Below are 72,089 nucleotides of genomic sequence, written 5' to 3' on the forward strand. Positions count from 1 at the left end.
CCTCTATAAAAATGTAGAAAAGAAAGAAAATAATTTCCTTATTCAAAAGGCATTAAATCACACTGCAATGTGCACCATAGGTAATATCTAATCAAACTACAGGCCACTGGAGCCTTAGACCCTGCCACTTTGTTGACACCTACTGGGCAACCAAAGGAACTAGTACACAACTGCCTAGTAGTTGTAGATCAAGAGTCTTCCAGTCGACCAGATCTGAAGGACACAGCCCTCCAGGGTGGAGACTGGATGCTCTTTGTGGACAGAAGCAGCCTAGTCACCAACAGAAGGAGGAATGCTGTCTAGGCTATAGTGACTCTCTTGGAGGTAATAGCGGCAAGAACTCTCCCAACAGGGACTTCTGTACAAAAGGCTGAGTAAATCGCCCTTATGAGAGCCTTGCATCTGTCCAAAGGTAAGAGAACCAATATCTAAACTGATTCCAAATATTCTTTCATGATAGTCCATGCACACAGAGCTATTTGCAAGGAAAGGGGACTGCTAAAGGTGCATAATACTAAAATTGAATACGCAAAGCCATGTTGGAGCTATTGGAGGTATTGGCAACCCCAAGGGAAATAGCTGTTAGGCATTTTCCATGCCATCAGCACAGGAATTCCAATCTAGCTAGAGGGAACGCTTTCACTGACTGCACAGCCAGGCACCCAACCAATAGCAGTGCTGAGGTCCAGGCACCTTTAATTCCCCAAATAGATCTGACAGCTTTCAAATCCCAGTATCCTCTTGAGGACAAAAAGGCTACCAAGGACAGAGGATGTATTCAAGATAAGAAAGGTTGAAAAGTAAAAGATGAAGGCCTGGTTTGGGTGCCAACACACCTTGTTCACCCAATGCCAAAATATACTCATGATAGCATGCATTTTGGATGAGATGCCTCATTAACTTTCTTGCAAAAATATATAAAAGGAAAAGGCCTGAAGACTCACTTGGAAAGGATAACACAACACTGCGACCTTTATGCTGAAAACAAGCCCAGTAACCATAGCAGAGGACAGCCTGGACAATAGGAGGGAGGTTTTGCTTTGGAAAAATAAATTTCTAAATTGACTGGGGCATGTCTCAGGTATTTGGGGCTCACAATACCTAAATAAATTAAAAGCAGAAACTAAAGTAGATATTTTTGAAGCAGTGTTATTATTCACAATAACCTTATTCATAATAATCCTATTCACAATAATCAAAAGGTGAAAATGCAAGTGAGCATCAGCAAATGAAGGGATAAACAGAGTTTAGTGTCTAAACACAAAGGGACATTATTTAGTTTTAAAAAGGAAGGAAATTCAGATACGTGCAATAATAATTTGAACCTTGAGGACATTTTACTAAGCCAAATAAACCAGACACAAAAGGACAAATACTGTATAAGTTCAACTATGTGAGGTGCCTAGAATAATTAAATGCAAAGACAGGAAGTAGAATGGTGGTTGCCAGAGGATGAAATGAGGGGAAATGGGAAGTAGTTGTTTAATGAGCAGAGTTTTAGGTTGGGATGATTAAAATTGTAATATATGTATAATGGTGATGCTTGCTCAATAAGGTGGATGGACTTAATGCCAATAAACTATATGTTTTAAAATGGTTAAATGATGAATTGTATGTTATATGTATTTTACCACACTAAATAAAAGGTTAAATGACAAATGAGAAAGCCAGGATACATCAAAGATCTACACCCATTTCCTTCTTTCCTAGGCCCTGGAGAAATGCAGAGATGCAGGTTTAACCAGGTCCATCAGGGTGTCCAGTTTCAATCACTAACTGCTGGAACTGATCCTCAGACAAGCCAGGACCCAACTACAAGCCCACCTGCAACCAGGTGAGCCCTTAGGGCCACCGTGGACTTCTCTGACTTTGTGCTCTTCACACACTTTCTTACATTAGAATAATGTAATTTTTCAGAATGTTGTGCTTTAATTTTTTAAGAGAATGTCAAAGGCTAGCCATGACACTGTTATGTGTATTTCTTTTCATTTAATTTTTTCATAAATATTAAATAATGTAATTGTTCAGAATTAGAATCAGAATTGTTTCATAAATATTAGATGAGGTAATTGTTCAGAATTAGAATTAAATAATGTAATTTAGGTCTCCAAAACTTTTTTATTTTCAATATTTTTAACTTTTAAGTTCAGGGGTGCAATGCAGGTTTGTTATATAGGTAAACTCATGCCATGGTGGTTTGTTCTACAGATTATTTTGTTACCCAGGTATGACTCATTAGTTAGTTTTCAAAATCCTCTCCCTTGTCCCAATTTTGATAAATTGGTAGAGGCAACAGCCTGAATAGAGGTGCATTCAAAAAAAGTGTAGGAAGAGAAGAATTAGATACAGAAGTGTAGAAAGTATTCAAAGAATGGGTTATGAATACACCTGACAATTGAGAAGTCCATGGAGAAAATAATGGAGTCAAATGACAATTTTCTTTGGGATGGCAGAAAAAACAGCATGCCTATACGCTCTTAGGAAGAATCTAGTAGAAAGAGAAAAATTGATGATGCAGGAGAGAGAGGATGAGAATTGCTGAATCATGTTTGAATTCATTTCCTATTTCTGCAGTAAAAAATTATCACAAATGTTGTGGCCTGAAGCACCATAATTAATTTTTTCACAGTTCTGGAGATCAGAATTCCAAAATCTGGTTCAACAGGCTAAAGTCAGGGTGTCCACAAGGTTGCATTTCTTCTTGAGGGTCTAGGGGAAAATGCTATTCCTGGCCATTTCCAGGTTCCAGAGAATGTGTACCTAGGCTCATGGCACTTATTCTATCTTGAAAGCCAACTGCATGGCATCTTAGGATCTCTGGCCTATGCGTCTTTCTTTACACGTCTTTGATTGTGGCCTTCCTGGGTGCCACTTGTAAGGATTTTGAGATTACATTGCCTATCCAGGTGATTCAGGAAACCCTTCTATCTTATGATCCTTAACATAATCACATCTGCAAAGTTTGTTTTGCCATGTAAGGTAACATAGTCACAGGTTCCAAAGATAAAGACATGAGTTATTGGCAGGGCAGGGGGAGGGAGCATTATTGAGCCTACTGTACTAGCTTTGTGGAGAACTTGAAGCAAGTAAGTCTTAATTTTCTAGCCTTGATAATAGAAAGTACTATATCACCAGCCACTAGGTCCATGAAAAATCTAGATTTCATCTCAGATATAAACAAATAAAAACCTGTTCCTTAGCTCTGATATCATTTATACCCTATCATGTGTCCCCTTCTAGATATAGTCCCTTTATTCCCTTAGTTTACAATTTCTCCCAGGATTTGTGGACATCATTTTTCACTGTACATGCAGAGAACTCCAGCATTGCTGTTCTTTACATTCTCAACAACTGAAAGTTTCTACTCATACCTAGATTATACTTCAGGCAACTACTTCCATGCTATAACTTATACAGACAAAGAAGTACTTATAACTGCTCTGTCAAAGAACCTTTAACTTTAACACACTTCATACTAGTGAAGACTCTTACTCTTCGATTTTCACTACACATCAGTTCATCAAGTTCTTGATTCATTAAGGGTTGCAGTCTTTGGGTCTCTCATCTTTCCTCTTTCCATTCTTTCAATCTCCACACAAGTTTACATATTCAGATTCGCTTACATAATAAAGTAAATTGAAATCCTCAGACTACACTCATTCTCCCCAAATTTCTCCTTTAGGTTTTCTGCTGGTTGGGGTCTCTTGTCCTTGTACCTATTGATCTGTGCTTATAGTAACCAAACGGGATCAATGTGCTTATAGCCAGATCAAATTGCCCTGCTTGTGTTTTTGTAGACCATCTTGCCAAAAGCTAAAATCCTACACCAGAGATTGTTATTCATTTGATCTGTAGAAAAGTTTAGGTATCACTATGTTTCATTTATTTTATTTTTGGATTTGTATAAAATTAAAGTTTATAAGTGCAGTTTGCTACATAGATATATTGCACAGTGGTGAGGTCTGGGCTTTTAGTGTAGCTATCACCTGAATAATGTCCATTGTATTTACCCAATAATTTCCCAGCCTCCCAGCCTTCTGAGTCTCCACCAGTGGAAGATGGAGGATCCAGTGGGCAGTTATCAAGTGCCTATAGGTGTACCTAGGCATGGAGTTGGGAAACCTCTGCTCTTTGATGAATTTTAAAGAGGTTATTTGGGTTTTCTTGTAATTATTATTGTTGGGTTGAGTTCCTTATAAATTTTGGATATCAGTCTCCTGTTAGATTCACAACTTGCAATTATTTTCCCCCATTATATAGGTCATCTGTTCTCTGTTTTTTTTTTTTTTTTTTTTTGCTTTACAGAAGCTTATTGGTTTAATTAAGTCATATGCGTCTCTTCCTATTCTCTCATTTGTGTTTTTGAAATCTTAGTCTGAGTTCCTTGCCAGGACCTACTTAAGAATTTTTTCCCCAATAAGTTTTCCTTAGATTTTCTTCTGGAACTTGATAGTCTCAGGTCTTACATTTAAGACTGATTTATTTCCAGTTGTTTTAAAAGCTTGCAAAGCTATTTTGAGGTATAAGCAAGGTTACAAATGTCTAACTTTTCAAAAATATCAATTTTTCATTATAGTTTAGGGGTTAGGATCGTATTATCACCAACATGCATTTTATGAGAAAAGCTTTGCTAAGGTCACTCATGTTTATTTCCTTGCCCTTGGCATGAGCTACAGTGGGAAGAGTGCTGCAACCCAGCCCTAGCCAATGCCGCATGAGCTACAGTGGGAAGAGTGCTGCAACCCAGCCCTAGCCAATGCCACATGAGAGGGATTGTGCTGCGGGCTTCTGAGAAGGTTTGTCTCACATCTAGAAAGAAGCTTTTAAGATGCGGCAGCCCTTCTTCTTAAAGTGGCTCTTGTCCTGTTGCCCTAGGAGTTCTAAAATTGCTGCAGCAGTCTCCACCCAGCCTGAGGATGACATCAATACACAGAGGAAGAAGAGTCAGGAAAAGATGAGAGAAGTTACAGACTCTCCTGGGTGAACCCGAGAGCTTACCATTCCTCAGACTTCTTGATATGGTGCTAACAGATTTGTATGTGAAATGAGACAGTTTCCTGATTCCCCTTGCAGGACTTGTGACAGGGGTGTGGCTCACCTGTTCAAACTGCTTGAGGGAGGGGGAGTATGGAGATGGGCAGGTGCACAGGCCAGGGTGAGCACTTTGGGCTCTGGCTCCACGGTATTGTCTAGTGGTGGGTGCCTGCAACCACAGTGTTACAAAGCTCTTTCAGCTTTGCCATCTGCAGACGGCTTGAGTCTGCAGGTCCGTGGACCCTCTGATTTATCTCAAAGGCAGAGGGCCAGTGTGACAGCTTTCTATATCCCAAGCTCTTGCCAGGCATCCCAGAAGAGTCAGATCACATGTGGGCTCAAAGGATGAGTGCAAGATTTTATTGAGTGGTGGAGGCAGCTCTCAGCAAGATGGATGGGGAGCCGGAATGGGGGAATGGAGTAGGAAAGTGATCTTCCCATGGAGTCAGGCTGCCCAGTGGCTGGACTCTTCTCCAATCCTCCCAGGCCAAATTCCTTTCAGTGTCCAATGTCCCTCCTTTTCTCTTACTCTGTGTCACTGTTCTGCCATCCATCTGGTTGCCTCCTTGTCTCCTCACCTGCTGGTCTGCCCTGGATCTTAGGCTTTGGGGGTTTATATATGGGCAGAATGGAGGTGTGGTGGGCCAAAAGACAAATTTTGGGGGTGTGAAAACTGAAATGCCTGTTCTCATTTAGGAGCACGGGTATCCAGGCTTGAAAGTGGGGCCTTTGCTGGGAAATCACCCTCTTCTACCCAGTATTTCCCTGTCTCCTGTCCATATCACATGGAGTTTAAACCATTCAGAAATAGGCTTTTCTCACCTGGTTTTATGCTAACCAGAACAACTATAAAAATTTATGATTTTATCTTTACAACCTCCCCTACTTGTTGACCTATCCAGGAGTGGTCCGAAGGTGTGCAAGCTGCTGAGTCACCCTGACTGCATCAACCCCAGTAGATTGTAGGGGTGAACAATAGTATTGAGAAATAGTAAAATAACAAACAGTGCAGGCGAGGCAGGCGTCTCAAAAAGTACTCGGTGGAATTGTCACTCATCCAGAGTCAACACTGGTGACACAGTTGTTTCTTCAGAGTTCACTCTATGAAAAAACTGAGCAAGGTGGAATTTACTTTAAATTTCATGGGTTGTGAAATTTCAACTAATATCATAATTAAAACTTCCTACATATTGCTTTAGGTATCTCTGTCTTTTCCCCAAAATTTTCTCCAGGGCATCAGCAGTACCTCAGCCTCCTCCACAGCCTCCCGGCTCTTCCTTTTTCCTCCTGCACGGCTTTTGGCGTCCCACCATTTTCCACAGCAATGCAGGCTGACTGTGAGCTTCCACAGCCTCTCACAGACATGACTTCACCCACAAACCTCTGTGAGGCCCAAGCCTACCCCTTTTTGTTCACATAGAACCTCTTCACCCCAGAGAATTGAGTCAACCAAACAGGAAATCTCAGGACAAACAGTGCTGGCAAACATCATTTTGTTTAAAGTATCATATCAATATATATTTGCTGAGAAAATATTCAGAGTTCTTTGCAAACTGTAACAGTTGTTCAGAAAAAAATAGTGAGAAGACATTAGGATCAGTTATTTGCTTGAAACACATGAGTGTTCCTTATGTATGACTCAAGGACATCCCACTTCTGTCCTCCCCGGTCTTCCATCTTCCATCTGCTTTTCTCCCTCTTCTCATCTCCCTTTCCTCATGTTCCTCTCCCTCTCCCTCACCTATAGGACTGAGAATTCCTGTGGTCTCCTGAGATCAGTTTCTTTCCACCAGATTGTAAACAAGCTGTGAAAAGTTTTAGTTCTTGTTGACTCCACGACCCACACTAGTCAGGCAGAAGCCCCTGTGTACAAGGTACCCCTTGAGCCTTGGCAAGGTGCACGACACACACTTAGTCACTGGAGGAAATGATGAGTGGAGAGTGACAAATAGAAGAGGGGAACTTTGAGCCTGAGCCCTCTGGAGTGTAAGAGTGGTTGAGGCTTGGCATTTGCCACCTAGATTTCAGACAATGTGTCAGGAATCCTGGATGCCCAGAAAGAATCCTGTTCCGGGGCTGGAGCCCCAACATCGAGCTTTTATTTAGGCAATGTTGAGCAATAATATGTGGGTGGAGCTCTGCAGAGGGTCTCCATGGGTGCACCGTGTAGCGAAGCTGTGGGAGAAAGGCCTCACCCCTCAAAATTCCAGAATTATAAATCTACCAGCCGCTTGCAACTTCAGCCTGGAAAAGCCATGGTCATTAAACTCCAAGCTGTGAGAGCAGCCATGTGGGCTTCACCCTGCAAAGCCGCAGGTACAGTGCTTCCCAAAGCCCCAGAAGCCTACCCCTGTCCCCAGAATGAAGAATATAGAGTCAAGGAAGATGATTTTGCAGCTTTAAGATGTAATTTCTGCCATGTCGGCTTTATGACTTGCATGAAGCCTCTTCCCCTTCTCTTTAAGCTCACATTTCCCTTTTGAAATGAGATTGTTCAACCACTGCCTATAAAACCATTGTAATTTGGAAGGAAATAACTTGTTTTTTATTTTACAGGCTCACAGCTGGTAGAAATTTGTCTTGGATCTCAGGTAAATCTTTGCATTTTAGACATTTAAGTTGATTCTAAACCCGATAAGGCTTTAGAGACTCTTGAGATAAACTGATTGGATTTTGTATGCAAGAAAGACCTGAAGTTTATGTCTTTAGCTTTTTGTCCTTTATACCCTCAACTAACAATATTTTGGGGTTTCTATGATTTTCTTGCTGAAATTTGTATTCTCTTTTTAATTTCTCTTGTGCATAATCTTGTGCATAATTATTTTCTTTGTAGTTACCATTGAAATGACATACTGCATCCTATAGTTATACCATCCACTTTGAAATCAATGCGAATTTAACTTTGATTCCATACAAAAACTCTTCTTTTCCACAGGTACGTTTCCGCTTCACGTTGTTGATGTCACTAATTACAAATTTATACATGGTGTACCTGTTAACAGAAATGTATTCTTATTTGTACACATTTGTAATGTAAATCTTGAAGAAAATAAGGGTAAAGAGCAAATTTCACAAATACATGTTTCCACATTTTTCCTACACCTACCTTTACGAGAGGTTTTTATACCTCTATATGACTTCATGTTGCTGTCTAAAATTCTTTCATTTCAAAGTGAATTACTTTCTTTAGCATTTCTTGTAGAGCAGTTCTAATGGCAATGAACTCCTGCAGCTTTTGCATCACATAGTCTTAATAACTTTCTAATTTTTAAGAAATAATTTGGCCGGGTGCGGTGGCTAATGCCTGTAATCCCAGCACACTGGGAGGCTGATGTGTGTGGATCATGAGGTCAAGAGATTGAGACCACCCTGGCTACCATGGTGAAACCCCGTCTCTACTAAAAATACCAAAATTAGCTGGGCGTGGTTGTGCATGCCTATAGTCCCAGCTACTCAGGAGGCTGAGGTAGGAGAATTGCTTGAACCGGGAGAAAGAGATTGCAGTGAGCTGAGATGTACCACTGCACTCCAGCCTGGTGACAGAGCAAAACTCTGAAAAAAAAAAATAGGCTGAAATAATTTTTTTGCCAAATATGGAATTATTTGGTGAATTTTTTTTTATTGATCACATTAAATATATCACCTGCTATATCCTCCAAAGACTCTCATAAGAAGTCTGTGGATCACCTTGCCCAGGATCCCTTGTACCCCATGAGTCATGTTTCTCTTCGTATTTTTTATTTTTGTTGTTGTTGTTTTAGATGGAGTTTTGCTTTTGTTGCCCAAGCTGGAGTGCGATGGTGCAATCCCAACTCACTGCAACCTCTGCCTCCCAGGTTCAAGCTATTTTCCTGGCTTAGCCTCCCGAGTAGCTGGAATTACAGGTGTGCACTCCCATGCCCGGCTAATTTTTTCTATTTTTAGTAGAAATAGGGTTTCACCATGTTAGCCAGGCTGGTCTCAAACTCCTGACCTCAGGTGAGCCACCCACCTCGGCTTCCCAAAAATCTCTTGTTATTTAAAGATTATCTATTTGTCTGGCTTTTAGAGTTGGATGATAACACATATAGGTCTGAGTCTCTCTGAGTTTATGCTATATGCAGTTCTTTAAGTTACTTGAATTTGTAGGTTCTTGTCTTTAACCAATTTGAAAACTTTTGATGATTTTATTCTCCAAATAATCTCTCTACCACCTTGGGTTTGCACTTCCCCTTCTGGGAATCCCATACTATCATACTGGTTGGCTTGAAGGTGCCCCATAAGTCCCTTAGGACCTGTTCACATTTCTTTATTCTTGTTTCGTGTCCTTAGACTCAGGAATTTCAAGTGTGCTATCCCTATGTGTATTGATTATATCTTCATCCTGCTCAAATTTGCTATTGAAACACCCTCTGGTGAGTTTTTCATTCAGGTATATTTTTTAGCTCCAATTTGTTTCCTTTTCTTTTTATAATTTCTGTATTACTACTATATTGTGATTTTCTTATTTTTTCAGATTTTCTGTAGTTCTTAATCCATATTTTTCATTAGCAATTTTAGCATATTTAAGACAGCTGTTTAAATGCTTCTCTACTAATTCTAATGCCTGTGATTCTTCAGGAATGATTTCTACTGATTTATTTCTTCCTCATAATGGACTGTGATTTCTTGTTTCTTTGTATGCCTTGTCATTTTATTTTATTTTTTTGAGCTGGAGTCTTGCTCTGTCACCAGAATGCAGTGCAGTGGTGCCAACTCGGCTCACTGCAACCTCTGCCTCCTGGGTTCAAGTGATTCCCCTGCTTTAGCCTACCGAGTAGCTGGGACTACAGGTGCTCACCACCACATCCGGCTATTTTTTTTTTTTTTTTTTTTTTTTTTGGATTTTAGTAGAGACAGGGTTTCACCATGTTGGCCAGGATGGTTCCCATCTCCTAACCTCGTGATCTGCCCACCTCGGCCTCCCAAAGTGCTGGGATTACAGGTGTGAGCCACTGTGCCTGGCCTGTATGCCTTGTTATTTTATTTAACTGGGCATTTGAAAAAATAAACATCTTTTTTACTGTATATAGATTTGTTCTATGTCATGACAGTCATTAACTTATATGTGTGGCAGGTTCTCAGTCAAGGCATCAGCCCTACATAAATCCTCAAGTCCTTCTTAGTTTGTTTCTGAACATGCACCTACGTGGACTGTGTTTGCTGTTTTATTTTTCCCCAAATAACCAATGGCTTTTGAATTGCTTACTATTACAAAATTTCGCATCCCAGTTTCTCCTCAATGGCTTAGATGGACTATTGCAGGTCTCTTCCCCTAGCCTTTTGCCTATAACATCTGTATGTGTATAGTCACCCTGAATCTCTACTGAGCCACTCCATAAATAAATAAGTTTATTTCAGTCAATTTTTGGTATTTCCTGATGTTTCCATGAGTCATATGGGAGTCTTATAATCCCCCATCTTGTTGAAATTACACTCTGTGAAAAATTTCAATATCTTTATAATATTACATTTATGTCAATGTATAGCAATTTACCTATTTTTCAATTTCTGTTTGTTTTATGAAAAAGCAAATAGAAGCAATCAGGGCACTGCAAGTTGTGACTGCTCCAAGATGTGAATCATGGATCATGCAAATTACAATCATGTTTAAACCTGACCTCCAAAGGGAGAATAAAGTAAAAATTATCCCATGCGAGGATTATTCACCAGTTTATATGTCATTAGTTACCAGTTTTTCTTTATGAATAATGTTTAACAATATTATAAAGTATATCTAATAGTTATCAGGTTTTTGGCTTGTTACTTTTTGGTAGTAACTTATAAAACTGGCTGGAAAAGACAAATAAGGCACTGTTTGCATGTACAAATTATACCCAAAGTCCAAAAGCTGTTAATAAGAAATCCTCCAATAAAACCACATCATATTTTCTTTTTTATTTACACTCACATCAGGATTACAACTTTATCAGGACTGCACCTTGATCAGGAAGGGATGTTTCTCTTACAAGGCTAATAAGAAAGAAACAATAGATTTGCTGATAAAAAAGTAACGCATTTTAAAATTTTAACTTTAATTTTTAATTGAGGGCAATATTTTAAAGAAATGCTCATGAGTCATTCCTTTAAATTGTGTGTGTGAGAGAGAGAAAAATGAAAATTAGTCATTTCAAATGCTGCAAGATACAGTAGGAACATCTTCATGGCACAAACAAAAAAGAGCTGTGTAGCTAGAGGTTTCTATAGTCTTATGTAAAGTCACAATTTGTTCTATAATCTCTTTGAATAATTTATGTCTCATATATAGAGATTTGGAATAGCAAAAATACTTCAGAGAGAAATTAATGAGTGTATCATGACTACATAATAATTTACTTATGAATTTTCTTAGATGAGAAATGGTTGAACTGGATTCAATTTTTATCACAGCTTGTGTAAGACTGCCTCTGTCCCTCCTCTCGCATGCCATTGGTTAGCCAGCAGACAGTGTGCTCAGAGGCATTGCCAGCTCATTGCTCTTACAGCCTGTGAGAGAGGAAGACAGAAACATTTGCCAACCAGGCCAGTGACAGAAATGGATTCAAAATACCAGTGCGTGAAGCTGAATGATGGTCACTTCATGCCTGTCCTGGGATTTGGCACCTATGCGCCTCCAGAGGTAACAATAATGTTTTTAGTGTTGAGAGTTGAAAGGAGCAAAGCTAGAGGAAGTGGAAGCTGACCGGGTTGTCAGGCTTGTGTTCCTATATTACCCTGCATGACTCCCCTTCAAATGTCAGTCTTTGTTCTGCAATGCCGTCTTGTCACAGGGTCATCTACTGCTTATTTGGGGCACTGTTTTGTCTTTTGTTGATGTTTATTTCACAGCTTGTCAGAGTCTATAAAACTCAGCAGAAAGAACACGGCCTGCCTGCTCCCTCTCTTGAAGATTGATTGCAATGGGAGTGGTTGCTCTGTTTCTTTGTATAGCTGAACAGATATTTACTTCTTCCAAGAAGACACAATTCAGAGGAAAGTTTATAGCAAAAGTTAGTGGGGACGGGGTGCATGAAATCTGTTGCGAGAGTATCACTGTTCTGATGGGCGGCCTTGGACACCACACTGTAATACTAGACCTGGACTAAAGAGAATTTCCCATGTACTATTTGCACCTCTGGGAAAATTACCTCAAACGATAACATATCCTCATTTTAAGAAAAAAAAAAAAACTAGAACCAAACAAAGAAAGTTTAAATTCTTTGTCTTTGTTAATATGGGTCAGATTTGTATCAAAATATTGTAACAGAAAAATTTCTTGTTTCTTTGACAAGAAAATTAATGGAATATATTTTATTTTCTAGATTTAGCTATTTCTACACTGGAAGAAAACTTGTATCTCAAGACTGTCTTGGGAATACAATATGTGTGAATAGGGTCTAGTTACATAAAATTTGAGTCTCACATTTCTCATCTATAAGATATAAGGAGTTACAAAGGGACATTTTGAAGACCATTGACAGGAGTGGTTTCCTTTGTAATATAAATTGTCATGGAGAGGAAGTAAAGATGAGGACGGCACTGAAGCTCCGGCCTTGGTAAGCCTTTGATTGCTCGCCCAGCGAAGAGAAGATCAAGGATGCTATGAGGAGAGGGCTGTGAGACCCAGTACCTAGTTCCTTGTAATTCCATGGGAGAAAGAAAGCCTCTGAAATACTTTCAAGATGGGAAAACAGTTTGCTTTGTTTCTGTTTTTGTCATTTAAAAGATATGCTTCCAAATCTGTATCCAAATTTGTTACATAAGTCAATAATTGTAAATTTCACTGCAATCATATGTTTCCTAAAAGAGTTGCCTTGAATTTATGGAGCTGAACCCCATTTTGCTAATCACTTACTCCCCGCAGTCTATTTCTTATATACACAAATCAATATCCTTAGAGTATACATCTTCACTCCTAGTATTTGGTTCTGTTATGCAGACAGAATGGCCAAAGGCTGGGTAGAAAAGATCTAACATAATAGACTGCTATCCATAGATGTACCTATTTCCAATATAAACCTGCTGGTATCTTAGAAAGCGGGTTTCTCCCTATTTCCTAGCTGATAAGAATGGTGGCTCTACGGAACCGTTTGCGGGGTTTCTGTGCACCTGCTTTCCTTTTGGAGACCGGAAGTTTTGTGTCTGCTAGGCAGAGTGAGTCAATGTATCCAGTCCCAGGCAAAATCTTAGTAATGGAGTATGTAGAGAGCATCTCTTGTAGACAACAGTTCACATACACTGACAAAATATGATGCTGGTAAAGTCAGTGTGTTCTGTGCAACACGGTGGGAGAGGAATCGCAGGAGCTTACACTGTATTCCTTCATAATTCCTTCCATGTGGCTATTTCCTCGTGTTAATTTCACCATACTAAAAATAATTAAGATTATGTCTATAACTATATGTTGCATCCTGTTAATTTTTCCAAAAAAATCACTGAACGTGAAATTGTTTTGGGGACACTTCCAAGCTAGTGGTCAAGCAGTGATTTTTCTGGGACTGCAGAAGTTCCTGCTCTGCCCAACCCTTATTACTAAGTGGGAAAGACCTAGGCAGACTGGGATGGGCTTATGATTCTACATACAGAGCTCATCCAAGAAAGTAGGAAAAGCTGATTTTTGTGAACGTCGCTGCTTGTGCCTGAACTAACTCTCAGGCACACTAGTCAGAAAATACTACGTTTGGTTACTCCCCCAGGTTCCTAAAAGTAAAGCTCTAGAGGCCACCAAATTGGCAATAGAAGCCGGGTTCCGCCATATTGATTCTGCTCATGTTTACAATAATGAGGAGCAAGTTGGACTGGCCATCCGAAGCAAGATTGCAGATGGCAGTGTGAAGAGAGAAGACATATTCTACACTTCAAAGGTACTGTGCCTGTGATGAGCTTGTGTGCAAATGTATTTATTGTGACTGTGTGGAGGTGGCAATTCTATGACTGGATCCATAGTTGAGGGTGAATTGTGCTTATTCATTTCAATTTATTCACACTTACTCATGTATTAAAACTAATTATCAAAGGCAGGAAGTGAAGATGGCTTTCTCATCTTTGCAGTGTTCCAATTCATGACTTCAAAGGCCTTTTACTTTTTGAGCTCAGCACAGATCAATATGGTTTAACACAGACTATGGAATGAGAAATAATCTTATTCATATTATATTATTTCTTACCTCCTGGGTGAGTGTCTTACATTTGCTATGATTCTGAGTTTCCAGTATCATCTTGATCAGAGAGAGAGAGAAAGCAATATAAGAGAGCTCTGTGAGTATAAAACAATGATGCCTACATTGTTTTAAATTGCATCCAGCCCAGGTTAACATATTAAAAACTGTGTTTGCCTCCTCAGTTTCTAAACCACAAAGATACTTAGTCTTGCCCATTGGGCTGAATAGATGAAATAATTACACTACTAACATGAGTTGTAAAACATACCAAAGATAATTCAGATAATCGGTATGCTTATGATTTGATAACAACTTTTACCTTTTGAGTAATTTCACTCTTTCATTCAATATATGTACTAACTATATATCCAACATATTATAAAGTTCATCAGGATATGGCAGAACAAAAGGCATCACAAGAAGAGAGAGAATAATTTTGCCTGTGCTCGTTAGTTTTGAAGTAGTAGAAAATGTCTAAATATTAGGTGGAGCAAACTAGTAAAATTGGCTCAAGTTTTCATTACACAACTTCCTTCCTCTAACCTCTGCAGCTTTGGAGCAATTCCCATCGACCAGAGTTGGTCCGACCAGCCTTGGAAAGGTCACTGAAAAATCTTCAATTGGACTATGTTGACCTCTATCTTATTCATTTTCCAGTGTCTGTAAAGGTAGGCAGCTTGTGTGATCAAATTAATTTCACTTTGTTGTCAGCATAAATATTGTTTTCATGGATATTTGAACTAAACTTTTTCTTAGGAGGACATAGGGATTATAACATGGAAGAAGAGCCCCAAACCTAACTCCTAATTCCTTTCTATGGAATACATTTTGAATCCGTACTTCCGTGATTCATGTCTACAAGAAAAGAGAGTGCAGAATCCTCAAAGCCTCTGCCTCAAAAACTTGAGGAAATGACAATCATCTCCTTGAAGGCACAAGGTCTTAGTTATGTCTCCTGATTTCACCTCTTGGGATGTTCACAGACACAGAGTTTCATGAAGCTGTGGTGTCCAGAAAAGCTGCTGCACATAGGGTGCACAATGAGTTTCCATCTTCTTGCCTCTTTTCAAGGTGGGAGAACTCAGTCCGGGAGTGTCTTAAACTACAAACCTTCATGGGAAATCTTGTTGCTTCTGCTTCCTCTCTTTTCACACTAGAATTTTTATTTTTGCTTAGCCATGAATTCTTGTGTCATTCATAACTTTTGCCTTAAGGTACTGAAAACTAGTCAGGCTAGTTAATGCAAAAGGGTGTATTAGATATGATAATGGGAAATCAAAGCCATGGCTACATTAAGAATTTGATAAAAACTCTAAAAGTATATCCTTTCTCCATCCTTATCTCTGCTTTATTACAAAAGGCTTTTTAAATATTTGTTCCAACCTTTTTCATTGGTGGCATTTATGGCTTTGGAGCACTTTAAGGCCCATGTTCATTACTGTGAGCTCCTGTGCATCACCTAATTTCCAGACTAGCCTTGAAAACACCTCCATTGACTTCATCATTGCTTCATGGTCCTGTTCATGGAAGATCACATGTTCAGGGAGACAAACAACTCTGATAGTAGCACCTGGGTCAAAAGTGCAATCCATTATACCTGGATATCAAGGTCTTTTGCAGTTGAAGAGAGGTATTGCCACAGAGAAAATTATAGGAGCAGAAGAAAGTCAATGAAAGTCAATGATGACACTCCATTAGGAACCAGAAAGATGGCATTTATTTATACATATAAGAGTTGTAAGAGATTAGAGGAAGCCTATCTCCTGAAGACATTCCTTATACCTTCATATGTAGTACACTTTGTACATATCATTCTCTGGAGCATTGCATCACCTACCTCATGGAGGATTAGTGTCATTAAATGTACCTCAGAGCATGGCTATGTGTGGAGAAATTGACTTGTGACGTCTCTAAACTGACTGCTTCTACTTCAGCCAGGTGAGGAGGTGATCCCAAAAGATGAAAATGGAAAAGTACTGTTTGACACAGTGGACCTCTGTGCCACATGGGAGGTGAGTGTTTGGAGGTGAGAGAACAGATAAGAAAGATGAGACAGGATACGTCTGTTTCCTATCTTCCTAGTACAAGAATGGAAAATGCACCATTGGATCAAAAACTTAGGAGCTTTACAAAGGTGGTTTTTGTGAGCAGTGAGGAAAAAGAAATGACAGGCATACAAAAGAGAGAAGTGGAGGAGGAGAATTGGGGGTAAGGAGGACTGGGATTTATTTCCTTGCCTGTGCATTAATCTCTCCAGTTTCCTAAGGAGGAAACAGAAATTCTTACTCTTGCAATCACTATCTTCTTCCCCAATTTTTCTGTTTTATTTTCTCCCTTTTAAGAAGCACAGCTAGCTAGTTTGATTGTCATGTCTTGACAGTTGTTGCTTTCACATATCATTCTCTGGAGCATTGCATCACCTACCTCACAGAGTTAGGTAGGTGTAACAGTTCTATGTTACATTTATCTTGCTCTTCAGTCGACTACACAAATGACACCTCACAATTCCTTTTTCCCAGGCCATGGAGAAGTGTAAAGATGCAGGATTGGCCAAGTCCATCGGAGTGTCCAACTTCAACCGCAGGCTGCTGGAGATGATCCTCAACAAGCCAGGGCTCAAGTACAAGCCTGTCTGCAACCAGGTGAGCACCTTCAGCCTCCTCTCCTTTCTGTTCTTCATGCCCCTCTTTCTGTCCTATTGCCAAGTATCCATTCATTTAGTCCCACTTATCTTTGTAAAAGAGAAGATTCTAGAGAGCAAAGTCTCTTCCTAGAAGGGCATGGAGGGCTCTTACTTGTACCCTGCTTAGAAAAGTCTTACAAAAAGGTGTTGTAACTTTGATGCTGAATTGTGTTACATTTATGGGAGGTCAATTCGATCAAGGATTCCAAGGATTGCCAATTAGGCTCAGGGAAAGGTGGACTTACCCCTAAGCTATGAAAGATGACCAGAGAGTGGATGGGTGAAGGTGATTTGGAGGGAACTGTGCATAGATATGAAGCCATGAAGAGATGGAATGAGCAGTACATAAGGAGACAGTGAGAGCAAGAGAAGAGAAATACTAGATATTTACATGGGTTTCAGATGTCTCAGTGCCTCTTGGTATCTCTGCTTTCACCCTTCTTGACCAAGGGCACAGATGCAGTAAAAATTATCTGCAGACAATGAAGGTCATCCGTGGTAGAAAGAGAAAATGACCTGTTTATGGAGATATCTGTTCACAGTGGATGAAATCCACACTGAGGAAGGTTCAGCAGAACATGGAGCTGACCTATGACTGCCCCCGCTCCTAGTCGGCTGCTCTTCTTTGGAGTCTGTCATGCAATCAGCTGCTTAAACACATCTATTCTCTGTGTGTTTCTTTCATAGCCTAGAGATAATTCCATCTTTTCCTTGAGCCTGACTGGTGATTGCAGGCCTCCTTGATCAAATTGACTGCCCCCAAATGTTACACATATTTCAGCATTAAAATCACTACACCTTTCCCAGTAACTTACATTTTTTTGTTTTATTTTATTTTAAAAACTTAGAGTCAATGAGTAAAGATCAACAGTGGAAAAACATAATGTATAAAATTAGTGAATTTGGTATAACGATATGGTGTTGTGATGACTTAATAAAAGCACTGAGAAATTAATGTGGTTTTAAGACAAGTAGTTCCCCAATTTTTTAATATGGCAACTTCCAAACTCTCCAACAATTTGATAAAAATAATACTGGAGACCCATGTTACCATTTATATTCAAAATTATTAACATTTTGCAATGTTATATGGTGTATATCTGCATAAATACATATAATGTTTCTAGAACCTCTTCAAGGTAAATTGTAAAGATGACAATTGACCCCTAGAAACCTCTCAAAACATGTCACAGGACTGAAGATATTCTCCCAGTTCCAGTGTCATTACTGTATCTAAGAACATCATCTATAGTGCCTTCATGTCATTTAGTATCCAGTCCATATTTGAATTTTTCATTGCTTAACCAAAATATCTTTTGTAGCTCTTCTTTTTTAACCAGAATTCAATTGTTTTTATATTGTTGTATTTTGATATCAGTTAACTTGTTTTTCCCAGTTGTTGAAGGTTTCTGTAAATTAAAGTTAGATGTGAGTATTTTATTACATTGGCTTAAACCTTTGGGGCAAGAAAATGTTTTCATCATGCTGTGCTTTTCAAATTGCACCACACTAGACTGCATACAATCACAGAATGTCCCACTAGTGGTGAAGGTAGTTTTAAAAACTTGGTTAAGCTAATGATGGTCATATCTGTTGTTTTTAACACATGTTTTCTCTTTAACAATTATTAGTAATCTGCTGGGGGATAATCCTCAACAGAAGAAGTCATATTCCCATGACAAATTTTCACATATGATTGAGTATACATCAGTGATTTGAACTTTTTTGTACTGCATTTCTGTTTTGTTCTTTGTTATTTCTTAGTTGTTATTTCCTTGGGGTTTTTACATAATCATTTACAATTTTAACAACTTGTTTAACTATTCTTACCTGACATTTAACTAAAAATAATTTCTCACCAAGTAAAAATAATAAACTACTATTCCTCTAAGTCAGGGTGAAAGTAAACTTCTTCCTTCAATTAGCAATGTATTGTGAATGTAATTACTGTAATGACCACCATCAGAGTAGACAAATATTGTTGTTCTTTTTCTCATTGTCGCACTAATTACTACAGACTCACGGATTTTTGTGTTATGATTTTTAATTTATTTTACTTATTTTTTAACGCTCACATCTACTCAGCATATATATATATGTGTATATATATTATATATATGTGTATATATATACATATATTTTATATATGTGTGTATATATAATATATTATATATGTGTGTATATATAATATATTATATATGTGTATATATATACATATATTTTATATGTGTGTATATATACACATATATAATATACATATATTATATATGTATATGTGTATATATATAATATATGTGTATATAGATACATATATATTATATACATACATGTATCTATACACATATATATTATATACATATATGTATATATACACATATATTATATATATATATGTATATATATACATATATAATATATGTATATTATATATGTGTATATATACACATATATAAAATATATGTATATATATACACATATTATATACATATATGTATATATACACACATATGTTATATAGATGAAAGAAGAATTTGATCAAAGACTCATGAGGGCAAGTGTAAAAGACAAAAGCACTTGTTTCATAGGGAACCCACTGGTGACATTTGAGATATCAACATACAAACCCATCATACAAAAAGGGAAAGTAATGAAAAACTATGAAAATTATCAGTATTTATGTGTATATGTATATTTTCTAGTTCATCTATTATGTATAGATATATATCACAGATGGCATATATGATCTATATATTATATAACAGATAAATTAGAAAACATACATATACATGTATGCATTTTTGGTATTAATTAGGAAACTAGTTCTTTTGTCTTTTAGACCTGCTCTCATGAGTCTTTGACCAAATTCTTGATTTCTGGCATGATTTGATGCCCAAGGCTCAAAGAATCTCACCTCATCCCAGCTCTGAAATTGGCCGTGTCTCCCTCTAGTGGTCAGAGTTATTGAGAGCAGGATAGGGTTCCTAGAGTTGCTTATGCCCAGAAATAGCATTTCTATTTTCTTTTTTTTTTTTTTGTTTTTTTTGAGACGGAGTCTCGCTCTGTCTCCCAGGCTGGAGTGCAGTGGCACAATCTCGGCTCACTGCAAGCTCCGCCTCCCGGGTTCACGGCATTCTCCTGCCTCAGCCTCTCCGAGTAGCTGGGACTACAGGCGCCCGCCACCACACCCGGCTAATTTTTTGTATTTTTAGTAGAGACGGGGTTTCATCGTGGTCTCGATTTCCTGACCTCATGATCCGCCCGCCTCGGCCTCCCAAAGTGCTGGGATTACAAGCGTGAGCCACCGCGCCTGGCCAGCATTTCTATTTTCTTAGGAGAGGGGGGCACAAAATTTATTTTTATGAAAAAGATCATTTCTTGACAATAATATTCTCAGTTCAAATTTAATGCTCTACATTATTCAGCTTCTTTTACTTTGGTGATTTTAATATTAATGTAACTTTTGGATTATCTGATGCTTTTCCATCTTGCTCATCTGCAGGTAGAATGTCATCCTTACTTCAACCAGAGAAAACTGCTGGATTTCTGCAAGTTAAAAGACATTGTTCTGGTTGCCTATAGTGCTCTGGGATCCCATCGAGAAGAAAAATGGTAATAAGAGATACAGGAAGTTTACCTAAAACACCGGTTTGATTAAAAAAAAAAATTTAATCAGATCATGCTGTTTCCTGGAGTTCACTCACAGCTGATTTGGGGTGAGGGAAGAATTTGCATTTCTGACAAGATCCCAGGTGATGCTGAGGCTGCTGTTCAGGGGCCTCACTTGAGAAGCTCTGGTGCAGAGTGGACGCCTTAGTCTGTTTAGGGAGCTGCCTAACAAACTGTATCCCCAGCCTCTGGGCTTCAGCATTTCTGCCTTTCCTTCCAGGGTGGACCCGAACTCCCCGGTTCTCTTGGAGGACCCCGTCCTTTGTGCCTTGGCAAAAAAGCACAAGCGAACCCCAGCCCTGATTGCCCTGCGCTACCAGCTGCAGCGTGGGGTTGTGGTCCTGGCCAAGAGCTACAATGAGCAGCGGATCAGACAGAACATACAGGTGAGGAGCGGGGCTGTGGGCTTCAGGGCGCCTACACAGTGTCCTTCACACGTGTGCTTCTTGTAAGGCTCTCAGGACAGCCTTGGGCCAGCTCCATTTCCCTGTATTTCCTATGCATGAATTCTTTGTGTGCATCATAAGGGTTTCTTCTACTCTACCACAAGAGAGGCAACAGAGGTGGAGAGAAATAGGATGGGATCAAAACTAGAGATTTGGGTTAGCGTTAAGTCAGTGATATCCATATCCCTCTGCTGGGGATATGTCCTTTTCTTTATTTTCTATAATGAGGTATTTGATTAGATATTTTTTAGTCTCCAACTCATGGTGGATTTTTCTTCTTGTATATTTGTGTAGTATAAATTCCTTATATTTATTCTCTTAGAATTTTATCTTTGCGAAGTGCTTGTTTAACTCTGCCTTTTTTTTTTTTTTTTTGGCAAGGTGGTTGTGTGTCTTTATTTTTATGCGTAGGAGACCATATTTATACCAATACCTTAGGATATAAGACAAACCCACTTAACATAGAGGCTTAATGCAAAAGCATTTATTGAGCTCAAGATTCCACGGTTAGAAAATTAGCCTGGGCTCACCCTAAACTCAGTCCAGTCCTTCTGTTCCTGGCTGGGCTCTCATGTGTGCTCGGGGCAGTGAGGCAGCTCTGCTTCAGGATGTCCCTGGGGCATCTGTGTGAGTGCCCCCCTCTCCCATGCAGTTATTTATCCTCCAGCCATCCAGCCAAGGGTTCACCTCAGCACAGGGCACGACCCCAACATAGTGAATGGACATGTGCAAAGCCTTTTCAGGTCTAGGCTCAGAGCTGCCAACCATTGCTTCTGGGAAATTCTATCACCTAATGCAAGTTACAGGACAGGTCAGACTCAAGGGGTGGGGAAACACACACCACCTCTTATTGGAAGGAGGTGGAAATTCAGATAACCAAGCAAGTGGATACAGGGACATGTGAATGTTAGAGGGCATGTTCCTAATTAATCTATCATTTATACGATATGTGTGAAATAATAATAGTTATATGTATGAATATGAATATATATAAATTGATATATTATTTCATATATTCTCAAGAATTCATACAAGTCTCTAAAGAATTAGCATCCAGCATACATATATGTATGTTTTCTAATTAGTCATATAGATACATAAAATATACATCATGTATGATATATATTTTAAAACCTATGTCATATATATGACATATATCATGTATATGTATATACGTCACTATTTGCTAAAACATTAAGTAAAACAAATGAAGAAATCCATAGGATACTCTGAAATAGTGATACAGGGAATAAGAGAGTAAAAAATGACAATAATGAAACAATTGATGAATCTAGGTAATGGCATTCATTAAATTATTTTTAAAATATTTTTGGACATTAGAAAACCCACAAAACTAAAAGGAAATGTTATGAAAGACTGCGGAAATTATCAGTATTTATTATATATGTGTATGTTCTCTAATTCATCTAGTATATATAGATATATATGATATATGACGTATGTGTTATATAATATATATGTTAGATTAACTAGAAACCATACATATATGTGTATTTATTCTGGATATTAATTCTTTAGAGACTTGAATGTACTCTTGAAATAACATGTCCCAAATTTTACCTGTGTTGTCATATTCTCTGTGGTTGTTTTCACAAACAAAAGTTTCTATCCTTCATGTAGACTAATTTTTCATGCCTCTTTCTTGTGGTTGGTGAGTGTTGTGTCTTATCCTACATTGGGAATATCACAATATTTTACTGGGTTATCTTACAAAATTGTTAATATACTTTCCTTATAAATTTGGTTAATTCTAATGGGATTGACTCTTTAAATATTATGTGAAATAGGATCCAAATATGCATATCTAATTTTTGAATGTTTAGCAAAATTTACCACCATTTATTGAAAAGTTTATATTTGCTCATATAACTTGATTTTTTTACCTGTAACATATATGAAATGTCCATGAACAATTATCTGGCCTCTCTTCCATCTTCAGTTAACTTATTTACTTTTCTGTGCTATAATGTTAAAAAGTAAGTTTCACTTCCAGTATGGTACAAATATTTTTCTAACTTCTTCATTTATTTAATAATATCTTAGGTATTCTTGACTAATGTGTTATTTAAAATTTTGAATCATCTGATTAACTTCCACAAGTAAGTAAATGTTTTAGTCTCTCATTGACTCCTGAGTAGCTGGGACTGCAGGCACATGCCGCCACGCCCAGCTAATTTTTTGTATTTTAGTAGAGATGGGTTTCACTGTGTTGCCCAGGCTGTTCTCTAACTCCTGAACTCAGGCAATCCTCCTGCGTTGGCCTCCCAAAGTGCTAGGATTACAGGCATGAGCTACCGCGCCCGGCAATTACTGATAATTTTAATAGTTTTTGATAACTTTTCATTTTCGTTTTGTGGATTTTCTAATATACAGAAATATTAAAAGAATAATGCAACAAATCTTCTTACCTAGATTCATCAAGTGTTACATTGCTGTCATTTTTTACTCTCTTTCTCATTTTCTGTGTCACTCCTTCAGTTTCCCTATGGATTTATACACTTATTTGATTTAATGTATTAGAGTAAGTGACATCTTTATGATATTTAGAGTCTCCCAAATTTACACAGTGAGTACCCACACCTTTTGAATGTGAAATCATTACTATTTAGACAATTATTGGCTGAGTAATGTTGAAAACTAATTTTTCCTATTATACCTGTTCATTGGAGAGATAGATATTCAATGTTATTCAACAAACCTACTAAATTATGCTAGACATTACAAAATTTGCCTCTAGATTCTTCTGGGTCTTCTAGGTACATGACCCTATCATGTGGGCACAAAGTAAGCTCTGTTTCTTCTTCAGCTTCTTTTGAGATACTCTCTTTGTCTGCAGTGTTGTGCAGATTCAAAATATTTTATCTGGGAATGGATTTCTGCTTATTTTTGACTGGTTTTCATTGACCACTTGAGTGTTGAGAGAGGTGTTTCATAAATTTTGGAAACGTATCAATCTTTTAAGTATTGTCTCTGCACCCTACTGTCTGATGAACTTGGTTGTTCCCAACTGGCAATGATGTAATCTAAAAATAATTAAAGTTTTCTATTACTTCGATAGGTGTTTGAATTCCAGTTGACTTCAGAGGACATGAAAACCATAGATGGCCTAAACAGAAATGTGCGATATTTGACCCTTGATATGTAAGTAATTTTGGTGATGGATGTCCTAATTTATCTTCAGAGGAGGAATGTAGGATGGGTGTTGAGAGTGACCTCCACACCAGGGGCACAGAGGCCATTGTGAGACAGAGGTGAGACAGGAGCTTTCTGGAAGTCTCCTCCTGGATTCACTCCAGAGCTCTGTTCTCTGGCAGGGAGAGTGGCCCGGGGTCAGCGTGGGTCAACCTGTGCCTCTGCCTTCGTGACTCCAGGGAACTTTCCAGAGCAGCCAAGATCATTGCTGAATCTGCACCTTCCATGTAGGCCTGCCATTTGTACTACTGTCTAGTGTACACACTGTGGATATTGCCCATGTGGTCGCATTAGATGTTTCCGAATCTGTGCTTATATCTTGTTCTTCCCAACCTGCTCAATGTCTTACCAGATCAAAGGCAGTTCCGTCAATCTTGTGGGCCAGGTTCAATTCCCACCTCCTTCACATGGAATTGCTTGCTGGATCCTGTCAATTTAGCATTTTTAATCGTTTCCAACCTTTTTCGTGCCTTTCTTTGCATGTTTGTCCATGAGCCAAACACTGCATTTGCCTCCAGAAAGTCTGTCTTAGTGGAGCGAATAGGAGCGCTTGGCCTTGGTGTTCTGCAATATGGAGATCTCAGTGCAGAGAATGAAGAAGTGTTAAAATCAAATGCAGAGTTTAGATGCAAAAGCACCATTGTTGGTGATAATTTATAACCAATAACAGACGTTTCCTATTCCTCTATGTTCTAAGGTTCTAGGATTCGTAGAAGGTCATTCATATTATGAGGGAAAAAGAAGTTATGTAACTGCTGGCAGTAGGGATTTCAACAAGTAATAGAGATGATGAGACAATGGGTGAAAAAAACAAGCACAATGGTACATCATAAGTACCCACAATTTGGTGGATATTATTAGTGGTATTTTATTCATTTAGAGGAAAATACAAAATGAAAATGGAGATGATAAAAAGAAAAGGAAAAGTGGCAAGCATTAGAAAGTTTTACAACCAATTAATGTTTTTGGGGATCATAAAATCAATCACTAGTGTTATTTCACAGAACTCAAATATGGTCTGGAGTAAACCACTTGCAAGCTTCCAAGTGTTTGATCTTGGTGTAATCACAAAGGATAGGCTCAATTCCCTAATTAATAAGTTGTAATTGTACATGTGAGCAGTCATTTATCTGTGTCTTTATATTTCGTGTTAATTCTACCCATAAAATGGTTTATACATTGCAGCTCTTTGGATATTGGACCCTATATCAAAAACAACAATTTACATTTCTGAATCTAACCAACTGTGTTGCATATGATAGGCAGGTAGTAATATGTAAAGTAATTAAGTATAATTGCTACCAGTATAATCATCACACTCAAAATTGTTTATTAGTGATGAGCATATGTCTTGCTTATTCCGCTTCAATGTAAGGCAGAATGAGATCCATTTTTACTGAGAATTTGAAATAGAAAAGGTCAGAATATCTCTTTGCTCTGTTGACAGATGTGAGATCTGTTGTTGAGAGATGTAGAGAAATATGTTTGAACATTTCACTTCGTGTGTTTTATGTGTTAAGTTCCAGACAGGGGAATAGAATTAAATGATTCTTTATTTTGAAAATACAGATATGATAAAGTCACGTTCATTAAACTAAGAAACACAGATTCTAGAGCAGTTAGAAAAGGAACTTCGTAACATCTAAACTAATGGCAGCTTCCTAGAAATCACTGTGCTACCCGCTAGTAATGGAGTCATTGCCATTCAGAGTGTGCATTTTTTTTCTCTTTCCAGTTTTGCTGGCCCCCCTAATTATCCATTTTCTGATGAATATTAACATGGAGGGCATTGCATGAGGTCTACCAGAAGGCCCTGCGTGTGGATGGTGAAACAGAGGATGTCTCTATGCTGGTGACTGGATACATTGCCTCTGGTTAAATCTCTCCTGCTTGGCGACTTCAGCAAGCTACAGCTAAGCCCATTGGCCAGAAAGGAAAGACAATAATTTTGTTTTTTCATTTTGAAAAAATTAAATGCTCTCTCCTAAAGATTCTTCACCTACTTTGGTCTCCATAACTTCTATGTTTTCTTTCCTTCTGACACACTAGTGCCCCCAAATTGTGATTTGCCTATATGTTTAGGGCCGGGATTGGAAGATGATAACAACCATTTAAGATTCACTTCTGCAGTGGGAGTGGGTGGAGTTTCACCCTCTGGGAAAGGGGCAGGTGACAGGTATTTATCAGTCAGTGCCTCTCTAGCTCTTGTAGGAAGAAGCACACGCAGCATGGAGTCTAGAGGGTGAGTGATATTGACCAGCAATTCATGGGCTGCCTCCAGCAGTGTGAGGGTCAGAGTTTCTGGAGCCTTGGAAGGAGGCATCCCTGTGAGAGGGGGGGTTAGGGAAATGGGAGGGCACCCACATGGAAAAGTGATTAGAAGTCAGGTATGAGGAGGTTAAATAGGAGAGAGTCAAGTACATCTCTGCTTGGAAAAACATATCAACACCCTTTTTTTTTATCATTATATCTAGTTCATAAAAGGAAACTTTCCACATTGTTTTAACAAACCGCACAGCTGAGAGTCAGGCCTGAATCTTTGATGTGTGCCCAGTCACAGTGTTGACCCTATGGGTTTGTGGTGGGGCAGGGCATCAAAGACATCATTGACTAATCACATTCCCCTGAATATCTCATTTTTAGAAAATATTCTTAGACTGTAAAAATATACAGTTCATTTGTTATATTCAATCTTTCAAATGTTTTATACTTTAAACAAGGCATAGTTACAAGTATGAAACAAAAATATCCCAAAGCCATTATGTATTGCACTCAAGATTAAAATGGGAGATAATACATCTAATAAATCAAATGTTCCAAGACTTCAAACGTCTTCTGGAAACAGGATATGTAAAACAGCACACTGGTTTCAAACTTTGGTAAATTTTAAGAAGAACTCTTACAAAGGCATTTAATTCTTCTACATAATTTTCAGGGGAACTAATCAAATCAGCTAATCATGAAGACATGATTTTCGTTTTAGAAAACACTTTTGAAAACTTGGGATAATCTCATGTCTTAACGATCAAAGCATTTTGAGAAGGACAGTGGTTTTTAACCTGGGCACACGTTCTAACACATTTACTCTCCACTATTCTTACTCTGGTAGCCACGTTAACCCCATCAGAGATTCCTTCTCAAGCCATGTCTCAGAGCTGATAGGCATCCCAGCAAGTTTCGCAGCTCACAATTTTTTCTGTAAATTACTTATTCTATAAAATTGGAGGAGACCATAAAATTTGGAGGGCCCTAGACCAATTTTTTGGATTATTTCTGGTCTACTGTCATTCCGTTGATGATCTTAGATATTCTCTGCATTAAATATCACCTCTAGGCTGAGAAATCCCCCCAAAAATATTTCTAGCTCAGCTTTTTCCTCCAAATCTTCAATGGAAGATCGTAATGTGAACTCTGCATCTCCATGTTAAAGTTTAATGGACATTCACACTTAGCATGTCTCAAAGAAACCTCATGTAAACCACTGCCATCCTGTTCTACCTTAACTTTCTGAGTCTATGGAATGACAATTTCACATCTCATAAACTTGACTGATGTAAGTGTCAAGAAAAGATTGACATTTTGTTAAAACTTCGTAGTCAAGTGTGTAATGCTTAAGCCAACGTTCATATTTCAAATCTCTTTAGCACGTGTAACTGTTTTTTCAAGAGGCGAAATAATCATTAGGTCAGTCATTTGTAAATAGTACAGCTGCTATGGGCTTTTTCCAGTTCTTCACCATCCATTTTTATAAAACTCTAATTGTTAAAAAAAAATTACTCAGAATTTCATAAAGCCAAACACCTGATTTCAGGAACACTTGAGATGTAAGAAAACTTTATAGGGACCTCCAATCACTAATTTTACTATGTTTTCTCTCAAAGAAATGCTGAAGGGAGGAATTCAGGTTGGATGAAAGGAAATAGTAACTTACAGCCATATAGAGTTATAAAGACTTCTTGTAAATGTGAATATATGGTAAAATATAAAAACATGTATTTTTGAAATTTTGGATTCTACTCATTATTTTACTTCAAGATTTAAGATAGAAATGTATATAAATAAGTATAATTCTAAGCTAATATGTATGCAATGTAGGAAGCTGTAATTACTGACCAAAACTATGTGAAGTGGAGAAAACCTGGGGAAGTGGATGGTTTTATATGAAACTGAAGATAAATTCATATTGATTTAAAGTAAATTGTTATAACTTTATAAAGTTTTTCATCATCACCACAGCAATCACAAAGAGAATAATTATAGAATATACGCAAGAGGAAATGAGAAGGGAATCCAAATTTCACTAAAAAAAATCACGCAACCTCACAAAATGGTAACAGTGGATATGAAGGATAGAAAGCTATAAACCTGGTAGGAAAACATTGAAAATGGCACAAGCGACTCCTTCCCTGTCACCAATGATAGTCATGTGTTGCATAACGCCTGGGCTATCTTCTGAGAATGGCTTTGTGAGGCAACTGTGTCATTGTGGGGACATGATAGCATTAGAGAGAATTCTCTCAAACACTGTCATGGCCTTATCAACTATGCTTCTGTAATATTCTGAATCCTTTGCTGCCATTCCAACAATGTTTACAACATTTTCCTAAGAAATGGAATCCATTTCACCAAACCACTTTTCTTGCTCATCTATAAGAAACACTTCTCATTTGTTAAAATTACATCATGAGATTGCAAGCATTCAGTAACATGCAAGCTCCAATTTGAATTCTAGTTCTCTTGCTATTTCCACCACATCTGCAATTACTTTCTCCACTGAAATCATGCATTCCTCCAAGTCATTCAGGAGGGTTGAACTCACTTCTTTCAAACTCCTGTTCAAGTAAATGTTTTGCCCTCCTGTCACAAATCATGAATGTTTTTAATAGCATCTAGAATAGTAAATCTTTTTCATAAGGTTTTCAATTTTCTTTTCCCAGATTCTTCAGACCAATCACTATGGTAGCCATATATTTATGAAACGTATTTCTTGAACCATAAAACAAGAACATCAAAATTACTCTATGACCCATGGGAAACAGAATGCATGTTGTATTAGGCACGGAAACAGCCGTAATCTCTTTCAGCCTCTCTATAAGAAAGCTATTGGTTGATTAGGTACATTGCCAAAAGGCAGTCCTGTTGGGAAAAAGCCCCCCAAAATCTGGCCATAAACTGGCCCCAAAACTGGCCATAAACAAAATCTCTGCAGCACTGTGACATGTTCATGATGGCCATAACGCCCACACTGGAAGGTTGTGGGTTTAGGGGAATGAGGGCAAGGAATACTTGGCCCACCCAGGGCAGAAAACCGCTTAAAAGCATTCTTAAGCCACAAACAATAACATGAGCGATCTGTGCCTTAAAGACATGCTCCTGCTGCAGTTAACTAGCCCAACCTATTCCTTTAATTCAGCCCATCCCTTCATTTCCCATAAGGGATACTTTTAGTTAATTTAATATCTATAGAAACAATGCTAGTGACTGGCTTGCTGTTAATAAATATATCGATTAATCTCTGTTCGGGGCTCTCGGCTCTGAAGGCTGTGAGACCCCTGATTTCCCACTTCACACCTCTATATTTCTGTGTGTGTGTCTTTAATTCCTCTAGCGCCACTGGGTTAGGGTCTCCCCGACTGAGCTGGTCTCAGCATAGTCCTATTTTCAAAAAATTGTTTTTCTTTTGCTGAGCAGGACTTTTTATTTTTATTTTTTTTTGAGATGGAGTCTTGCTCTGTCACCCAGGCTGGAGTGCAGTGGCGCAATCTCGGCTCACTGCATGCTCCGCCTCCCAGCTTCATGCCATTCTCCTGCCTCAGCCTCTCCGAGTAGCTGGGACTGCAGGTGCCTGCCACCACACCCGTCTAATTTTTTGTATTTTTAGTAGAGATGGGGTTTCACCATGGTCTCGATCTCCTGACCTCGTGATCCGCCTGCCTCGGCTTCCCAAAGTGCTGGGATTACAAGCGTGAGCCACCGCGCCCAGCCTCTGAGCAGGACTTCTTAACAGTGGGCTTCAAATATTCAGTAAACCATTATTTAAGGAGATGTGGCTTAAATATCTAGGCTTTCTTGCTTATTTAAAGAACACTTGCATTGTAGATGTAGCTTAAATCTTAAGGACCCTAGGATTGTTGGAATAGTAAATGAACATCATACTTAGGAATATAGATAGCCAGGGAGGGGAAAGATCTCTACAAGAAAAAATTTAAAAACTACTCAAAGAAATCTGAGATAACACAATTGACAAAACAAGTACAGGGGCAGCAAAAGGTAACAGATGCCAACTATAAGATCTCATCAAGAACTAAGAAAATGGAGAAAGGTACCAGATAGCAGATAGGAGGCAGTGTTAGCATGCCTCTCCCACTTGGAAGGACAGATTAGTATGTAGAGATTTACACTGTGAATTTTTTTTCAAGAACCGATGCAGGAACTTAACACAAAAACCGAAAAAAGAATAAAAATCCACATACACTTTGAAGAAGAAGTAGTCACCAGCCTACTCCATGAAACAAGCAAAAAACGTCACATCCGCACATTGTGAGGGGAGAGAGTTCACTCCAGAGCACACATCCCCACTGGGAATCTGGAAATTCAGGCCACAAGAGAAGGCTTTAATCCTATGCAGAGTAGGAATGGATTTAGGGAGCCAGCGAAATATACAAATAGAAGCAGCAGGAGTGTGAACTCAGGGAAGCCATTCCTGACCACATGTCACAGGGGCCCTTGGCGAAGTCAGCTAATGAGCTCAGAGAGGGGTCACAGGGTAAAAGAAGCTCTCAACTGAATTTTGTGATATAATCTCAAGTGAGGATGCGTGCCCTTGAGCAGAACCCACAGGGGACAGCTGGAAGTGCATTGCAGATATGAGCGCAGAAGCTGGGTGTCCAGCCTTGTGGGAAGACTGGGAGGGATGTGGCCTGAAAGCCATGGTTATTCTCTCTGTGGGAAAGCTGATGACCTGGGGCTTGTCTGAGTTCTGTGCACAGACTGCCTGGATGTAAACCTGGCACTGTTAGCAGAGCATTACAGGAATGAAAGGAATGAAAACTGCCTTGCCAACTCCATGCATGCTGGGTGAAGCTCACTGCCACCCACTACTTCCCACTCCCTTTGTGAACTCTTCTGTGCAGCAAAGGCAGTTAAACTCTCCTCTGGAACATTACCCCAGCAGCCTGAGAACCACCCCTTGGCCCTCACAGGGGCTGCAGCCTGCCTCATCCAAGGACAGTTAGAGTGCAGACCCACCTAACCCTGGACCCACTGGTGGTACCCATCCACCCATCCTGGTAGCTTAACACAAAGATACACTTTTAGGAGCTTCATACCCACCGATCCCCCATTGCCTGAGAAACCACTTTCCCTGGGCAACTTAGGGCAAGCTCAAATCCCACTGCTACCACCACAGCTGGTGCTCTTTTGCAAGTGCCACCTCCTAGCTGGAGACCAACCAACACAGTCCACACAGCACCTCAAGGAAGAATAAATAGGACTGTTCCCAGGAAGGAGAAAGTGCCTGCATGAGCTCAGCTATTACCACCGCATATCACATCCTGGCCAATCAGAGGTCTTGAGTCGGTCCGCATGACTAGTTCACTGCTCACATAACCAGCAATCAAGAAAGCCAGCACACTAAGCCTACCTACATCCACAGAATCTCCGAGTCTACGTTGCTCCCCGCCACCTCAATCATAGCTGGTGCTGGTATCCACTGCTGGGAGACTTGAGGACAGGTCACATCACTGGATCCTTTGCAAACAAATCCAGCACCCGCCTGGAGTCTGGGAGCCCCACTGGGCGGCTAGGTCCAGAAGAGCAGTAGCAATCACTGTAGTCCAGCTCTCTGGAAGTCCCATTTCAAGGGTAGGGAAAAGAGTACCACATAAGGGAACACCAGTGGGACAGAAAAACCTGAATGGCAGCCCTTGAATCCCAGGTCTTTCCACTGTTGGGAAGTTTCTTACAGCAGACAAACAACTGCAGAGCTGGGTGCAGTAGGAAAAGCCTGCACCTCTGCCCCAACAGGCAGGCAGCTTCTGTGACTGAGAAAGGTCCTGGGGAAGCGGTCCTTGTTCCCTGCTGGTGCACCACTGTAGACACAGCTGGGGCTTATCCCATAGGAGCTCAGAGTGGATGCACCTACAGAGAGCCTTCCTGGAGCAATTCATGATTGCACCTCCACAGGAGAAGCACTCTCCAGGTGAATGCCATCAGCCTCCTCTCCTTTCTTGGTCCTGGCCAAGAGCTACAACGAGCAGCAAATCAGAGAGAACGTGCAGGTGAGGAGCGGGGCTGTGGGCCTCAGGGCTCCCGCACAGTGTCCTTCAAACATGTGCTTCTTGTAAGGTTCTGAGGACACCCTTGGGCCATCTCCTTTTCCCTGGTATATTCTATGCACAAATGCTTTGTGTTCATCATAAGGGTTTTCCACTCTACCACAGGAAAGACAACATGGGTGGAGAGAATTAGGATGGGACCAAAACAAGAGATTTGGGTTTCAGCATCGAGTTGACAATTTACTTTGTATCCCCCTGCCAGGGACATCTCCTTTTCTTCATTTTCAAAAACAAGGAGTTTAATTAGGTGTTCTTTAGTCTCCAAATCATTGTGAATTTCTTTCTTTTTCATATATACTCACGTAGTATATACTTCTTATATTTATTCTCTTAGAGTTTTATCTTTGTGAAGTGCTTGTTAACTCTCTGACTCTTTTATTGGTTGTCCTGTTTTCATGCATAGGAGATCATGATTATACTAATACTTCGGGATATAAAGCAAACCCTCTTGACATACAGGCTTTAATACAAAGCCATTTATTTAACTCATATTCCATGTTTAGAAAATTGGCCTGGGCTCAGCCTGAATGTTGCCCAGTCCTTCTGTTCCTGGCTGGGGTCTCATGTGTGTGCAGGGCAGTGAGGCAGCTCTGCTTCAGGATGTCCATGGGGCATCTGTTTCGGTGCCTGCATCTCCTCTGTGCAGTTCTTCATCCTCCAGCCATCCAGCCCAGGCTTCACCTCAGCCCAAGTCTCCCAGCAGTGGATACCAGCACCAGCTATGATTGAGGTGGCAGGCGAGTGACGTAGACTCTGAGACTCCCTGGCTGTAGATAGGCTTAGTGTGCTGGCTTTCTCGAATGCTGGTTATGCGAGCAGTGAACTTGTCATGTGGACTGACTCAATACCTCTGACTGGTCAGGGTGTGGTACCCAGTGGTAATAGCTGAGCTCATGCAGGCATTTTCTCCTTCCTGGGAACAGTTCTATTTATTCTTCCTTGAGGTGCTGTGTGGACTGTGTTGGTTGGTCTCCAGCTAGGAGGTGGCACTTGCAAAAGAGCACCAGCTGTGGTGGTAGCAGTGGGATTTGAGCTTGCCCTAAGTACCCAGGGAAAGTGGTTTCTCAGGCAATGGGGGATCGGAGGGTACGAAGCTCCTAAAAGTGTATCTTTGTGTTAAGCTACCAGGATGGGTGGATGGGTACCACCAGTGGGTCCAGGGTTAGGTGGGTCTGCACTCTAACTGTCCTTGGATGAGGCAGGCTGCAGCCCCTGTGAGGGCCAAGGGGTGGTTCTCAGGCTGCTGGGGTAATGTTCCAGAGGAGAGTTTAACTGCCTTTGCTGCACAGAAGAGTTCAAAAAAGGAAGTGGGAAGTAGTGGGCCGCTTACAGCTTGCAGTGAGTTCTCAGACAATTGTAGCTGAGCAGTCCAGGGAGGGGGGTGGGGAGCAGCTCTTCTATGAAGGTCCCCCGGCATCCCTCCGCCAAGTACTTATTGAAAGGGCTTGTTAAACCACAAACATCCACTGGATGGCTTTATGACGTCAGGTCGTGAGATATCTGTGGCCTTGTAAAAGCACTCAAACTGCATTCTCAGGAGGCCATTTTCAGCATTCCTTATCACACCACACACACCACTCCCTGTCCTGTTTTCAAGGTCAAGGAGTTTCATTCTCAGCACAAATAACATACACACAGTGCCTCAGTATTTTTCCATGCCCCGACCTCAAATGCCTGTACATAAGGTTGAATAGCTTGTCGTGCACCCCCCACAGTGAGCCTCACCTAGCACCTATGCAGTTGGCAAGGCTATTTTCATTCCTTTCTTTCATGCAGTGCTCTGCTAACAGTGCCAGGTTTACATCCAGGCAGTCTGCGCACAGAACTCAGACCAGCCTTAGATCATCAGCTTCCTGGCAGAGATAATAACCATGGCTTTCAGGCCACATCCCTCCCAGTCTGCCTACAAGTCTGGACACCCAGCTTCTGTGCTCATATCTGCAATGCACTTCCAGCTCTCCCCTGTGGGTTCTGCTCAAGGCACTTGTCCTCACTTGAGATTATATCACAAAATTCAGTTGGGAGCTTCTTTTACCCTGTGACCCCTCTCTGAACTCATTAGCTGACTTCGCCAAGGGCCCTTGTGACATGTAGTCAGGAATGGCCTCCCTGAGTTCACACTGAAGACTAGCAATGCCTGCAAGGCACTTTCTGATGCTGCTTCTATTTGTATATTTCGCTGGCTCCCTAAATCCATAGGGATTAAAGCTACTCTGCATAGGATTAAAGCCTTCTCTTGTGGCCTGAATTTCCAGATCCCCAGTGGGGATGTGTGCTCTGGAGTGAACTCTCTCCCCTCAGAATCTGGGGATGTGATGGTTTTTTCTTATTTCATGGAGTAGGGTTGTGCCTGTGACTTCTTCAAAGTGTATGTGGAATTTTTTCGTATTTCTGTTAAGTCTCTGCATTGGTTCTTGAAAAGAAATTCACAATATAAATCCCTACACACTAATCTCCAAGTGGGAGAGGCATGCTCACACTGCCTCCCATCTGCCATCTGGTACTTTTCTCCATTTTCTTAGTTCTTGATGAGATCTCATAGTTGACATCTGTTACCTTTTGCTGCCCCTGTGCTTGTTTTGTCATTTGTGTTATCTCTGATTTCTTTGAGTAGTTTTAAAAATTATTTCTTGTAGAGATCTTCCCCCTCCCTGGCTAACTATATTACAACATATGATGTTCATTTACTATTCCAACAATCCTAGGGTCCTTAAGATTTAATCTGTATCTACTCTGCAAGTGTTCTATACATAAAGCAAGAAAGCCTAGATATTTAAGCCACATCTCCTTAAATAATGGTTTACTGAGTATTTTAAGCCCACTGTTAAGACTTACTGCTCAGCAAAAGAAAAACAGTCTTTTGAAATTAGAACTGCCTATTGACAAGATACCTAATCAACCAAGAGCTCTCTTACAGAGAGGTTGAAAAAGATTACTGTTCTTTCCATGCCTGCTAACACAACATGCATTCTGTTTCCCATGGATCATAGAGTAATTTTGATGTTCTTGTTTTATGGTTCAGGAAATACATTTCATAAGTCTACGGCTACCATGGTGACTTGTCTGAAGAACCTGGGAAAAGAAAATTGAAAACCTTCTGAAAAAGATTTACTATTCTAGATGCCATTAAAAACATTCATGATTCGTGACAGGAGGGCAAAATATTTACTTGAACAGGAGTTTGAAAGAAGTGAATTCAACCCTCCTGGATGACTTGGAGGAATGCAAGATTTCAGTGGAGAAAGTAATTGCAGATGTGGTGGAAATAGCAAGAGAACTAGAATTCAAATTGGAGCTTTCATGTTACTGAATGCTTGCAATCTCATGATGTAATTTTAACAAATGAGAAGTGTTTCTTATGGATGAGCAAGAAAAGTGGTTTGGTGAAATGGATTCCATTTCTTAGGAAAATGTTGTAAACATTGTTGGAATGGCAGCAAAGGATTTAGAATATTACAGGAGCATAGTTGATAAGGCCATGACAGTGTTTGAGAGAATTCTCTCTAATGCTATCACGTCCCCACAATGACACAGTTGCCTAATAAAGCCATTCTCAGAAGATAGCCCAGGCGTTATGCAACACATGACTGTCATTGGTGACAGGGGAGTCGCTTGTGCCATTTTCAGTGTTTTCCTACCAGGTTTATAGCTTTCTATCCTTCATATCCACTGTTACCATTTTGTGAGGTTGCGTGATTTTTTTAAATGAAATTTGGATTCCCTTCTCATTTCCTCTTGTGTATATTCCATAATTATTCTCTCTGTGATTGCTGTGGTGATGATGAAAAACTTTATAAAGTTATAAAAATTTAAATCAATATGAATTTAACTTTAATTTCATATAAAACCATCCACTTCCCCAGGTTTTCTCCACTTCACATAGTTTTGGTCAGTAATTACAGCTTCCTACACTGCATACATATTAGCTTAGAATTATACTTATTTCTATACATTTCTATCTTAAATCTTGAAGTAAAATAATGAGTAGAACCCAAAATTTCAAAAATACATGTTTTTATATTTTACCATATATTCACATTTACAAGAAGTCTTTATAACTCTATATGGCTGTAAGTTACTATTTCCTTTCATCCAACCTGAATTCCTCCCTTCAGCATTTCTTTGAGAGAAAACATAGTAAAATTAGTGATTGGAGGTCCCTGTAAAGTTTTCTTACATCTCAAGTGTTCCTGAAATCAGGTGTTTGGCTTTATGAAATTCTGAGTAATTTTTTTTTAACAATTAGAGTTTTATAAAAATGGATGGTGAAGAACTGGAAAAAGCCCATAGCAGCTGTACTATTTACAAATGACTGACCTAATGATTATTTCACCTCTTGAAAAAACAGTTACACGTGCTAAAGAGATTTGAAATATGAAAGTTTGCTTAAGCGTTACACACTTTACTAAGTTTTAACAAAATGTCAATCTTTTCTTGACACTTACATCAGTCAAGTTTATGAGATGTGAAATTGTCATTCCATAGACTCAGAAAGTTAAGGTAGAACAGGATGGCAGTGGTTTACATGAGGTTTCTTTGAGACATGCTAAGTGTGAATGTCCATTAAACTTTAACATGGAGATGGAGAGTTCACATTACGATCTTCCATTGAAGATTTGGAGGAAAAAGCTGAGCTAGAAATATTTTTGGGGGGATTTCTCAGCCTAGAGGTGATATTTAATGCAGAGAATATCTTAAGATCATCAACGGAATGACAGTAGACCAGAAATAATCCAAAAAATTGGTCTAGGGCCCTCCAAATTTTATGGCCTCTTCCAATTTTATAGAATAAGTAATTTATGGAAAAAATTATGAACTGCAAAACTTGCTGGGATGCCTATCAGCCCTGAGACATGGCTTGAGAAGGAATCTCTGATGGGGTTAACGTGGCTACCAGAGTAAGAATAGTGGAGAGTAAATGTGTTAGAACATGTGCCCAGGTTAAAAACCACTGTCCTTCTCAAAATGCTTTGATCATTAAGACATGAGATTATCCCAAGTTTTCAAAAGTGTTTTCTAAAACGAAAATCATGTCTTCATGATTAGCTGATTTGATTAGTTCCCCTGAAAATTATGTAGAAGAATTAAATGCCTTTGTAAGAGTTGTTCTTAAAATTTACCAAAGTTTGAAACCAGTGTGCTGTTTTACATAGCCTGTTTCCAAAAGACATTTGAAGTCTTGGAACATTTGATTTATTAGATGTATTATTTCCCATTTTAATCTTGAGTGCAATACATAATGGCTTTGGGGTATTTTTGTTTTATACTTGTAACTATGCCATGTTTAATGTATAAAACATTTAAAATATTGAATATCACAAACGAATAGTACATTTTTACAATCTAAGAATATTTTCTAAATATGAGGTATTCAGAGGAATGTGATTAGTCAATGATGTCTTTGATGCCCTGCCCCACCACAAACCCATAAGGTCAACGCTGTGACTGGGCACACATCAGAGATTCAGGCCTGACTCTCAGCTGTGCGGTTTGTTAAAACAAGTGGAAAGTTTCCTTTTATGAACTAGATATAATAATCACAAAAAAGGGTGCTGATATGTTTTTCCAAGCAGAGATGTACTTGACTCTCTCCTATTTAACCTCCTCATACCTGACTTCTAATCACTTTTCCATGTGGGTGCCCTCCCATTTCCCTAACCCCCTCTGTCACAGGGATGCCTCCTCCCAAGGCTCCAGAAACTCTGACCCTCGCACTGCTGGAGGGAGCCCATGAATTGCTGGTCAATATCACTCACCCTCTAGACTCCATGCTGCGTGTGCTTCTTCCTACAAGAGCTAGAGAGGCACTGACTGATCAGTACCTGTCACCTGCCCCTTTCCCAGAGGGTGAAATTCCACCCACTCCCACTGCAGAAGTGAATCTTAAATGGTTGTTATCATCTTCCAATCCCGGCCCTAAACATATAGGCAAATCACAGTTTGGGGGCACTAGTGTGTCAGAAGGAAAGAAAACATAGAAGTTATGGAGACCAAAGTAGGTGAAGAATCTTTAGGAGAGAGCATTTAATTTTTTCAAAATGAAAAAACAAAATTATTGTCTTTCCTTTCTGGCCAATGGGCTTAGCTGTAGCTTGCTGAAGTCGCCAAGCAGGAGAGATTTAACCAGAGGCAATATGTCCAGTCACCAGCATAGAGACATCCCCTGTTTCATCATCCACACGCAGGGCCTTCTGGTAGACCTCATGCAATGCCCTCCATGTTAATATTCATCAGAAAATGGATAATTAGGGGGGCCAGCAAAACTGGAAAGAGAAAAAAAATGCACACTCTGAATGGCAATGACTCCATTACTAGCGGGTAGCACAGTGATTTCTAGGAAGCTGCCATTAGTTTAGATGTTACGAAGTTCCTTTTCTAACTGCTCTAGAATCTGTGTTTCTTAGTTTAATGAACGTGACTTTATCCTATCTGTATTTTCAAAATAAAGAATCATTTAATTCTATTCCCCTGTCTGGAACTTAACACATAAAACACACAAAGTGAAATGTTCAAACATATTTCTCTACATCTCTCAACAACAGATCTCACATCTGTCAACAGAGCAAAGAGATATTCTGACCTTTTCTATTTCAAATTCTCAGTAAAAATGGAACTCATTCTGCCTTACATTGAAGCGGAATAAGGAAGACATATGCTCATCACTAATAAACAATTTTGAGTGTGATGATTATACTGGTAGCAATTATACTTAATTACTTTACATATTACTACCTGCCTATCATATGCAACACAGTTGGTTAGATTCAGAAATGTAAATTGTTGTTTTTGATATAGGGTCCAATATCCAAAGAGCTGCAATGTATAAACCATTTTATGGGTAGAATTAACACAAAATATAAAGACACAGTTAAATGACTGCTCACATGTACAATTACAACTTATTAATTAGGGAATTGAGCCTATCCTTTGTGATTACACCAAGATCAAACACTTGGAAGCTTGCAAGTGGTTTACTCCAGACCATATTTGAGTTCTGTGAAATAACACTAGTGATTGATTTTATGATCCCCAAAAACATTAATTGGTTGTAAAACTTTCTAATGCTTGCCACTTTTCCTTTTCTTTTTATCATCTCCGTTTTCATTTTGTATTTTCCTCTAAATGAATAAAATACTACTAATAATATCCACTAAATTGTGGGTACTTATGATGTACCATTGTGCTTGTTTTTTTCACCCATTATCTCATCATCTCTATTACTTGTTGAAATCCCTACTGCCAGCAGTTACATAACTTCTTTTTCCCTCATTATATGAATGACCTTCTATGAATCCTAGAAACTTAGAACATAGAGGAATAGTAAACGTCTGTTATTGGTTATAAATTATCACCAACAATGGGGCTTTTGCATCTAAACTCTGCATTTGATTTTAACACTTCTTCATTCTCTGCACTGAGATCTCCATATTGCAGAACACCAAGGCCAAGCGCTCCTATTCGCTCCACTAAGACAGACTTTCTGGAGGCAAATGCAGTGTTTGGCTCATGGACAAACATGCAAAGAAAGGCACGAAAAAGGTTTGAAATGATTAAAAATGCTAAATTGACAGGATCCAGCAAGCAATTCCATGTGAAGGAGGTGGGAATTGAACCTGGCCCACAAGATTGACGGAACTGCCTTTGATCTGGTAAGACATTGAGCAGGTTGGGAAGAACAAGATATAAGCACAGATTCAGAAACATCTAATGCGACCACATGGGCAATATCCACAGTGTGTACACTAGACAGTAGTACAAATGGCAGGCCTACATGGAAGGTGCAGATTCAGCAATGATCTTGGCTGCTCTGGAAAGTTCCCTGGAGTCACGAAGGCAGAGGCACAGGTTGACCCACGCTGACCCCGGGCCACTCTCCCTGCCAGAGAACAGAGCTCTGGAGTGAATCCAGGAGGAGACTTCCAGAAAGCTCCTGTCTCACCTCTGTCTCACAATGGCCTCTGTGCCCCTGGTGTGGAGGTCACTCTCAACACCCATCCTACATTCCTCCTCTGAAAATAAATTAGGACATCCATCACCAAAATTACTTACATATCAAGGGTCAAATATCGCACATTTCTGTTTAGGCCATCTATGGTTTTCATGTCCTCTGAAGTCAACTGGAATTCAAACACCTATCGAAGTAATAGAAAACTTTAATTATTTTTAGATTACATCATTGCCAGTTGGGAACAACCAAGTTCATCAGACAGTAGGGTGCAGAGACAATACTTAAAAGATTGATACGTTTCCAAAATTTATGAAACACCTCTCTCAACACTCAAGTGGTCAATGAAAACCAGTCAAAAATAAGCAGAAATCCATTCCCAGATAAAATATTTTGAAACTGCACAACACTGCAGACAAAGAGAGTATCTCAAAAGAAGCTGAAGAAGAAACAGAGCTTACTTTGTGCCCACATGATAGGGTCATGTACCTAGAAGACCCAGAAGAATCTAGAGGCAAATTTTGTAATGTCTAGCATAATTTAGTAGGTTTGATGAATAACATTGAATATCTATCTCTCCAATGAACAGGTATAATAGGAAAAATTAGTTTTCAACATAACTCAGCCAATAATTGTCTAAATAGTAATGATTTCACATTCAAAAGGTGTGGGTACTCACTGTGTAAATTTGGGAGACTCTAAATATCAAAAAGATGTCACTTATTCTAATACATTAAATCAAATAAGTGTATAAATCCATAGGGAAACGGAAGGAGTAATACAGAAAATGAGAGAGAGTAAAAAATGACAGCAATGTAACACTTGATGAATCTAGGTAAGAGGATTTGTTGCATTATTCTTTTAATATTTCTATATATTAGAAAATCCATAAAATAGAAATGAACTTATCAAAAACTACTAAAATCAGTAACACAGAAAGCTATGAAATTAATTATATATTTATTAAAAGACCATTTATTAATAAGTGGGAAATTCATATTATGAGCATGGATTGGAAATCTCAATATTGTCAAAGATTTAGTTCTCTCCACATTGATCTGCAGGCTTATTACAATGTCAACAAGAGACTAAACATTTATTTGCTTGTGGAAGTTAATAAGATGATTCAAAATTTAAATAACACATTAGTCAAGAATAGCTAAGATATTATTAAATAAATGAAGAAGTTAGAAAAATATTTGTACCATATTGGAAGTGAAACTTACTTTTTAAAATCATAGTACGGAAAAGTAAATAAGTTAACTGAAGATGGAAGAGAGGCCAGATAATTGTTCATGGACATTTCATATACGTTACAGGTAAAAAAATCAAGTTATGTGAGCAAATATGAACTTTTCAATAAATGGTGGGAAATTTTGCTAAAAATTCAAAAATTAGATATGCATATTTGGATCCTTATTTCATATAGTATTTAAAAAATCAATCCCATTAGAATTAACCAAATTTATAAGGAAAGAATATTAACAGTTTTGTAAGATAACACAGTAAAATATTGTGATATTCCCAATATAGGATAAGACACAACACTCACCAACCACAAGAAAGAGGCATGAAATATTAGTCTACATGAAGGATAGAAACTTTTGTTTGTGAAAACATAACCACAGAGAATATGACAACACAGGTAAAATTTGGGAGATGTTATTTCAAGAATACATTCAGTCTCTAAAGAATTAAAATCCAGAATAAATACACATATATGTATGGTTTCTAGTTAATCTAACATATATATTATATAAGTCATATGTCATATATCTCATATATCTATATATACTAGATGAATTAGAGAACATACACATATGTATAAATACTGATAATTTCCACAGTATTTCATAATATTTCCTTTTAGTTTTGTGGGTTTTCTAATGTCTAAAAACATTTTTAAAATAATATAGTAAATGCCATTACCTAGATTCGTCAATTGTTTCATTGTCATTTTTTACTTTCTTTCTCATTCTCTGTATCATTATTTCAGAGTATCCTATGGATTTCTACACTGATTTTACTTAACGTTTTAGCAAATAGTGACATATATACATATACATGATATATGTCATATATATGACATAGGTTTTATAATATATATCATATATGATGCATATTTCATGTGTCTATATATAACTAATTAGAAAACATACATATATATGCATGTATTCTGGATATTAATTCTTTAGAGACTTGGATGTATTCTTAAGAATATATGAAATAATATATCAATTTATATATATTCATATTCATACATATAACTATTATTATGTTATTTCACACATATCATATAAATGATAGATTAATTAGGAACATGCCCTCTAACAATCACATGTCCCTGTATCCACCTGCTTGGTTATATGAATTTCCACCTCCTTCCAATAAGAGGTGGTGTCTTTTTCCCCACCCCTCGAGTCTGACCTGTCCTGTAACTTGCATTAGGTGATAGAATTTCCCAGAAGCAGTGGTTGGCAGCTCTGAGCCTAGACCTGAAAAGGCTTTGCACGTGTCCACTCACTGCCTTGGGGTCGTGCCCTGTGCTGAGGTGAACCCTGGGCTGGATGGCTGGAGGATAAAGAACTGCGTGGGAGAGAGGGGCACTCACACAGATGCCCCAGGGACATCCTGAAGCAGAGCTGCCTCACTGCCCCGAGCACACATGAGAGCCCAGCCAGGAACCGAAGGACTAGACTGAGTTTAGGGTGAGCCCAGGCTAATTTTCTAACCATGGAATCTTGAGCTCAATAAATGCTTTTGCATTAAGCCTCTATGTTAAGTGGGTTTATCTTATATCCTAAGGTATTGGTATAAATATGGTCTCCTACGCATAAAAATAAAGACACACAACCACCTTGCCAAAAAAAAAAAAGGGCAAAGTTAAACAAGCACTTCGCAAAGATAAAATTCTAAGAGAATAAATATAGGGAATTTATACTACACAAATATACAAGAAGAAAAATCCACCATGAGTTGGAGACTAAAGAACATCTAATCAATGCTTCATTATAGAAAATAAGGAAAAGGACATATCCCTAGCAGAGGGATATGGATATCACTGACTTAATGCTAACCCAAATTTCTAGTTTTGATCCCATCCTGTTTCTCTCCACCTCTGTTGCCTCTCCTGTGGTAGAGTAGAAGAAACCCTTATGATGCACACAAAGAATTCATGCATAGGAAATACAGGGAAATGGAGCTGGCCCAAGGCTGTCCTGAGAACCTTACAAGAAGCACACGTGTGAAGGACACTGTGTAGGCGCCCTGGGGCCCACAGCCCCGCTCCTCACCTGCATGTTCTCTCTGATCCGCTGCTCATTGTAGCTCTTGGCCAGGACCACAACCCCACGCTGCAGCTGGTAGCGCAGGGCAATCAGGGCTGGGGTTCGCTTGTGCTTTTTTGCCAAGGCACAAAGGACTGGGTCCTCCAAGAGAACCGGGGAGTTCGGGTCCACCCTGGAAGGAAAGGCAGAAATGCTGAAGCCCAGAGGCTGGGGATACAGTTTGTTAGGCAGCTCCCTAAACAGACTAAGGCGTCCACTCTGCACCAGAGCTTCTCAAGTGAGGCCCCTGAACAGCAGCCTCAGCATCACCCGGGATCTTGTCAGAAATGCAAATTCTTCCCTCACCCCAAGTCAGCTGTGAGTGAACTCCAGGAAACAGCATGATCTGATTAATTTTTTTTTTTTAATCAAACCGGTGTTTTAGGTAAACTTCCTGTATCTCTTATTACCATTTTTCTTCTCGATGGGATCCCAGAGCACTATAGGCAACCAGAACAATGTCTTTTAACTTGCAGAAATCCAGCAGTTTTCTCTGGTTGAAGTAAGGATGACATTCTACCTGCAGATGAGCAAGATGGAAAAGCATCAGATAATCCAAAAGTTACATTAATATTAAAATCACCAAAGTAAAAGAAGCTGAATAATGTAGAGCATTAAATTTGAACTGAGAATATTATTGTCAAGAAATGATCTTTTTCATAAAAATAAATTTTGTGCCCCCCTCTCCTAAGAAAATAGAAATGCTATTTCTGGGCATAAGCAACTCTACGAACCCTATCCTGCTCTCAATAACTCTGACCACTAGAGGGAGACACGGCCAATTTCAGAGCTGGGATGAGGTAAGATTCTTTGAGCTTTGGGCATCAAATCGTGCCAGAAATCAAGAATTTGGTCAAAGACTCACGAGGGCAGGTCTGAAAGACAAAAGAACTAGTTTCCTAATTAATAACCAAAATGTATACATATATATGTATGTTTTCTAATTCATCTAACATATTATATATATCATATATGCCATCTATGAGATACATATATATCCATATATAATGGATGAACTAGAAAACATACATATACGTATAAATACTGATAATTTTAATAGTCTTTAATTACTTTTCCTTTTTGTATGATGGATTTGTATCATGACATCTCAAATGTCACCAGTGGGTTTCCTATGAAACAAGTGCTTTTGTCTTTTAGATCTACCTTCAGGAGCCTTTGACCAAATTCTTCTTTCATATATACATATATATATATATATATATGTACGTATGTATATATATAGCTACTGAATAGATATGAGCATTAAAAATAAGTAAAATGAATTAAAAATCATAGGACAAAAATACATGAGTCTATAGTGATTAGTGAATGAGAAAAAGAACAAAAATATTTGTCTACTCTGATGGTAGTCATTATAGTAATTACATTCTCCGTACATTGCTATTTGAAGGAAGACGTTAACTTTTACTCTGACTTAGAGAAATAATAGTTTATTATTTTTACTTGGTGAGAAATTACTTTTAGTAAAATTTCAGGTAGGAATAGTTTAAACAGTGGTTAAAATTGAAAATTTTATGTAAAAACCCCAAGGAAATAACAAATTAGAAAACAGAAATACAATACAAAAAAGTTCAAATCACTGATGTATACTCAATCATATGTGAAAATTTGTCATGGGAATATGACTGCTTCTGTTGAGAATTATCCCCCAGCAGATTACTAGTAACTGTTAAAGAGAAAACATGGGTTAAAAACAACAGATCTGACCATTGTTAGCTTAACCAAGTTTTTAAAACTGGCTTCACCACTACTGGGGCATTCTGTGATTGTATGCAGTCTAGTGTGGTGCAATTAGAAAAACACAGCATGATAAAAACATTTTCTTGCCCCAAAGGTTTAAGTCAATGTAATAAAACACTCTCATCTAACTTCTAATTTACAGAAACCTTCAACAACTGGGAAAAACAAGTTAACTGATATCAAAATACAACAATATAAAAACAATTGAATTCTGGTTAAAAAAGAAGAGCTACAAAAGACATTTTGATTAAACAATGAAAAATTCAAATATGGACTGGATACCAAATGACATGAGGGCACTATAGATGATGTTCTTAGATACAGTAATGACACTGGAACTGGGAGAATATCTTCATTCCTGTGACATGCTTTGAGAGGTCTCTAGGGGTCAACTGTCATCTTTACAATTTACCTTGAAAAGTTTCTAGAAACATTATATATATTTATGCAAATATATCCCTATATAACATTGCAAAATGTTAGTAATTTTGAATATAAATGGTAACATGTGTCTCCAGTATTATTTTTATCAAATTTTTGGAAAGTTTGAAAGTTGCCATATTAAAAAATTGGGGAACTACTAGTATTAAAAGCACATTAATTTCTCAATGCTTTTATTAAATTATCACAGCACTGTATCATTATACCAAATTCACTATTTTATACATATGTATCTCCACTGTAGATCTTTACTGATTGACTCTAAGTTTTAAAAAATAAGATAAAACAAAAAAATGTAAGTTACTGGGAAAGGTGTAGTAACTTTAATGCTGAAATGTGTGTAACATTTGGGGGCAGTCAATTTGATCAAGGAGGCCTGGAATCACCAGTCAGGACTCAAGGAAAAGATGGAATTCTATCTAGGCTATGAAAGAAACACACAGAGAATAGATGTGTTTAAGCAGCTGATTGCATGACAGACTCCAAAGAAGAGCAGCTGACTAGGAGCGGGGGCAGTCATAGGTCAGCTCCATGTTCTGCTGAACCTTCCTCAGTGTGGATTTCATCCATTGTGAACAGATATCTCCATAAACAGGTCATTTTCTCTTTCTGCCATGGATGACCTTCATTGTCTGCAGATAATTTTTAGTGTATCTATGCCCTTGGTCAAGAAGGGTGAAAGCAGAGATACCAAGAGGCACTGAGACATCAGAAGCCCATATGAATCCCTAATATTTCGCTTCTCTTGCTCTCACTGTCTCCTTATGTACTGCTCATTCCATCTTTTCGTGGCTTCATATCTATGCACAGTTCCCTCCAAATCACCATCACCCATCCACTCTCTGGTCATCTTTCATAGATTAGGGGTAAGTCCACCTTTCCCTGAGTTTAATTGACAATCCTTGGCCTCCTTGATTGAATTGACCTCCCATAAATATAACACACAATTCAGCATCAAAGTTACAACATCTTTTCTAAGACTTTTCTAAGCCGGGTACAAGTAAGATCCCTCTATGCCCTTTGAGACAGAGGCTTTGCTCTCTAGAATCTTCTCTTTTACAAAGATAAGTGGGACTAAATGAATGGATATGTGGCAATAGGACAGAAAGAGGGGCATGAAGAACAGAAAGCAGAGGAGGCTGAGGGCGCTCACCTGGTTGCAGACAGGCTTATACTTGAGCCCTGGCTTGTTGAGGATCATCTCCAGCTGCCTGCGATTGAAGTTGGACACCCCGATGGACTTGGCCAATCCTGCATCTTTACACTTCTCCATGGCCTGGGAAAAAGGAATTGTGAGGTGTGGAAGATCACGATAAATGTGACACAGAACTGTGAAAGCAACAACTGTCAAGATATGACAATAAAACTAGCTAGCCGTGGTTCTTAAAAGGGAAAAAATAAAACAGAAAATTGGGGAAGAAGATAGTGATTGCAAGAGTAAGAATTTCCGTTTCCTCCTTAGGAAACTGGAGAGATTAGTGCACAGGCAAGGAAAGAAATCCCAGTCCTCCTTACCCCCAGTTCTCCTCCTCCACTTCTCTCTTTTGTATGCCTGTCACTTCTTTTTCCTCACTGCTCACAAAAACCACCTTTGTAAAGCTCCTAAGTTTTTGATCCAATGGTGCATTTTCCTTACTTGTACTAGGAAGATAGGAAACAGATGTATCCTGTCTCATCTTTCTTATCTGTGCTCTCCTCCAGGCACTCACCTCCCACGTGGCACAGAGATCCACTGTGTCAAACAGTACTTTTCCATTTTCATCTTTTGGGATCACCTCCTCACCTGGCTGAAGTAGAAGGAGTCAGTTTAGTGATGCAGCAAATCAATTTCTCCACACATAGCCATACTCTGAGGTACATTTAAGGACACTAATCCTCCATGAGTTAGGTGATGCCATGCTCCAAAATTTTGTATGTACAAAGTGTGCTACATATGAAAGTATAAGGAATGTTTTCAGAAGACAGGCTTCCTCTAATCTCTTCCAACTATTGTATGTATAAATAAATACCATCTTTCTGATTCCTAATGGAGTGTCATCGTTGACTTACATTACTTTCTTCTGCTCCTATAATTTTCTCTGTGGCAATAGCTCTCTTCAACTGCAAAAGACCTTGATATCCAGGTATAATGGATTGTATTTTTGACCCAGTTGCTACTATCAGAGTTGTTTATCTCCCTGAACATGTGGTCTTCCATGAACAGGACCATGAAGCAATCATGAAGTCAATGGAGGTGTTTTCAAGGCTAGTCTGGAAATTAGGTGATGCACAGGAGCTCACAGTAATGAACATGGGCCTTAAAGTGCTCCAAAGCCATAAATGCCACCAATGAAAAAGGTTGGAACAAATATTTAAAAAGCCTTTTGTAATAAAGCAGAGATAAGGATAGAGAAAGGATATATTTTTAGAGTTTTTATCAAATTCTTAATGTAGCCATGGCTTTGATTTCCCATTATCATATCTAATACACCCTTTTGCATTAACTAGCCTGACTAGTTTTCAGTACCTTAAGGCAAAAGTTATGAATGACACAAGAATTCATGGCTAAGCTAAAATAAAAACTCCAGTGTGAAAAGAGAGGAAGCAGAAGCAACAAGGTTTCCCATGAAGGTTTGTAGTAAGACACTGCCGGATTGAGTTCTTGCCCCTTGAAAAGAGGCAAGAAGATGGAAACTCATTGTGCACCCTATGTGCAGCAGCTTTTCTGGACACCACAGCTTCATGAAACTCTGTGTCTGTGAACATCCCAAGAGGTGAAATCAGGAGTCATAACTAAGACCTTGTGCCTTCAAGGAGATGATTGTCATTTCCTCAAGTTTTTGAGGCAGAGGCTTTGAGGATTCTGCACCCTCTTTTCTTGTAGACATGAATCACGGAAGTACGGATTCAAAATGTATTCCATAGAAAGGAATTAGGAGTAAGGTTTGGGGCTCTTCTTCCATGTTATAATCCCTATGTCCTCCTAAGAAAATGGTTAGTTCAAATATCCATGAAAACAATATTTATGCTGACAACAAAAGTGAAATTAATTTGATCACACGAGCTGCCTACCTTTACAGACACTGGAAAATGTATAAGATAGAGGTCAACATAGTCCAATTGAAGATTTTTCAGTGACCTTTCCAAGGCTGGTCGGACCAACTCTGGTCGATGGGAATTGCACCAAAGCTGCAGAGGTTAGAGAAAGGAAGTTGTGTAATGAAAACTTGAGCCAATTTTACTAGTTTGCTCCACCTAATATTTAGACATTTTCTACTACTTCAAAACTAATGAGCACAGGCAAAATTATTCTCTCTCTTCTTGTGATGCCTTTTGTTCTGCCATATCCTGATGAACTTTATAATATGTTGGATATATAGTTAGTACATATATTGAATGAAAGAGTGAAATTACTCAAAAGGTAAAAGTTGTTATCAAATCATAAGCATACACATTATCTGAATTATCTTTGGTAAGTTTTACAACTCATGTTAGTGGTGTAATTATTTCATCTATTCAGCCCAATGGGCAAGACTAAGTATCTTTGTGGTTTAGAAACTGAGGAAGCAAACACAGTTTTTAATGTCAACTTGGGCTGGACACAATTTGAGATAATGTAGGCATTATTCTTTAATACTCACAGAGCTTGCTTATATTGCTTCCTCTCTCTCTATGATCAACATAATAATGGAAACTGACAATCATAACAACTGTAAGAAACTCACCCAGGAGGTAAGAAATAATATAATATGATTAGGAATTTTTCTGATTCTATAGTCTATGTTAAACCATATTGATCTGTGCTGAGCTCAAAAAGTAAAGGCACTTTGAAGTCATGAATTGGAACACTGCAAAGATGAGAAAGCCATCTTCACTTCCTGCCTTTGATGTTAGTTTTAATACATGAATAATTGTGAATAAATCGAAATAAATAAGCACAATTCACCCTCAACTATGGATCCAGTCATAGAATTGCCACCTCCACACAGTCACAATAAATACACGTGCACACAAGCTCATCACAGGCACAGTACCTTTGAAGTGTAGAATATGTCTTCTCTCTTCACACTGCCATCTGCAATCTTGCTTCGGATGGCCAGTCCAACCTGCTCCTCATTATTGTATAAATGAGCAGAATCAATATGGCGGAACCCGGCTTCTATTGCCAATTTGGTGGCCTCTAGAGCTTTACTTTTAGGAACCTGGGGGAGTAACCAAAGGTAGTATTTTCTGACTAATGTGCCTGAGAGTTAGTTCAGGCACAAGTAGCAACGTTCACAAAAATCAGCTTTTCCTCCTTTCTTGGATGAGTTCTGTATGTAGAATTATAAGTCCATCCCAGTCTCACTGGGTCTTTCCCAGTTAGTAATAAAGGTTGGGCACAGCAAGAACTTCTGCAGTCCCAGAAAAATCACTGCTTGACTGCTAGTTTGGAAGTGTCCCCAAAACAATTTTAGGTTCAGTCATTTTTTGGAAAAATTAACAGGATGCAACCTATAGTTATAGATATAATCTTAATTATTTTCAGTATGGTAAAATTAACACAAGGAATGGCCAGGCATGGTGGCTCACACCTGTAATCCCAGCACTTTGGGAGGCCAAGCTCGGCGGATCACGAGGTCAGGAGATTGAGGCCATCCTGGTTAACAACCCTATCTCTATTAAAAATAGAAAAAATAAGCCAAGCATGGTGGCAGGCACCTGTAGTCCCAGCTACTTGGGAGGCTGAGGCAGGAGAATGACGTGAACCCAGGAGGCGGGGCTTGCAGTGAGCTGAGATTGCACCACTGCACTCCAGCCTGGACAACAAAGCGAGACTCTGTCTCAGAAAAACAAAACAAAAACAAACAAACAAAAAAAGAAATTAACACGAAGAAATAGCCACATGGAAGGAATTATGAAGGAATGCAGTGTAAGCTCCTGTAATTCCTCTTCCACCATGTTGCACAAAACGCACTGACTTTACCTAGCATCATATTTTGTCAGTGTATGTGAACTGTTGTCTACAAGAGATGCTCTCTACATACTCCATTACTAAGATTTTGTCTGGGACTGGTTACATTTACTCACTCTGCTTCGCAGACACAAAACTTCCAAAAGTCTCCCAAAGGAAAGCAGGTGCACAGAAACCCCGCAGTTTGCACAAGCAGTTACTTACAGCCACCATTCTTATCAGTTAGGAAATAGCGAGAAATCCACCTTATCAGATACCAGCAGGTTTATATGGGAAACAGGCCTGTCTATGGATAGCAGTCTATTATGTCAAGTCTTTTCTACACAGCCATTAGCTATTCTGTCTGCATGACAGAACTAAATAGTAGGAGTAAAGATTTATACTCTAAGGATATTGATTTGTATAAGAAATAGACTGCAGGGAGTAAGTGATTGGCAAAATGGGGGTCAGCTCCATAAATTCAAGGCAACTCTTTTAGGAAACATATGATTGCAGTGAAATTTACAATTATTGACTTACGTAACAAATTTGGAAGCATATCTTTTAAATGACAAAAACAGAAACAAAGCAAACTGTTTTCCCATCTTGAAAGTATTTCAGAGGCTTTCTTTCTCCCATGGAATTACAAGGAACTAGGTACTGGGTCTCACAGCCCTCTCCTCATACCATCCTTGATCATTTCTTTTGCTGAACGAGTACTCAAAGGCTTACCAAAGCCGGAGCTTCAGTGCTGTCCTCATCTTTACTTCCTCTCCATACCAATTTATATTACAAAGGAAACCACTCCTGTCAATGGTCTTCAAAATGTCCCTTTGTAAATCCTTATACTGTACAGATCAGAAATGTGAAACTCAAATTTTATGTAACTAGTGCTTATTCACACACATTGTATTCCCAAGACAGTCTTGAGATACAAGTTTTCTTCCAGTGTAGAAATAGCTAAGTCTAGAAAATAAAATCTATTCTATTAATTTTCTTGTCAGAGAAACAAGAAATTTTTCTGTTACAATATTTTGATACAAATCTGACCCATATAAACAAAGACAAAGAATTTAAACTTTCCTTGTTTGGTTCTAGTTTTTTTTTTTTCTTAAAATGAGGATATGTTATCGTTTCAGGTAATTTTCCCAGAGGTGCGAATAGTACATGGGAAATTCTCTTTAGTCCAGGTCTAGTATTACAGTGTGGTGCTCAAGGCCACCCATCAGAACAGTGATACTCTTGCAACAGATTTCATGCACCCCGTCCCCACTAACTTTTGCCATAAACTTTCCTCTGAATTGTGTCTTCTTAGAAGAAGTAAATATCTGTTCAACTATACAAAGACACAGAGCAACCACTCCCATTGCAATCAATCTTCAAGAGAGGGAGCAGGCAGGCCGTGTTCGTTCTGCTGAGTTTTATAGACTCTGACAAGCTGTGAAATAAACATCAACAGAAGACAAAACAGTGCCCCAAATAAACAGTAGATGACCCCGTGACAAGACGGCATTGCGGAACAAAGACTGACATTTAAAGGGGAGTCATGCAGAGTAACACAGGAACACAAGCCTGACAACCCGGTCAGCTTCCACTTACTCTAGCTTTGCTCCTTTCAACTCTCAACACTAAAAACATTATTGTTACCTCTGGAGGCGCATAGGTGCCAAATCCCAGGACAGGCATGAAGTGACCATCATTCAGCTTCACGCACTGGTATTTCGAATCCATTTCTGTCACTGGCCTGGTTGGCAAATGTTTGTCTTCCTCTCTCACAGGCTGTAAGAGCAATGAGCTGGCAATGCCTCTGAGCACACTGTCTGCTGGCTAACCAATGGCATGCGAGAGGAGGGACAGAGGCAGTCTTACACAAGCTGTGATAAAAATTGAATCCAGTTCAACCATTTCTCATCTAAGAAAATTCATAAGTAAATTATTATGTAGTCATGATACACTCATTAATTTCTCCCTGAAGTATTTTTGCTATTCCAAATCTCTATATATGAGACATAAATTATTCAAAGAGATTGTAGAACAAATTGTGACTTTACTTAAGACTATAGAAACCTCTAGCTACACAGCTCTTTTTTGTTTGTGCCATGATGATGTTCCTGCTGTATCTTGCAGCATTTGAAATGACTAATTTTCATTTTTCTCTCTCTCACACACACAATTTAAAGGAATGACTAATGAGCATTTCTTTAAAATATTGCCCTCAATTAAAAATTAAAGTTAAATTTTTTTTGAGACGGAGTCTTGCTCTGTTGCCCAGGCTGGAGTGCAGTGGCGCAATCTTTGCCCACTGCAAGCTCCGCCTCCAAGGTTCATGCCATTCTCCTGCCTCAGCCTCCCGAGTAGCTGGCACTACAGGCGCCCGCCAACACGTCCGGCTAATTTTCTTGTATTTTTAGTAGAGACAGGGTCTCACTGTGTTAGCCAGGATGGTCTCAATCTCCTGACCTCGTGATCTGCCTGCCTTGGCCTCCCAAAGTGCTGGGATTACAGGCATGAGGTCCCATGCCTGGCCTAAAGTTAAAATTTTTAAATGCATTACTTTTTTCATCAGCAAATTTATTGTTTCTTTTTTATTAGCCTTGTAAGAGAAATATCCCTTCCTGATCAAGGTGCAGTCCTGATAAAGTTGTAATCCTGATGTGAGTGTAAATGAAAAAGAAAATATGACGTGGTTTTATTGGAGGATTTCTTATTAACAGCTTTTGGACTTTGGGTATAATTTGTAACATGCAAACAGTGCCTTATTTGTCTCTTCCAGCCAGTTTTATGAGTTGCTACCAAAAAGTAACAAGCCAAAAACCTGATAACTATTAGATATACTTTATAATATTGTTAAACATTATTCATAAAGAAAAACTGGTAACAAATGACATATAAACTGGTGAATAATCCTCGAATGGGATAATTTTTACTTTATTCTCCCTTTGGAGGTCAGGTTTAAACATGATTGTAATTTGCATGATCCATGATTCACATCTTGGAGCAGTCACAACTTGCAGTGCCCTGATTGCTTCTATTTGCTTTTTCATAAAACAAACAGAAATTGAAAAATAGGTAAATTGTTATACATTGACATAAATGTAATATTATAAAGATATTGAAATTTTTCACAGAAAGTAATTTCACCAAGATGGTGGATTCTAAGATTCCCATATGACTCATGGAAACATCTGAAAACATCTAAAATTGACTGAAATAAACTTATTTATTTATGGAGTGGCTCAGTAGATATTCAGGGTGACTATACACATACAGATGTTATAGGCAAAAGGCTAGGGAAAGAGACATGCAATAGTCTGTCTAAGCCATTGAGGAGAAACTGGGATGCGAAATTTTGTAATAGTAAGCAATTCAAAGCCATTGGTTATTTGGGGAAAAATAAAAGGGCAAACACAGTCCACGTAGGTGCATGTTCAGAAACAAACTAAGAAGGACTTGAGGTTTTATGTAGGGATGATGCCTTGACTGAGAACCTGCCACACATATAAGTTAATGACTGTTATGACATAGAACAAATCTATATACAGTAAAAAAGATGTTTATTTTTTCTTTTTATTTTTTTAAAATTTTTTTATTAATTTTTTTGCACACAAAACAATAAACATTTTCTAAAAATACATACAAACAAAAAGATGCATATCAAACATATTAGGAAGGTTGCACACGGGAAGATGGGGAATAGAAATGGGGGGTGGGAATGAAAGAAAATAAATGAGGGAGGGACTTTGTATGGATCAATAATAACTCAATCCTCTATGTCTTTGACAAAGAAGAAGGAGAAGGAAGAGGAAGAAAAAGAAAGTGGGATAAAGGATCAGAAAGGGAGGAAAATAGAAAAAATTAGAGTATGACTCCAGGGCAGACCCGTTTTGTTGTTGCTGGTTTGGTTGGTTGGTTTGTTGTATTTTTCATATGTTTCACCATGTTGGCCAGGCTGGTCTCGAACTCCTAGCCTCCAGTGATCAACCCGCCTCGGCCTCCCAGAGTGCTGGAACTACAGGTGTGAGCCACCACGTCCAGCCCCCACACTGCATCTGGCCTCCGTGGTAGACCTCCCAGACGGGGCGGCCGGGCAGAGGCGCTCCTCACATCCCAGACGGGGCGGCTGGGTAGAGGTGCTCCTCACTTCCCAGACAGGGCAGCCAGGCAGAGGTGCTCCTCACATCCCAGATGATGGGCGGCCAGGCAGAGTCGCTCCTCACTTTCAAATGCCCAATTAGATAAAATAACAAGGCATACAGGCCTGGAGTGGTGGCTCACGCCTGTAATCCCAGCACTTTGGGAGGCCGAGGCGGGCAGATCATGAGGTCAGGAGATGGGGACCATCCTGGTCAACGTGGTGAAATCCTGTCTCTACTAAAATAACAACAACAACAACAACAACAACAAAAATAGTCGGACGTGGTGGCGGACACCTGTAGTCCCAGCTACTTGGGAGGCTAAAGCGGGGAATCGCTTGAACCCAGGAAGCAGAGGTTGCAGTGAGCTGAGATGGCACCACTATACTCCAGTCTGGCAACAGAGCAGGACTCTGGCTCAAAAAAATAAAATAAAATGACAAGGCATACAAAGAAACAAGAAATCATAGTTCATTATGAGAAAGAAAATAAATTAGTAGAAATCTTTCCTGAAGAATCACAGGCATTAAAATTAGTAGAGAAGCATTTAAACAGCTGCTTAAATATGCTAAAATTGCTAACGAAAAATATGGACTAAGAACTACAGAAAATCTGAAAACAATAAGAAAATCACGATACAGTAGTAATACAGAAATTATGCAAAAGAAAAGGAAAAAATTGGAGCAAAAAAATATACCTGAATGAAAAACTCACCAGAGGGTGTTTCAATAGCAAATTCGAGCAGGATGAAGATATAATCAATACACATAGGGATAGTGCATTTGAAGTTCCTGAGTCTAAGGACACGATACAAGAATAAAGAAATGTGAACAGATCCTAAGGGACTTATGGGACACCTTGAAGCCAGACCAGTATGATAGTATTGGATAGTATCACTATCAAACCAAACCAGTATGATAGTATTGGATTCCCAGAAGGAGAAGTGCAAACCCATGGTGGTAGAGAGATTATTTGGAGAATAAAATCATCAAAACTTTTTCAAATTGGTTAAAGACAAAAATCTACAAATTCAGGCAACTTAAAGAACTGCAAATAGGATAAACTCAAAGAGACCCAGACCTATATGTGTTATCATCCAACTCTAAAAGCCAGACAAAGAGATAATCTTTAAATAGCAAGAGATTTTGGGAAGCTGAGGCAGGTGGATCACCTGAGGTCAGGAGTTGGAGACCAGCCTGGCTAACATGGTGAAACCCTATTTCTACTAAAAATAGAAAAAATTAGCCAGGCATTGGGGTGCACACCAGTAATTCCAGCTACTCAGGAGGCTAATCCAGGAAAATAGCTTGAACCCAGGAGGTGGAGGTTACAGTGAGTCGAGATTGCACCATTGCACTCCAGCTTGGGCAACAAAAGCAAAACTCAATCCCCTAAAAAAAAAAATCCCATACCAGTTAGAATGGCCATCATTAAAAAGTCAAGAAACAACAGGTGCTAGAGAGGATGCGGAGAAATAGGAACACTTTTACACTGTTGGTGGGACTATAAACTAGTTCAACCATTGTGGAAGTCAGTGTGGTGATTGCTCAGGGATCTAGAACTAGAAATACCATTTGACCCAGCCATCCCATTACTGGGTATATACCCAAAGGACTATAAATCATGCTGCCATAAAGACACATGCACACGTATGTTTACTGCGGCACTATTCACAATAGCAAAGACTTGGAACCAACCTCAATGTCCAAAAACGATAGACTGGATTAAGAAAATGTGGCACATATACACCATGGAATACTATGCAGCCATAAAAAATGATGAGTTCATGTCCTTTGTAGGGACATGGATGAAACAGGAAACCATCATTCTCAGCAAACTATCGTGAGGACAAAAAAACCAAACACCGCACGTTCTCACCATAGGTGGGAATTGAACAATGAGAACACATGGACACAGGAAGGGGAACATCACACACCGGGGACTGTTGTGGGGTGGGGGGAGGGGGTAGGGATAGCATTAGGAGATATACCTAATGCTAAATGACGAGTTAATGGGTGCAGCACACCAACATGGCACATGTATACATATGTAACAAACCTGCAGGTTGTGCACGTGTACCCTAAAACTTAAAGTATAATAATAATAAAATTAAAAATAAATAAATAAATAAATAAATAACCAAAACAAAATGAAAACACAAAAACTAGGAAGAGAAACATGACTCATGGGGTACAAGGGATCCTAGACAAGGTGATCCACAGATTTCTTATGAGAGTCTTTGGAGGATATAGTAGGTGATACATTTAATGTGATCAATAAAAAAATTACAGCCAATAATTCCATATTTGGTAAAAAAAATTCTTTTTTTTTTTTTGACAAGGTTTTGCTCTGTCACTAGACTGGAGTGCAGTGGTGCGATCTCAACTCATTGCAACTTCTGCCTCCCGGGTTCAAGCAATTCTCCTGCCTCAGCCTCCTGAGTAGCTGGGACTACAGGCGTGCACAACCACGCCCAGCTAATTTTTGTATTTTTAGTAGAGACGGGGTTTCACCATGGTAGCCAGGAAGGTCTCTATTTCTTGACCTTGTGATCCGCCCACCTCGGCCTCCCAATGTGCTGGGATTACAGGCATTAGCCACTGCACCCAGCCAAATTATTTCTTAAAAATTAGAAAGTTATTAAGACTATGTGATGTAAAAGCTGCAGGAGTTCATTGCCATTAGAACTGCTCTACAAGAAATGCTAAAGAGAGTAATTTACTTTGAAATGAAAGAATTTTAGACAGCAATGTGAAGTCATATAGAGGTATAAAGACCTCTCATAAAGGTAGGTGTATGAAAAACGTGGAAACATGTATTTGTGAAATTTGCTCTTTACCCTTATTTTCTTCAAGATTTACATTACAAATGTGTACGAATAAGAATACATTTGTGTTAACAGGTACACCATGTATAAATTTGTAATTAGTGACGTCAATAATGTGAAGCGGAAATGTACCTGTGGAAAAGAAGAGTTTTTGTATGGAATCAAAGTTAAATTCACATTGATTTCAAAGTGGATGGTATAACTATAGGATGCAGTATGTTATTCCAGTCGTAACTACAAAGAAACTAATTACAGATTATGCACAAGAGAAATTGAAACGGGAATCCAAATTTTAGCAAAGAATCATAGAAACCCCAAAATATTGTTAGTTGAGGGTATAAAGGACAAAAAGCTAAAGACATAAACTTCAGGTCTTTCTTGCATACAAAATCCAATCAGTTTATCTCAAGAGTCTCTAAAGCCTTATCGGGTTTAGAATCAACTTAAATGTCTAAAATGCAAAGATTTACCTGAGATCCAAGACAAATTTCTACCAGCTATGAGCCTGTAAAATCAAAAACAAGTTATTTCCTTCCAAATTACAGTGGTTTTATAGGCAGTTGTTGAACAATCTCATTTCAAAAGGGAAATGTGAGCTTAAAGAGAAGAGGAAGAGGCTTCATGCAAGTCATAAAGCCGACAGAGCAGAAATTACATCTTAAAGCTGCAAAATCATCTTCCTTGACTCTATATTCTTCATTCTGGGGACAGGGGTAGGCTTCTAGGGCTTTGGGAAGCACTGTACCTGCGGCTTTGCAGGGTGAAGCCCACATGGCTGCTCTCACAGCTTGGAGTTTAATGACCATGGCTTTTCCAGGCTGAAGTTGCAAGTGGCTGGTAGATTTATAATTCTGGAATTTTGAGGGGTGAGGCCTTTCTCCCACAGCTTCGCTACACAGTGCACCCATGGGGACCCTCTGCAGAGCTCCACCCACATATTATTGCTCAACATTGCCTAAATAAAAGCTCGATGTTGGGGCTCCAGCCCCAGAACAGGATTCTTTCTGGGAATCCAGGATTCCTGACACATTGTCTGAAATCTAGGTGGCAAATGCCAAGCCTCAACCACTCTTACACTCCAGAGGGCTCAGGCTCAAAGCTCCCCTCTTCTATTTGTCACTCTCCACTCATCATTTCCTCCAGTGACCAAGTGTGTGTCGTGCACCTTGCCAAGGCTCAAGGGGTACCTTGTACACAGGGGCTTCTGCCTGACTAGTGTGGGTCGTGGAGTCAACAAGAACTAAAACTTTCCACAGCTTGTTGACAATCTGGTGGAAAGAAACTGATCTCAGGAGACCACAGGAATTCTCAGTCCTATAGGTGAGGGAGAGGGAGAGGAACATGAGGAAAGGGAGATGAGAAGAGGGAGAAAAGCAGATGGAAGATGGAAGACCGGGGAGGACAGAAGTGGGATGTCCTTGAGTCATACATAAGGAACACTCATGTGCCTCAAGTAAATAACTGATCCTAATTTATTCTCACTATTTTTTCTGAACAACTGCTACAGTTTGCAAAGAACTCTGAATATTTTCTCAACAAATATATATTGATATGATACTTTAAACAAAATGATGTTTGCCAGCACTGTTTGTCCTGAGATTTCCTGTTTGGTTGACTCAATTCTCTGGGGTGAAGAGGTTCTATGTGAACAAAAAGGGGTAGGCTTGGGCCTCACAGAGGTTTGTGGGTGAGGTCATGTCTGTGAGAGGCTGTGGAAGCTCACAGTCAGCCTGCATTGCTGTGGAAAATGGTGGGACGCCAAAAGCTGTGCAGGAGGAAAAAGGAAGAGCCTGGAGGCTGTGGAGGAGGCTGAGGTACTGCTGATGCCCTGGAGAAAATTTTGGGGAAAAGACAGAGATACCTAAAGCAATATGTAGGAAGTTTTAATTATGATATTAGTTGAAATTTCACAACCCATGAAATTTAAAGTAAATTCCACCTTGCTCAGTTTTTTCATAGAGTGAACTCTGAAGAAACAACTGTGTCACCAGTGTTGACTCTGGATGAGTGACAATTCCACCGAGTACTTTTTGAGACGCCTGCGTCGCCTGCACTGTTTGTTATTTTACTATTTCTCGATACTATTGTTCACCCCTACAATCTACTGGGGTTGATGCAGTCAGGGTGACTCAACAGCTTGCAAACCTTCAGACCACTACTGGATAGGTCAACAAGCAGGGGAGGTTGTAAAGAGAAAATTATGAATTTTTATAGTTGTTTTGGTTAGCATAAAACCAGGTGAGAAAAGCCTATTTCTGAATGGTTTAAACTCCATGTGATATGGACAGGAGACAGGGAAATACTGGGTAGAAGAGGGTGATTTCCCAGCAAAGGCCCCACTTTCAAGCCTGGATACCTGTGCTCCTAAATGAGAACAGGCATTTCAGTTTTCACACCCCCAAAATTTGCCTTTTGGCCCACCACACCTCCATTCTGCCCATATATAAACCCCCAAAGCCTAAGATCCAGGGCAGACCAGCAGGTGAGGAGACAAGAAGGCAACCAGATGGATGGCAGAACAGTGACACAGAGTAAGAGAAAAGGAGGGACATTGGACACTGAAAGGAGTTTGGCCTGGGAGGATTGGAGAAGAGTCCAGCCACTGGGCAGCCTGACTCCATGGGAAGATCACCTTCCTCCTCCATTCCCCCATTCCGGCTCCCCATCCATCTTGCTGAGAGCTGCCTCCACCACTCAATAAAATCTTGCACTCATCCTTTGAGCCCACATGTGATCTGACTCTTCTGGGATGCCTGGCAAGAGCTTGGGATATAGAAAGCTGTCACAATTGCCCTCTGCCTTTGAGATAAGTCAGAGTGTCCATGGAGCTGCAGACTCAAGCCGTCTGCAGATGGCAAAGCTGAAAGAGCTTTGTAACACTGTGGTTGCAGGCACCCACCACTAGACAATACCGTGGAGCCAGAGCCCAAAGCGCTCACCCTGGCCTGTGCACCTGCCCATCTCCATACTCCCCCTCCCTCAAGCAGTTTGAACAGGTGAGCCACACCCCTGTCACAAGTCCTGCAAGGGGAATCAGGAAACTGTCTCATTTCACATACAAATCTGTTAGCACCATATCAAGAAGTCTCAGGAATGGTAAGCTCTCGGGTTCACCCAGGAGAGTCTGTAACTTCTCTCATCTTTTCCTGACTCTTCTTCCTCTGTGTATTGATGTCATCCTCAGGCTGGGTGGAGACTGCTACAGCAATTTTAGAACTCCTAGGGCAACAGGACAAGAGCCACTTTAAGAAGAGGGGCTGCCGCATCTTAAAAGCTTCTTTCTAGATGTGAGAGAAACCTTCTCAGAAGCCCGCAGCACAATCCCTCTCATGTAGCGTTGGCTAGGCTGGGTTGCAGCACTCTTCCCACAGTAGCTCACGCCAAGGGCAAGGAAATACACGAGTGACCTTAGCAAAGCTTTTCTCATAAAATGCATGTTGGTGATAATACGATCCTAACCCCTAAACCATAATGAAAAATTGATATTTTCGAAAAGTTAGACATTTGCAACCTTGCTTATACCTCAAAATAGCTTTGCAAGCTTTTAAAACAACTGGAAATAAATCAGTCTTAAATGTAAGACCTGAAACTATCAAGTTCCAGAAGAAAATCTAAGGAAAACTTATTGGGGCAAAAAATTCTTAAGTAGGTCCTGGCAAGGAACTCAGACTAAGATTTCAAAAACACAAATGAGAGAATAGGAAGAGACGCATATGACTTAATTAAACCAATAAGCTTCTGTAAAGCAAAAAAAAAAAAAATCAACAGAAAACAGACGACCTATACAATGGGGGAAAATAATTGCAAATTGTGAATCTAACAGGGGACTGATATCCAAAATTTATAAGGAACTCAACCCAACAACAATAATTACAAGAAAGCCCCAATAACCTCTTTAAAATTCATCAAAGAGCAGAGGTTTCCCAACTCCATGCCTAGGCACACCTATAGGCACTTGATATCTGCCCACTGGATCCTCCATCTTCCACTGGTGGAGACTCAGAAGGCTGGGAGGCTGGGAAATTATTGGGTAAATACAATGGACATTATTCAGGTGATAGCTACACTAAAAGCCCAGACCTCACCACTGTGCAATATATCTATGTAGCAAACTGCACTTATAAACTTTAATTTTATACAAATCCAAAAATAAAATAAATGAAACATAGTGATACCTAAACTTTTCTACAGATCAAATGAATAACAATCTCTGGTGTAGGATTTTAGCTTTTGGCATGATGGTCTACAAAAACACAAGCAGGGCAATTTGATCTGGCTATAAGCACATTGGTCAAGTTTGGTTGCTATAAGCACAGATCAATAGGTACAAGAAGAGTCCCCAACCAGCAGAAAACCTAAAGGAGAAATTTAGAGAGAATGAGTGTAGTCTGAGGATTTCAATTTACTTTATTATGTAAGCAAATCTGAATATGTAAACTTGTGTGGAGATTGAAAGAATGGAAAGAGGAAAGATGAGAGACCCAAAGACTGCAACCCTTAATGAATCAAGAACTTGATGAACTGATGTATAGAGAAAATCGAAGAGTAAGAGGCTTCATTAGTAGGAAGTGTATTAAAGTTAAAGGTTCATTGACAGAGCAGTTGTAAGTACTTCTTTTTCAGTATAAGTTATGGCATGGAAGTAGTTGCCTGAAGTATAATCTAGGTATGAGTAGAAACTTTCAGTTGTTGAGAATGTAAAGAACAGCAATGCTGGAGTTCTCTGCATGTACAGTGAAAAAAGATATCCACAAATCCTGGGAGAAATTGTAAACTAAGGGAATAAAGGGACTATATCTAGAAGGGGACAGATGATAGGGTATACATGATATCAGAGCTAAGGAACACGTTTTTATTTCTTTATATCTGAGATGAAATCTAGATTTTTCAGGACCTAGTGGCTGGTGATATAGTACTCTCTATTATCAAGGCTAGAAAATTAAGACTTACTTTCTTCAAGTTCTCCACAAAGCTAGTACAGTAGGCTCAATAATGCTCCCTCCCCCTGCCCTGCCAATAACTCATGTCTTTATCTTTGGAACCTGTGACTATGTTACCTTACGTGGCAAAACAAACTTTGCAGATGTGATTATGTTAAGGATCATAAGATAGAAGGGTTTCCTGAATCATCTGGATAGGCAATGTAATCTCAAAATCCTTACAAGTGGCATCCATGAAGGCCACAATCAAAGAAGACTTGTAAGGAAAAACGCATAGGCCAGAGATCCTAAGATGCCATGTAGTTGGCTTTCAAGATCGAATAAGTGCCATGAGCCAAGGAACACATTCTCTGGAACCTGGAAATGGCCAGGAATAGCATTTTCCCCTAGACCCTCAAGAAGAAATGCAACCCTGTGTACACCCTGACTTTAGCCTGTTGAACCAGATTTTGGAATTCTGATTCCAAATTCATCGGAATTTGAGAAAATTAATTATGATGTTTTATAATTGATGAACTGTGAGAAAATTAATTATGGTGTTTCAGGCCACAACATTTGTGATAATTTTTTTATAGCAGAAATAGGGAATGAATGGAAACATGATTCAGCAATTCTGATCTTCTCTCTCCTGCAACATCAATTTTTCTCTTTCTACTAGATTCTTCCTAAGAGCGTATAGGCATGCTGTTTTTTCTGCCATCTCAAAGAAAATTGTCATTTGACTACATTATTTTCTCCATGGACTTCTCAATTGTCAGGTGTATTCATAACCCATTCTTTGAATACTTTCTACACTTCTGTATCTAATTCTTCTCTTCCTACACTTTTTTGAATGCACCTCTATTCAGCCTGTTGCCTTTACCAATTTATCAAAATCGGTACAAGGGAGAGGATTTTGAAAAATAACTAATGAGTACTAGGCTTAATACCTGGGTAACAAAATAATCTGTAGAACAAACCCCCATGGAATGAGTTTACCTGTATAAAAAACCTGCACGTGCACCCCTGAATTTAAAAGTTAAAAATACTGAAAATAAAAAAAGTTTTGTAGACCTAAATTACATTATTTAATTCTAATTCTGAACAATTACCTTATTTAATATTTATGAAACAATTCTGATACTAATTCTGAATAATTACATTGTTTAATATTTATGGAAAAGTTAAATTAAAAGAAATACAGGTAACAGTGTCATGGCTAGCCTTTGACATTCTCTTAAAAAATTAAAGCACAACATACTGAACAATTACATTATTCTAATGTAAGGAAGTGTGTGAAGAGCACAAAGTCAGAGAAGGCCCCAGTGGCCCTAAGGGCTCATCTAATTGTAGGTGGGCTTGTACTTGAGTCTTGGCTTGTCTGAGGATCAGTTCCAACAGTTAGTGATTGAAATTGTATGGACTTCGTTAAACCTGCATCTCTGCATTTCTCCAGGGCCTAGGAAAGAAGGAAATGGGTGTAGATCTTCAATGTATCCTGGCTTTGTCATTTGTCATTAAACCTTTTTTTTCTTTAGTGTGGTAAAATACATATAACATACAATTCATCATTTAACCATTTTGAAACATATAGTTTACTGGCATTAAGTCCATCCACCTTATTGAGCAAGCATCACCAGTATACATATACTACAATTTTAATCATCCCAACCTAAAACTCTACTGATTAAACAACAATTTCCCATTTCCCCCTTATTTCATCCTCTGGCAACCACCATTCTTCTTCTTGTCTTTGCATTTAATTATTCTAGGCACCTCCCATAGTTGGAGTCATACAGTATTTGTCCTTTTGTGTCTGGCTTATGTAGCTTAGTAAAATGTCCTCAAGGTTCAACCATATTATTGCACGTATCTGAATTTCCTTCCTTTTTAAAACTAAATAATATCCCTTTGTGTGTAGACACTACATGCTGTTTATCCTTTCATTTGCTGATACTCACTTGCGTTTTCACCTTTTGATTATTGTGAATAGAATTAGTATGAATAAGGTTATCATGAATAATAACATTGCTTCAAAAACATGTTTTGGTTTCTGCTTTTAATTTATTTAGGTATTGTGAGCCCCAAATACCTGAGACATGCCCCAGTCAATTTAGAAATTTATTTTTCCAAAGCAAAACCTCTCTCCTATTGTCCAGGCTGTCCTCTGCTATGGTTGCTGGGATCGTTTTCAGCACAAAGTCGCAATGTTGTGTTATACTTTCCAAGTGAGACTTCAGGCCTTTTCCTTTTATATATTTTTGCAAGAAAGTTAATGAGGCATCTCATCCAAAATGCATGCTATCATGAGTGTATTTTGGCATTGGGTGAACAAGGTGTGTTGGCACACAAACCAGGCCTTCATCATTTATTTTTCAATCTTTCTTATCTTGAATACATCCTCTGTCCTTGGGAGCCTTTTTATCCTCAAGAGGATACTGGGATTTGAAAGCTGTCAGATCTTTTTGGGGAATTAGAGGTGCCTGGACCTCAGCACTGCTGCTGCTTATGTGCCTGGCTGTGCAGTCAGTGAAAGTGTTCTCTCTAGCTAGATTGGAATTCCTGTGCTGATGGCATGGACAATGCATAACAGCTATTTCCTCTGGGGTTGTCACCACCTCCAATAGCTCCAACATGGCTTTGCATATTTAATTTTAGTATTATGCACCTTTAGCAGTCCCCTTTCCTTGCAAATAGCTCTGTGTGCATGGACTATCATGAAAGAATATTTGGAATCAGTTTAGATATTTGTTCTCTTCCCTTTGGTCAGTTGCAAGGCTCTCATGAGGGCGATTTACTCAGCCTTTTGTACAGAAGTCCCTGTTGGGAGAGTTCTTGCCACTATTACCTCTGAGAGAGACACTATAGCCTAGACAGCATTCCTCCTTCTGTTGGTGACTAGGCTGCTTCTGTCCACAAAGAGCATCCAGTCTCCACCCTGGAGGGCTGTGTCCTTCAGATCTGGTCGACTGGAAGACTCTTGATCTACAACCACTAGGCAGTTGTGTACTAGTTCCTTTGGCTGTCCAGTAGGTGTCAACTAAGTGGCAGAGTTTAAGGCTCCAGTGGCCTGTAGTTTACTTCAGGATCATCAAGGAGGATAGCCTGATACTTGCCTAATCTGCTCACCATTAGCCAGTAGCCATCCTTCTGCTCTAATAACTCCAGGACTTCGTGGGGCACATAAATTGTGATGGGCTGACCTAAAGTCATCCTCTTAGCTTCCTTGAGCAACAGGCAGGTGGCAGCTACTGCGCTGAGACAAGGGGGCCAGCCCTTTGTCACTGCATCAAGCTGTTTTGAAAAATAAGCCACTGGTTGCAAATTTTTGCATTGGGACCCCAAGTGCTAGACCCAGTCTCTCATGCACATAAAGTTGGAAGAGTTTACGATAATTTGGCAGTCCCAAAGCTGGGGCAGATGTTAACTTATGCTTTAGTTGTTCAAATGCAGTCTGGTGTTTTACTTCCCATACAAAGTGGTCGTGGTTGGCCCCTTTTAACAGTTCATATAGTGGCTTTACTGCCAGTGCCTAACTGGGAATCCAAATTCTACAGAACCCTGCCATTCCCAGGAAGGCCCTCTGCTACTTTCTGGTTCTGGGCATTGCGGCAGAGGCAATTGCATTTGTCCTCTCCTCTGCCAGGGCTCTGGTTCCTCTCTGTAATAGAAATCTTAAGCATTCTACAGTTTGTTTGCATATCTGTGCCTTTTTGCTCAAGACTTTGTACCCACAGGCTGCCAAATGGTTTAGAGTCTGTACAGTGTTATCTTGACACTCCTGCCTTGAGGGGCTTAAGATTAGCAGATCATCCACATATTGTGGATGTGTCCAATTTTCCAACTGTAAGTCTCTTATGTCCTGAGCCACTGCTTCCCCAAATACGGTTGGGGAATTTTTAAACCCGTGAGGAAGCACTGTCCAACAGTATAGAAATGGTGCAAGCTGTTTCAGGGTCTGTCCACTCAAAAGTGAACAATAATTGACTTTCTGGGTCCACTGGTATAGAAAAGAAAGTGTCCTGTAAATCTAACACTGTAGACCATTCATGGTCTCTGGGCAAGGAAGTAATCATAGTGTATGGATTGGTCGCAGTGGGGTGGATGTCTTCCACAATATCATTGGTCACCCTTAGATCTTTCATAAACCTGTACTTGTGTGAGTGAGGCTTCTTTACTGGCAGGATGGGTGTATTATATGAGGTCTGAGAAAGTCTTATTAAGCCATGTCAAAAGAATCGAACCAGTACTGGCTGTATGCCTTCTAGAGCCTCTTTCTTTAGGGGTACTGTTTCTTTTAATCAGGTCGGGTACCTTCCTTTAGCCTGACTTTTATGGGATTCATATCAATTGTCTGCCCCAGTTGGTCGGAAGCCCATACTTCTGGCTTTACCTTACTGAGGACTTCTGGTGGAATCATCTCTACTTCAAGTTGTGGAGTTTTTGATGTCATCAGGAGGGCCTGTAGCTGCAGTCTGGGTTCTGGGGGTACCTGGAGGCACATTGGACGTTTCTCTGGTTCAAAGACAATTAATGCCTCTAACTTACACAAGAGATCTCTACCAAACACGGAGGTTGGGCAGTCCCACACATAAAACAATTGATTAGCTATTATCAATACCTCATTGCCCACCTTGCAGGATAAGGGTCACAACCCCGCTCCCCCTCAGTTTTAGCTCTCCATTCACCCCAACCATATTGACAGAGGTGTCAGAAAGTCCACACTTTGGGACATCAGTAGCACTCATATCGATTAAGAAGTCCAATTTTTGTTTCCCTACTGTCAATTTTACCCGAATTTCCTGTGGTGAAATCCTAGTGCTGGATAGGGTTAGAGTCTTTGGGAACCTTGGGCACCCTCAGTCCTCCTCAGATTTTTTCCAAACTTAACAGCTGTAAGTGACTTGGGCTCCCCCTGACTCAGCTTGGGGCAGTCTTTCTTCCAATGCACTGTCACCTTACAGTAAGCCCATTGATCTTTTTCTACTTTCCCTTTCCACCTTAGGGGTTCCTTTCTCTTCAGGTTTCCTCCCATGGCAGCTATGAGTATCTCTGCCTCCAGTAGTGCCTTGGTTTCCTTGGCTTCTCTGCTATTATAAGGCCTTGAACACAATGTCAATTAATTGAGAAGTGTTCATTCCAAATAGCCCCCCTCCAGCTTTTGTAACTTCTTTCTGATGTCTGGGGCATTTTGTTCTATAAAAGTCATGTTTATCATTCTGACATTTTCAGGGTCCTGCAGGTCTAAGTCTGTATGCTTTCTATATGTTTGATAGGTACATCCATGAACTCTGAGGGAATCCTTGTTAGGCTTCTGCTGAAGCTCCTGCACTTTTTTCAGACCTTTGGGTCTTGGCACCCCTGACCTATCACCCTTTAGAATACTCCAGATGATTTGTCCTGGCTCCACCCACCTCACTTGGGACCCAGTTTGGGTCAGCATGTAGAATCTCATCAGGGTCTGGGGTATCATCTGGGCTTTTTTCATGAAGACACCATGCTTCCTCCTTTCCTTTGCCTAATGCTTACTTTCTCTTGTCTGCAGTAAGCATAATATTCAGGAGGGCTTGCACATTAGCCTCAGTAGGGTGATGGCTGGCAAAAATAGTGGTAAACAATTCAGTCATCTTCTGAGGAACTTCCCTGTAGAAAGGATTGGAAGTTTTCCAATTCAGTACATCAGATGTGGGAAAAGGCCTGTATGTCCAATAATATCGAGCTGAAGTCCCTTGCTGATTAATTCCCACGGGATACTGTCAGAGGGGAAATTGCCCTGCCCCAGCTTGGTAGATCTCCAGCCAAAATTAGTGCCTTGCCTAGTTCAGGAGGGAGAGACTTTGTTTGCAGCCTCTTTATACTCCAGGGGTGGTGGTTCCTCTCCGTCTTGACTAAGTAATGTGGCACCAGTTTCAATTGGGTTAAGCACATTTAACAACTGCTGACTCTCTAGCTCCTTTTCTTTCTCTCCCTGGGAGTCAGGACAAACTTTTTCCAAGTGCTGCACCGTTAGTTTATTTCCTTTAACCTCTTGGTTATGTATCAACATAGATGTCTGAAAATAGGGTACTTCCTCTCATTTCCCTGAACACTGACAAAACGGTTCCAACTGAAAGATGGTAAAATAGTTTAAAGATCCGAAAACAGGCCGCTATTCTTTGAATCCTCATGTCAGGGCAGGAGCCCAACCTCCATTAGCTCTAGTTTGCAAACCCAGAGGGAATAATCACATTGGCCAACCAGCCCCTTCTTGTTTTTTGTAATTTTCCACTTTGCTGATTCCATTCAGTCCCTGCTCAGCCTTTCCCTCTCGCCCGTTCTCCCTTAAAATGCTGAGTCAACTTGTACGAATCAAAGTTTAGTTCAGTCCATACTGGACCTCTTCCCTATTACAACACTGGATTAATAATAAATCCATCCTCAACATTTTAACCAGTGTTCAACTTTGTTTATCTTTGACTTTAGCAATAGCAGAAATTTTTTCTAGCTTTCATAGGTAGTATCTACACTCAGGTGAGAATGAAGGCTGACTAATATGACACTTACCTCTGGCTTCTAGTACTGAGCAGCAAGCTAAGTATTAGAGGTTTAAAAATATGATTAATTTCATAGCAAACTCTGGCAAACCACTGGGAATGGCTGCCTTTCAAGAACACTGAAATAAATGACCTCTAAATGGATGACAGTAATGGCATGAGGTCAGCTGTCCAACTGAGATCCCGAAGCAAGTCCCAAGTCAGTAACTTTCAAAAAACAAGGAAAAATAAATCCAAAACTGAATTGTGAATTTTAATGTGATTAAGACACATGAAGCTTTGCAAGGTATCATATTGTTCACTTATGCCACCTCCCACCAGGCCCCTCCTCCAACAGTGAGAACTACAATTTGATGTGTAATTTGGGTGGGGACACAGAGCCAAACCATATCACTCTGCCCCAGCCCCTTCCAAATCTCACATTCTTCTCACATTTCAAAAGACAATTATGCCTTCCTAACAGTCCCTGAAAGTCTTAACTTATTACAACATTAGCTCAAAAGTCCAATTCTAAAGTCTCATCTGAGACAAGGCAAGTCCCTTCCAACTATAAGGGACTTGGCATAAGTCAAAATAAGCACTTATATTTGATCATTAAAATATCAGGTCAATATCCACTTCATAAAGGAGATCATGTAACTGCAATTATATTTCTTATACCTTCTGTTTAGAAATCATGTTTGCTTGATGTTCAAGTTTCTAGACTTCTGTAAGGGTCAATTGTTAAAACTGAGTTTTCTCTATTGCCAAAAAGGATAGAGACTTTTCTTCTCTGCCCATTTCTTAGATTATTTCCTTGAGAAAAAATTGTATCTGTAAATCCTACCTCAGTCCCTTTGATATTCATGTAAATATTTTTAAAAGCCAACTAAGCCTCTTACCAGAATTGCAACATGTGAGTGTTTTGTTAAGGGTAAAAGAGCCAGCTCTTTGGAAATCTAAACATTAAAAAAGGAAAATTCCTATCTCCCTAGGTCCCTTGCTCCAAGCTACAACTGCCTGCTTGTCATGGAGAAATGTCATTTTTCCTAGTGATACAGGTGATTGACTAGCACAGATGGCTAACCCAATTACCAGGTGAATTTGGGATGAAGCCATGAGAGAATGTTATCAAAAAACAATGTTGTTAGGCCTCCTTATGTGAGGACCAGTTATCATTTATCATGAGAAGATGTGTGTAAAGGCTGTACTCCTTGGCTTTTTAAAGAGGTCAGATTCATTTCTGCCTTTTAATCTCATTAGACATTACCTGTGGTGCACATTGCAGTGTGGTTTAATGCCTTTTGAATAAGAAAATTATTTTCTTTCTTTTCTACATTTTTATAGAGGAGTTTTTTAGATTGGCAGAAGATTTCATCTTTAACATTATAAGTTAATGTTGGGATTATAATATAATAATTATTATAATATTATTATATCATAATTATTATAATATTATAATTATTATATTATTATATTATAATAATTATAATATTATAATAATTATGATATAATAATATTATAATAATTATGATATACTATTATAATATCATTATTATAATATATTATAATATAAAATATTAAAATTATTAATATAATATTATATATTATAATATAAAATATAATGTCCAGTATAAAGGAAAACATACTTGACAGTTATGCCCCAAATTAGGTAAAAGAAGATTGACATTGGATATCCCCAGGGGCTCATAATTTCTACCTGTAGTAACATAACTTCCCTCTGTTTTCTGTAGACACAGAACTTCCCTCCCTTACGCAGACTCCTCATTGGTACAGCCCAATTACATCCACTGTCCTAAGCATATGGACCCCCTATCTATCTCAATCCCATCCCCAGTGATTCACTGAGGGAGCAGTTCCAGCCCTGGGTCTCCAGATGATGTAAGGCACTGAAAACCCCACCTTCTCATAGACGGCCAAGAGCAGAGCATGGGCATATTTGATTAGTACTGAGGAAATGTGAGAATAGTGAAACTTTGCTATGACTGTATTCTTGTGTATTAGCTCATTCTCACACTGCTGTAAAGAACTAAAGAACTACCAGAGACTGGGTAATTTACAAAGAAAAGAGGCTTAATTGACTTACAGTTCCACAGTCTGTACAGAAAGCATGGCTGTGGAGGCCTCAGGAAACTTACGATCATGGAGGAAGGCAAAGGGGAAGCAAGCACATATTCACATTGCTGGCAGGAGAGACAGAGAGAGAGAGAGAGAGAGAGAGAGGGAGGGAGAGAAATAGAGAAGAGGAAGGTGCTACACACTTTCAAACAACTAGATCTCATGAGAACCGTATAATGAGAACAGCAAGAGAGAAGTCAGCCTCCATGATTCAATCACCTCCCACCAGGCCCCTCCTCCAACAGTGAGAACTACAATTTGATGTGTAATTTGGGTGGGGACACAGAGCCAAACCACATCACTCTGCCCCAGCCCCTTCCAAATCTCACATTCTTCTCACATTTCAAAAGACAATTATGCCTTCCTAACAGTCCCTGAAAGTCTTAACTTATTACAACATTAGCTCAAAAGTCCAATTCTAAAGTCTCATCTGAGACAAGGCAAGTCCCTTCCAACTATGAGCCATAAAATCAAAACTAAGTTAGTTACTTCCTAGACACAATATGGGTACAGGTATTGAGTAAATGCTTCTGTTCCAAAAGGAAGAAATTGGCCCAAACAAAGGGGCTACAGGCCCCACAGAAGTCCAAAACCCAGAAAGGCAGTCAATAAATTTCAAAGCTCCAAAATAATCTCTT

The 72,089-nt window shown here is 39.3% G+C and overlaps 2 protein-coding genes across 3 annotated transcripts; one reads left to right on the forward strand and one right to left on the reverse strand.

The window, feature by feature from the left end:
- Positions 1-11,379: 11,379 nt before the first annotated feature.
- On the forward strand, positions 11,380-28,204 carry LOC100603603 (aldo-keto reductase family 1 member C1 homolog). 2 transcript variants are annotated; one of them, XM_030819361.1, is made up of 9 exons: positions 11,380-11,671; positions 13,728-13,895; positions 14,744-14,860; positions 16,127-16,204; positions 16,712-16,834; positions 20,375-20,484; positions 20,762-20,927; positions 24,067-24,149; positions 25,936-28,204. In XM_030819361.1, the coding sequence occupies exons 1-9, from the start codon at positions 11,588-11,590 to the stop codon at positions 25,976-25,978; spliced, it is 972 nt and encodes a 323-aa protein (XP_030675221.1). In that variant the 5' UTR covers positions 11,380-11,587; the 3' UTR covers positions 25,979-28,204. The 2 variants fall into 2 exon arrangements, with proteins under 2 accessions (XP_030675221.1, XP_030675222.1); XM_030819362.1 differs by lacking the exons at positions 16,127-16,204; positions 16,712-16,834; positions 20,375-20,484; ... (1 more) ...; positions 24,067-24,149; positions 25,936-28,204 and adding an exon at positions 14,949-15,868 and having other exon boundaries at positions 11,408-11,671.
- A 10,327-nt stretch (positions 28,205-38,531) lies between these two features.
- On the reverse strand, positions 38,532-52,707 carry LOC100605934 (aldo-keto reductase family 1 member C1 homolog). Its single transcript, XM_003257596.4, has 9 exons — positions 52,569-52,707; positions 50,023-50,190; positions 49,061-49,177; positions 47,719-47,796; positions 47,163-47,285; positions 44,218-44,327; positions 43,775-43,940; positions 40,586-40,668; positions 38,532-38,799 (listed from the first exon to the last, which is right to left on the reverse strand). Exons 1-9 carry the CDS (start codon positions 52,650-52,652, stop codon positions 38,757-38,759), a joined length of 972 nt encoding a protein of 323 aa, XP_003257644.2. The 5' UTR covers positions 52,653-52,707; the 3' UTR covers positions 38,532-38,756.
- Positions 52,708-72,089: the final 19,382 nt, after the last annotated feature.

Source organism: Nomascus leucogenys, chromosome 9 (assembly GCF_006542625.1).
Source record: "Nomascus leucogenys isolate Asia chromosome 9, Asia_NLE_v1, whole genome shotgun sequence".
Classification (NCBI taxonomy): domain Eukaryota; kingdom Metazoa; phylum Chordata; class Mammalia; order Primates; family Hylobatidae; genus Nomascus; species Nomascus leucogenys.

What these genes read in the sequence shown, in the direction of transcription:
- LOC100603603 (XM_030819361.1), top strand. Translation starts at nt 11,588, where the DNA reads ATGGATTCAAAATACCAGTGCGTGAAGCTGAATGATGGTCACTTCATG. An exon ending in ACATATTCTACACTTCAAAG is followed by an intron (nt 13,896 to 14,743) that starts GTACTGTGCCTG and finishes TAACCTCTGCAG; the next exon opens with CTTTGGAGCAATTCCCATCG. An exon ending in CGATATTTGACCCTTGATAT is followed by an intron (nt 24,150 to 25,935) that starts GTAAGTAATTTT and finishes TTCTCTTTCCAG; the next exon opens with TTTTGCTGGCCCCCCTAATT.
- LOC100605934 (XM_003257596.4), bottom strand. Translation starts at nt 52,652, where the DNA reads ATGGATTCGAAATACCAGTGCGTGAAGCTGAATGATGGTCACTTCATG. An exon ending in ATAAGCCTGTCTGCAACCAG is followed by an intron (nt 44,328 to 47,162) that starts GTGAGCGCCCTC and finishes GCTCATCTGCAG; the next exon opens with GTAGAATGTCATCCTTACTT. An exon ending in GGATCAGAGAGAACATGCAG is followed by an intron (nt 40,669 to 43,774) that starts GTGAGGAGCGGG and finishes TTACTTCGATAG; the next exon opens with GTGTTTGAATTCCAGTTGAC.